The sequence below is a fragment of the Conger conger genome, chromosome 7, assembly GCF_963514075.1.
Source record: "Conger conger chromosome 7, fConCon1.1, whole genome shotgun sequence".
Taxonomy (NCBI): domain Eukaryota; kingdom Metazoa; phylum Chordata; class Actinopteri; order Anguilliformes; family Congridae; genus Conger; species Conger conger.
The window spans coordinates 18,894,670-18,966,758 of record NC_083766.1 but is presented as its reverse complement, the minus strand read 5'-3'; the positions used below and the strand labels follow the sequence as shown (position 1 = coordinate 18,966,758).

At 42.7% G+C, this 72,089-nt stretch overlaps 1 protein-coding gene across 5 annotated transcripts; it reads left to right on the top strand.

Moving 5' to 3' along the window:
• Positions 1-11,838: 11,838 nt before the first annotated feature.
• LOC133132657 (phospholipid-transporting ATPase 11C-like) lies at positions 11,839-63,054 on the top strand. 5 transcript variants are annotated; one of them, XM_061248264.1, is made up of 31 exons: positions 11,839-12,326; positions 28,717-28,836; positions 33,182-33,271; positions 36,107-36,187; positions 36,861-36,971; positions 40,080-40,208; positions 40,699-40,787; positions 41,731-41,781; positions 42,039-42,103; positions 42,209-42,290; positions 42,819-42,969; positions 43,666-43,863; positions 47,037-47,237; positions 48,100-48,293; positions 48,456-48,527; positions 48,654-48,727; positions 48,820-48,923; positions 50,953-51,134; positions 52,672-52,938; positions 53,380-53,545; positions 54,713-54,815; positions 55,258-55,403; positions 55,838-55,897; positions 57,488-57,615; positions 57,724-57,859; positions 57,957-58,022; positions 58,188-58,291; positions 58,596-58,752; positions 59,871-59,961; positions 61,442-61,483; positions 62,080-63,054. In XM_061248264.1, the coding sequence occupies exons 1-29, from the start codon at positions 12,300-12,302 to the stop codon at positions 59,958-59,960; spliced, it is 3,444 nt and encodes a 1,147-aa protein (XP_061104248.1). In that variant the 5' UTR covers positions 11,839-12,299; the 3' UTR covers position 59,961; positions 61,442-61,483; positions 62,080-63,054. The 5 variants fall into 5 exon arrangements, 4 of the variants coding, with proteins under 4 accessions (XP_061104248.1, XP_061104250.1, XP_061104249.1 ...); XR_009709159.1 differs by lacking the exon at positions 59,871-59,961 and having other exon boundaries at positions 60,720-61,483; XM_061248266.1 differs by lacking the exon at positions 59,871-59,961.
• The last annotated feature ends 9,035 nt before the right edge of the window (positions 63,055-72,089 follow it).

The window sequence follows — 72,089 nt, the reverse complement described above, 5'->3', positions numbered from 1 at the left end:
CAGGGGAATAACGAGCCGGGAGCTGAATGCCCATGAATCGGTCAATCCAAGCAGAGCCGTAAAAACTCCCCACATCCCCACCTCTCCCCCGCCGGTCCCCGGGCCCCCTCCCCGAAGCCTCACTCCAGCCCATTAAAGCGGCACCATTATATAAAACCGCAGCCAACAAAAGCTGTCAATCTTTCAGGGCCGCTCTAAAGCTCGGACTCACACAGACTGGAGTGACAGAACCCCCCCCCCCCCACACACACACTCACACACACACACACAGCCACCCCGAAAACCCCCATCCCCCTAACCCCCAGCCCACACTCTTTCCCGACACACACACACACACACGCACTCTCTCACACACACACCCCCCTCTTGCCTCACTGCACAAAGCATCAATCTGTCTTTGGGCTCAGGGCCCTCGGCCCTTTGTCCCATCTGCAGGTGCCTATGAAAGCACCCACTGCCGACCCAGCCCCATGCACATGCCACGCCCAGCCCGCCGATAGGAACTGCTGACAAAGGGACAGTGTGGGAAGGGGGCGGCACGGGAGGGGGGTGTTGGAAGTTGGGGAATCGAGGGTGGGTGGGGGGGGAGGGGTATTAGCCTGGGACAGATGGCTGGGGAAGAGTTTCACAACTTCACCAGGACACCTCTGTGGGTAGTGTTGTGAGAGGAAGATTTGGGGGGGCAGGGGTATGCCGTTCCAGGAGGGGATGGGACCCTCCAAACTCAGGGGAAAGTTGGAAAAACACAGTTTCAGCAGGGATCTGAAGGGAACTGAGCATATGTAATCTGTGTATGAAAACAATATACAAAGTGACAATTCAAGATGTCCCTGCAGTCACTTACTTTCACTCCAGTGAGGGAATACAACTGTAATAATAAAAAAAATGTTTTTAGCATTTTTTCATACCAAGTTTACTTTTTCAAAACTCTTCACACAGTTAACACAACATCATTCTATGTGGACTAAACTGTTGATCATTTGTCATTGATTTAACAGAAAATTCATTCAATCACAACCGTCAATCTTTTAAAATAAAAAAATGAACTATTTTCTCACTCAAACACAACCACCAGCACCACTCTACATATCGACGGCACTTTTTGCATATGTTAACATACTTTTTTGAAAACTGTTAATCTAGTTTTCTACAAATTAAAAAAAATAATAAAAGAATTTGACAACTACAGAGACAATGCTACATTAGCAAATTTCCAAAATGTAAGTTTGACGACCTTCACTAGAATCCTGAGAAAACATCAAGTCGCAATGAAGCAGCTGTATACCATCTCCTTTGGGAGTTACCAATATGTCCAGGTAAGATGTCTATACATCTGACCTTATCATTGGAGAAAAATGCTACAGTGGATGTTCCTGACCAGAGGGGAGCCAACATAACAATGTGCACAGCAATATCCTTCAAATGCTGTTACACATACCAGTAATTGGCCCATACAATACGGAGAGCCTCATCTCATTTCTGGGTGACCTCTATGGAAGGCTTGTCCCAGGTCAGGAAATGAGGCAATATGTGCAAACATTTGTAATCAAATGGGACAATGTGGCATTTCACCAAGCCCATGCTCTCACAGAGAGGTCCAAGGATGATGTCACTGTCACATAAAGCCTGTCCAAGGATGATGTCACTTTTCTCCCACCTTACTCGCCATTCCTCAACCCCATAGAGGAATTATTTTCCTCATGGAGGCAGAAGGTATATGACCTCTGTTCACAAGATCAGATGTCCCTCCTGAATGCAATGAATGGTGCATGCCAGGACATGGTAAATGGTAGAGGTTTTTTCCAGGTGGATGGGATGCTCTTTGAATGTCTGATCCATCCCTAGCAATCTTCCACAGATATGGGGCGACATGGCTCAGGCAGTAAAAGCAGTCGTCTGGCAGTTGGAGGGTTGCCGGTTCGTTCCCCCGTCCGGGCGGTGTCAAAGTGTCCCTGAGCAATACACCTAACCCCCAAATGCTCCTGATGAGCTGGTCGGGGCCTTGCATGGCAGCCAATCGCCGTCGGTGTGTGAGTGTGTGTACGAATGGGTGAATGGAGAAGCATCAATTGTACAGCGCTTTGGATAAAGGCCCTATATAAATGCCTGCCATTTACAATTAAAGGTGAAATAGATGAGAACTTGTGGCCATATCCAGAGGACCCGGTTGACTAGCATTGATGTGCATATTTATCAATGTGTACATATTCTATACATATATACAGTATGTGTGTGTCTTTTCCTACTGTGATATTGGAATTGCTGTTTCATTTTGCGTTTCATTTAGTGTATTTTGTGTTTCCATTTTGTGTTGGCATTTTGGAAAAAACAATACTGGATGTCAAAAGGTACAGTAATGCAGTTTTTTGTCTACCTGGTCTACTTCATTTGCCCACATGTTCTCGTCAAAATCACTCTATGTTGAACGGCACCACAAATGTGTACTCCTCTCCCTCTCCCCCTCCATCGTCCTGCCATTTGTTTCAACTTTTGTATTTCTTCCCGGATCTTGAACAAAATCATTCAAAATTGAAATTCCCTCAACATCTGGCAGGTCTCCAACTGAATCCGGTGTGGTTGTTCTATTCAATAATCAATTCAAAATCAAAAGCACATTCTGCATCAACTTCAACCAACACGTTGTTTATATAACTGCTATGAAAACTTTCTTAAGGTTTTGAATGCATTCGATATAGCATTTGTGGCTTAGAAAATTGTTATTAACTTGAATTTGGTGGTTGAGATTCCATTAAAATGAATTCAATTTTAGCAAACTGTGTTTATTGAATGCATTTTTTGTCAAAACAATGAAAAACACATCGACTTGTTTGGTCCACATACTGTACAGTGCTGTTGTGCTAACTGTGAACAATTTTGAAAAAGTAAACTCGGTATCAAAAATGCTTGTTAGCAATTGTAAAAAAAACTGTAATTCCTTTAAAATATAATTAACTATATTGCATACAAAGTACCATTCTTATTTTGTATTGGAATCTTGGGTTTATGTAAAAAAAAAAAAAAGATGTGTCTTGTAATGCCACCCCTTGTTAGTGTTTTTGGTGATCTTGTTGGGCAATATGATCATATATATCTATTGCCTTGGTGAGGAAACCAAATCACACCTAAATTGATCAAATCACTATCTAGATTCATGATTTTGGTATTATAGTATTATAGGTATTATTATAGTGCAACAGGTGTCAGTAGACATCCTCTAACTGATTCTCAAAGTGTCCTGTGTCCAACGGGCAGAGGTGATTTGCTTTGATCATATCTCGAGGAAATGATAAAGCTTACAGCTCACAGCAGAGAAGAAAATGTGTGTACTTCTAACACCGAGAAACTCAAAACAAGCAACATGTGTGAAATAATGGCTGCATTGTCTGTTATTTTCTTATTTTTTAGGCATCAAAAGCCTGCAAAGCATTTATTCATACCATCATCTGTGTGAATGTGCCAAGTGTGAAATTCCCGGAATACAGGGGGCTGTGGAGTTTGTCTCCAGGGCAATTAGGCTGCTTTCACATGGGCACATAGCTGAAGCGCTCCAGAGCTCACTGCAGCTTCCCTATGCTTGGACACTGTCCATATTGTGGAGCACACAAGTTCTGAACGCTTCCAAAGGCACTACTGGGGAGGGCTGAAGAGCTTCTTCACATTTTGATGTTATGAAGTGACTAATGAGGAGTGTGTGTGTGTGTGTGTGTGTGTGTGTGTGTGTGTGTGTGTGTTTGTGAGTGTGTGTGTGAGTGTGTGCGTGTGAGAGTGTGTGTGTGTGTGTGTGTCCGTGTGTGTGTGTGTGTGTGTGTCCGTGTGTGTGTGTGTGTGTGATTGTATGTGTGTTCATTTTGTCAAATATTACATTATGTTTAAAGATCTGAAACCATTCAGAGTGACAAATACTGTATGCAATAATAGATGGAATTGGGAAGGTGGCACATACATTCATTGTGATATCATGGACCGTTCTAAGGGCTGACTAATCCTATAGCTTGATTAATCCTGCTCTGATTTTTCACTTTAGACCTCCGACACCTACAAATCATTTTATAGAACTGTAAGGTAGAGATGTCACTGTATACATTTTCTTACATTGCCTGTTTTTATGTTATGAATAAGGAATTATTTTATAATAAACAACTTTGGAGTTGTGTTAAGGTGAACACACTGATTGTGTGAATCTCTGAATCAACATTTTTATTAATTGACAGAGCGCTAAATATTGCAGGTTCAGCCATTTTCTTGTTAATGGGTATTATTGCTGAATATTTTATTTATATGTCTTTCTTACTTATAAGGCTTTGCTTTATTCCTAGCATTTTATGGTGACATCAGTATTCAATTAATCTCTCATTTGTATTTTGAAAATACTACTAGATAAATGAACATTTTGCACCATAAAACCGTGCCTAGCCACACCGCTATATAACTAGTGCGGCCACCTTTCAAACAGAACCTGCTAATTAACTACCCTGTCTATGCCCGGCCAATGCGTACATGTTTGCTTATCAGATAACGGGTTTCCTACTCTTGTGGATGACAATCGCATTGGGAGGAAAACACAGCTACAAATGAATCATCTGGCACCAGCCACAGAGTTCACAGGTTTAAAGGGATCTCTGAATGGATCAAAGCAACGGGGAGTATTCATGAGGTCAGCTCTATAGAGAGTGATGCTCAGGGACCTATGCTCTATACAGGGTCAGGGTAGCCCCTTTCTACCAATTTAGAATTACAGAATCCTGATAACGTATTCATATTCATTTTTAAAAGGGAATTAAAAACAACTTTCAGGCAGGCTGAAACATGTAAAGACTGTCTATATACATTGATATTGTTACTGGTTAGTTACTGGAAGTCCCGAAATAAATCGCAGTTAGGCAACGTTGTTATAAACAATTCCGTGAGAATATACTGAATGGAGATTTACGTTGATCGAGTTCTACCGTAATGGCGATTCTTATTTGAAACACAACATTCGATGTATTGTTCTACAGTAGCAATCATAATTTGATTATTACCGCCTGATTAAACGACATCTTAGACAAGGGCCTTGAAATTCTTGAGTCTACCTGAAAGAGAGCACTCCAAAAATCAAGAAGCAATAGGAAATCATAATTCTCTGTGCAACCTGTACCTAAAGTGCAGTAAGAAAATTGAAATACTCAGACTTTATATACCATTAATTTTGGAATAGAACACATTTCCAAAATCAAGTAATTCAAGAATAAATTATTTAGTTTGAGGGAACTTCAAACAGCCTAGATTGCTGATTGGTAATCATGGATTGGATGAAGATTTAATGTGAATTCGAAGCTGCCCATTGTCAGGATAATTGAAAAATCGAGGAGGAAGTAAGCAGGAAAATTATGAGGAAGTAAGCAGAGGGACCCATTTAAGGACCCTCTTTCAGCCCAATGCATACATTTCCCCTACGAAACATAGAGGCTTCAGAAAGTGGTTTCACTTTTTGCACACTTTGTGTTGCAGATTTCATTTCAAATTGATAAAATTGCCATTCATGCCCATCTACACTCAATAACAAATTATGACAAAGTGAAAACATATTTAGAATATTTTGCAAATGTATTAAATTAAAAACTGAAATCTCTCATTTAAATAAGTATTCAGACCCTTAATTCAGTAGTTTGTAGAAGCCCCTTTGGCAGCAATTATAGCTTTAAGTCTTCTTGGGCAAGCTTTGCATTTGGATTTTGACAGTTTATACCATTCTTCCTGGCAGATACTCTCAAATTGGATGGGAAGTGTCTGTGAACTGATCTCTCCACAGATGTTCTATGGGGTTTAAGTTAAGGGTTTTAGCTGGGCCACTCAAGGACAGTCAGAGACCTTCAGTCCTGAAGCCACTCCAGCGTTGTCTTGCTTCAGGTTTTTTGCTTCAGGTCATTGTGCTGAAAGGAGAAGTCGCCACAGTCTTGAGTCACATGCACTCTGTTTTCTTCAAGGACCTCTCTGTATTTATCTGCATTCATCTTTCCATCAATTCTGACAAGTCTCCCTGTCCCTGCTGCTAAGAAGCACCCCCATAGCACGATGCTGCCACCGCCATGCTTCCAAAGCTCTGTTAGAGTGAACTTTGGGTTCTTGGTCACCTCCCTGACCAAGGCCCTTCTTGCCCGGACGGCCAAACTGAATAACTACAACACAATCTGAATCTACAACACAATAATGTGTGCAAAAAGTGATAGGGTCTGAATACGTTCTAAAGCCACTATACATACATAGTGTGTAACAAAATTAATTAATGAACAACTACACTGGAAAACTGCACATCATGTACATTGCTATTCTATTTAACATAATACGACTACATGTTACTGTCAAATTCTGTTGTTACATATGAGGTAGTTATATTTATATGTCATATTTATGAATAGCATCTAGAAACTCTAAACATGATAGATTATATTAGAAATCTGCACACTTGAAAACACTCACTGTAAAAACAAATAAGATAGCATATTAGTTTATGTTTTTCCGATTTGTGAATGCTACATCAAATCTCATGACAGTGCTTGAGAAAATAAAACCCAGGTTTGATTTTTTTTGGAAGACAGTTCACCCTGTCAATATAATTCTTGATCAAAGTTAGAGAGTGTACGTTTAGCAAAGACTCGGAATGCCTCTGAAAACATAAATTGTAACATGAATTTTATTTCTTGTCCTCCCGCTGCCATCATGTGGCGGTAATGAGAATTGCAAATATCTGATTGTAACGTAGTTGATGAGTCGTTTCAAAATAATCTCACATTCAAATGCTTTATGGCGATTAGCAGTTTTCTCAATCGCTTTGGCCGAATTCCCGCAACATTTTTAATGTTCTATTAACCCATGTTTCAAAATTAAATTTAATGTAATTAAATCAAGTCAGTCAAAATGGTTAGACATTATGACAATGAACTCTGGAAGAGTGTTTGCTACAGTAACTTCAGTCTCTTTTTCTGCAGTACAATATTTCACATTGTAATATGTAAAAGACCACTTGTAAGAGACTGAACAATAATATTACTCATTGAGAATCCATTTTATTGGTGCAACGCAGCACACAGAAAACACAACAATGCATCACAGTTTATGTTTTCTTTATGAACTTCAAACATGCATTCACTGTTAAGTGAAAGAGCATGAATAATTGCACAGGTAAGCACCTGTTTCCTCTTCAGAATGTTTTTTATGCTTAATCATTTGCATGAATGTGTTTCACATTTGCAATTTGTAGAAAGCAATGATAAATGGTGTTCTGCTGTGAATGAGTGATGTTATGGTGTGGAGGTTTTCACATACTGGGTTTTAACATACACATTGCATTGCATTAATGGCATTTGGCAGACACAGAGCAACATATAGTTGATTAGACTAAGCAGGAGACAATCCTCCCCTGGAGCAATGCAGGGTTAAGGGCCTTGCTCAAGGGCCAAATGGCTGTGCAGATCTTATTGTGGCTACACCGGGGATCGAACCTCCGGCTTTGCAGGTCCCAGTCATTGTCATTCGACAATTGGGCCAAAGCGATTAAGAAAAACTGTAACATAATATTGTTACACCAGTCTTGCCCACTTTATAAAATGTGTAGAAATTAATTACATGTTGTTCCAAGCAGTCATCTCAGTGGAAAGGGTTTGCTTTCATTAATCCACAAGCACTAAGCACCTCTGATATTTACGAGGGAGTACTTCTTTGAATGTTTATATGTTAGAACACTTTTTCTCACCCACTAAGTAAAAATAAACTTTTCCCTTTTTCAGCCAAAGTGGTAAGACAGCTGTGGAATAACATATTGCTTCAAAGGTGCCACAACACTGTATAATTCAGGTGTGTCAGTTTTTGAATGATGTTAAACGATCGTTTTATTTTAACCTAAAAAATGAAGTTGACAAGTTGGCAAAGGAGATGTCATTGCAAATCCATTCTATATGTTATCCCAATGGAACATTGCAGAGATTTATCTATAACAACTTAGCAGACACCGTTATACAGAATGACTCTTGAAGAGTTTATTTTATTAGCATAAACTCCATTTATACTGCTGGATAATTACAGAATGTCATTACTTAGAATGTAATTCATGTAATTACAATGAAGTAGTTCAGGTTAAGATTTTTGGTCAAGGGTATTGAGGGAATTAAACCTGCAACTCCTCAATAACCAGCTAGTTTATAATTGATTATCCTACACAAAATCCATGTGAAAAAGACACTATGAATTCCAAACATAACACCTGTGTATGTTGACCCATAGGAAAAAATAACTTGTTTCATCGATAAACAGTGGCCTGTTCCAGAAAGCAGGATTACTGAATTATAAATCTACAACTGGACTGGCAAACCAACAACATCCCTGCTGAAAAAAACAGCTCAGGCAAGGTTTTGAAACTGGTAGGTGGTTGACCAGTTCAGACCAGCTCCACACTCAACATGGATTGATCAGCTCAAGCTATATTTTGAAACAGCAGTCATTTCAAGCTTGTCATAGCTAGATTTTACCGCAAGTTATGCCACCACTTTTTTGATAGTATCCTTTTGGCATTATGAGTACACTACAGATATCTCCTGGAACTATGACAGAGATTTTTAAAAAAGCCTAAATGGACCTGGGGTACATACTGTACAAAGGTAAACCTGTAAAAAAGCCATTGCTAAATTTATGCTACAAGCAAAGGTACTGAACCACTGCATCTGCAGGACCAGCTCCAAACAGGCCTGGTAGAGAATTACTACTGCATGACCAATAGGGGGCAGCAAAGTATCAGATACCACAGCATTGTAGGCATAACCTTCAGACAGGGTTATGCTGTAGAAGTTATAGGTTATTTCTCTATTGGGAATAAAACCGATGGGAGTAAATAAATCCAGTCCTGGCATAATATTAAGGAGAAAATGGGAAAGTAATACAATGTTCACAAGTGATGCTGTGATTAAAATGCTGCTGGGGGCAATATTGGCTCAGGGGGAAAGAGCAGTCGTCTGGCAGTCAGAGGGTTGCCAGTTTAATCACACCCTGAGGGTCTCAAAGTAACCCTGAACAAGGCACCTAACCCCCCTGACGAGCTGGTCGGTGCCTTGCATGGCAATTGCTGTTGGTGTGTGAGTGCCTGTACAAATGGGTGAATGAGAAGCATCAATTGTACAGCACTTTCGGTAAAGGCGCTATATAAATGCAGACATTTACTATTTATATTATATGGTAAACTATCCAAGTATGGGAATTTTTATGGTCACATGGAATTGAAGAAAAGGGGTACAATGAACAAACATTGGGTTAAAAGCCTAAAACTGTTTTGAAGATTACTGTGAGTTAAAAGTAGAGCCACCAGTTTGTTTATGAGTTACAGTTTCCCAGTAACAATACTCACATGTAAAATTCAGTCCGATTATTCAGGACCATGGGCATGCAGCAGCATTTTGAATGTTGCTCCGGGGATATTTTGTTTGAAGCAGTGGGAATGAGCCACATTAAAAATACATACAATCTATCCTGCACAATTCATGTCCTGTACGCAGTTCAAATTAAAATTGTTCCTAATTTTAATATTTAATTTTTGTATTTAATTGTCAATTTTCAGCTTTTTGCACATTTGTGTGCAGTGTACCAGGTGGATACTGTTGCACTGATTCATTCAAACACATGCTTTTGTACTGTGTGCAATTGATGATGAAAGGAATTGACAGTGAAAGGAAATGTACTATTTCCTTTCATTATCTCAGCATTAAGCCACCAAATTGTGTGACGGGTGAATCAGGAAGGTGGACCCAAAGGCAGAAATTAGGAGGCAGGATTGGGGTCAGATACAAGAATTTAAAAAAATAAATTAAAAAAATTAAAAAAGAGGGCCCAACAGTACAAAACAATACAAGGAAACAAAAAGTGAAGAAAAGACACAGGGAGCAAACAAGGAACACTGGAGGGGACTTGAGAGGGGACAATTACTTGGAAGACAGGGAGCTGATGGTCTCATGGTGAACACAAAGACAAACAGGAGGAGTGGGGAACATATAGCCACAGAGACACACTTGCAGACAATCAGCTAAATTAACTAAACATGTGCAGACTAACGAGTATAATAATCTGTTAACAAAAAAACAATTACCTCTAGCCAGACAGCAAAAAGACGATGGTGAATGCATCCGCCCTCTGCCGGAAGGACCTGGGTGAGCCCTTACAAAGTTTCGCCTTTTAAATGTCACAATTAACCAGTCAATTGTACTCATTTGACTGTGATGTTTGATTGCCTACAGGGACCTCTGGTGGGTGACAGTTGAAATGCAAGTTTAAGTCCCTCTGGGGCATATGATGGAGACAAGCTGGTGGCCTCGATTATGACATAGCTGGGACTTCAGGCATAGTACAGGCTTGGTACAGGGGACATGGATGTGTCAGTATAGAGTAGGGCTGCCTTTGATTTTGGCACTCCTGATTCTACTAATGAGCAGCTTGAGGAGATCTCTAGCTGTTGAATGAGTTTTGTTAGGGTTGGAGTGAAAACCTACAGGGCAGTAGGTCTTCCTTAACAGGGTTCAGCAGCCATGGCATAGAGTAATCAGGAATGATAGAACCAATTCAAGAAGCTGGGGTGTCCAACAAAAGCCCAATGGCAGCTGCTAACTTTAAAAAGAAACTGCTAACTTTCACGTGTGAGATATGTCTTCCAAGATTAAATAGTTATGAATGATGACCCACAATTCCATCTTCATCATCATCATCATCATCATCATCACTGTAACGGAAACTTCAAAACACTACTAAGCACAAAACCTTGTCTGTCTGAGCACTGGCCTTCACTTAGTAAAATACACATTTTCTAACACTAGATGGCACTAAATGTCTTCATGAGTGCAACTGAGTTCAAAATAGCAAAAACAACTTACTATCCTGCTCGGGTGAAAGACATAGTCGGATGAATGAGAAGAATCAATCTATGAAAAAATAATATAGCTCATATTCATTTAGAACAAAAGTCCTTCTGGTAAATATTTATCTGATAGCCTGTTGTTTGGGGATCCATATCAGATTGTAGAAAATAGACTGTTCTTCTAATAAAAGATTGATTATTTTGTGAGCTCCTAACTAACGGCGATCTCTGAGAATATTAATAGTAGGCTAATCAATTCTGAAACAATATCGATCCATATTGCTTGTCACGCAACGCTAATATGTGCAGAGCAACAGTTATTTGAACAAACTCTATTCACCCGTGCTTTGTGCATAATGTGCAGTGTTAACCATAAAGAATACTATACACTATATTATATAACGACATCCATTTCGTATTAAGCATCACCGAATTGTATTTCAAAAATACATTTTAATTGTAACGCTTCTCAAATTGAGTTCGTCAGAAAAAACACAACTACACTTCCCATAACCCTTGAGTAGAGACCGCATCTTCAAGAGGTGGGGCTTGGGAAAGTGGAAGTACTTGTGCCGAGGGGGGGTGAGGGAACCGCATTGCACAGAGACGAGTTATATTTATTCGAATGTGTTCTGAAGACAGTATTAGAAAAAGGAAGAGGTGGAGTCAGTGTTCACCATGCCTGGAGAAATGGCAGTTAGCTATGTAGCCTATATAAAAACACATGATTTCAGCTCAGTCTGGGGGGGTTTGGGGAAAGTGTATTTTGTTCATCGTGTTTAATTTCAGTGAGGAATTTTGTGAAATGGGTCGTTGACCAAACGTAACGTATGTCTTCATGAGAGATCAGGCTCGCACTTCCTACTGCAAATAATCCCACCTACTCGCTTTCTTGATTGGGCGCCCGATAGAACCAATCACATCTAATGCTGCCCTCAGAACACATTCCAATAAATATGAGTCCTACGTGCAACGAGATTCAAGTAAAATATTTGACAGAACCTGAAGCGTGGAAGGGTGGCAATGGGAGAACGTAGAAGGCTTCAGATTCAAGTTTCTTTTTGTTTGCTTATCATGACTGTCATACATGTAATAGTGCTTTGCGGCTATACCCTTTGAACATATTAAACAGCAACAGGGCACAGCAGGATGGCACTTACTGCAGTTTCCGCGTGTATGGGGAAGCATAGCTAGCCTCTGTACTGTACACCGCAACGCGGAAAATATTAAGATGTTGGGAGACAGAATTCAAACGAGATGGAAACAATGTAGCACCGCTGCGGCATTTCCGATATTCGGATAAAATAAATAATACAAAGTACCTTCATGCACACATAAGAACAGCTCTCGACAGCAGAAATAGAGGGAACTGCAGTTAGATCGCGTCTTCATTGCTACCAAAGGCAGAAGAGGGACCGAAAACTGCAATATGTTCAGAAGGAGACTCAACCGTTTGGTATGTATTACGTTAGCTAAAGAAAACGACCGAGCTTGGGATCTTCGGGTGTGATCTGAAGATTTCGATATCTTATATTGGTGGTGTTTCTGACAGCTTGTCGATATCAATCAATTGTTGCATTGCTCTGATGAACCGAATGTTCGTGTATATAGGCTACTATCGCTACACACTATATGAGCCTATTTTCCAGTTGTCTACTGTTTATCCATCCTAATTAATGTAGTCAACTTTGGGTGTAGACACCCTATTTGATTAGAGAAATATAAAGTAGGCTATGTATCTTAACTGCGTCTAGTCGAACTAGAACACGTTGCAAATTTGAATCATGTAGGTTCATGTGTGGTTATCTCGTTGGCAATTATTGTCCTTTTTTTTTTTTAATTGCGCCGTTTGATGGATGCATGCCAATCATAAAGTAGCGTACATTCACTGCTCCGCAGATGTGCTGCTCTTCATGCTTGATGGTTGGCCCCAATCTAATAGGAACAGTGGGTTAGCCGATCTTGACATTTCACGTTTTACTTGACTTCATACTGAGCGAACCGCCCGGCGTCTCATTTGCTGCCTGCGTTGGGATGCTGTTTCGTTCTATCCCGCAGTATGGCACTTAATTTGTTCATACAGTCAGGCGCGTGCTATGCAGATTACCTCGGAGAGTAGGACGAAAAAACACTTCAAATGATTTACTATAAAATGTGTGATGGAGGAAATAATGCTCGAGAAGTTTGCAGCGATGTTAGGCGTTTAACTTACTCATATTGTGAATCTGTATCAAGTTTCTAATAGAAATTGTATTGGGTACAATCTCACTTGATAAAAATGCATATGACAAGAAAGCAAATTCACCGAACTTTGAAACAAGAAAAAACATATAAGCAAAACAATGGTCTGTGCACAGTGACTAAAATAATCTTTTCTGTGAAATCTATATTTCTGGTAGGTGTGTTGCGTTGTGTAGAATGCCCATTTAATTGCATGCTTAGAGGTGTTGCGTCATTCTTACTATGTTTATTACAGCTTGCATGTCTCCAAATTACTTCTAATTGATGGTCGCCTTCAAAGGGTGATATTTAGACTGGAGCCAATGTGGTGATCACAGACACAGCATCGACTTCCTTATTTTTCCTCTAGCTTTACCAGAAGCCCGATTGTAAAATAAAGGAAAACATTGAATGTCATAAATCACTGGGGACAGCGTAAAGCCTCACCCATCCTGACCAATATAGATAGGCTACTGACGATTCAAGGAAAGGGAAAGGCAATGCCGTAATTATACCGCATCGACTCTGCTCGCTGTCTTTAAAATAATACGATCAGCATCTTTCCAGACACCCAGAGCCTTATGATCCTATAAATGCTCACAAGTCATAAATAACAGGTTTGTGTGGCTGCAGTACTGTCATGGCTGCACAGTGTGTGGTTTATGTAAGGATGTGTGTCCACCTGTCTCCACCTTCCATCACTTCCTCCAGATGAAGCTGTAGGGGCCTGTGGAAGGGCCCCAGAGCCACATCCAGGCCCGTGTCAGTAAAAAGAGATGTTGTCTGTCAGGCTAGAGCCATCAAATGTGTTTTTGTCTTCCACCAATAGATTATTTATTTAAGATAATTAAACCGTTTATTGATCGATTGTTTTAATTTCTTAAATTTTTGGCTTTGTTCATTATTCATTTTGATTTCCTGGCCAAAATTGTGATGGTTGAGCTATACCTACAAGGTGTTAGTGTTTTATTTATTTGTTGTAAATGTAAATTAGATTCAGTGAAAAGACTCTGCTCTTGATAACACAGTGAATTGCTTTTTAATCCAAGTCATTTGTGTTTGTGTCCGAGTGTGCACGCATTTGTGTGTGTATGTATATATTTGCGTACGTGTGGGTGTGCTGGCATGATAATGTGTGCATGTGTCGCTCTGTGTTTGTCTGTCACTGTGTCTTTATTGCTTCATCACAAAACAACGGCAAATATACAGCTTTGAATACAACAACATTTGCAACCAGTAAAATTGAGAAAACCCCTACTTTAGCAAAAGTCCCTGTTCTACTTCTATGCAATTATTGTTCAGTGGACCAAACCTTCTTACTGCACCTAGTCTGTCCATTTAGCTATGCAGTCTTGGTTCTGTTGTAGCAGATTATTTATTCTCTGTAGTAGAGCCCTTAGGCAGAAGGCTATCCTCTATCTGCTCTCTACAGGTCTTTCATGCTGACCTATATCTAAGTTGACTCACAGACTTGCCCTAGCCTGTTGATTCAGATCTCCTGTTCGTTTTTAGTCACCTTTTGCTGTGACAAAGCTGCTACAAAGCTGGGCTTTGCTGGCAGGAGTGGTGTGTGATGTCTAGGCTGTAGGCTGCATGTAAAATAGACCTGGGGAATTCCCATGCATGGCAAAGTTGTTTCGCCATATCTTCCATTTTGCCTAGCATACATACAGTGGGTTCCAGAATTATTGACACCCCTGACTGCCAATGCACAAAAAAATACTTACAACAATAAACAATATAATTATTGAGATGAACTGAAAAATGGCAATAAGTGAAAAATACTGTACTTTCTAAATGTTTCAATGGAACCAACCAAAAGCAAATATTCATTTAATAAAAATAGATTTCACCAAAATCAAGGTTTCATAATTATTGGCACCTGTTGTTTACTACTTGGTGCATTAACCTCTAGCAAGGATAACAGTTTGGAATCTTTTCCTGTAGTGCTTGACAGGGTTAAGGAACACAGTTGGAGGGATTTTGGACCATTCCTCTGTGCAGATGCTTGCTAGATCCTTCACATTCTTGTGTTTGCACATATCAACTGCCCTCTTCAGTTCAGCCCACAGGGTTTCGATTTGAATGGGGTCTGGTGCCTGGGATGGCTATTGCAGAAAAATACATTTTGTTTTCACAGAACCATTTTAATGTGGATTTTCAGGTATGCTTTGGGAAGTTTTCTTGCTGGAATGTCCACCTACAGCCAAGCCTCAGCCTTGTGGTAGAGGCAACCAGATTGGTAAAATTGCCTGATACTTGGTGGAATCCATTGTACCACTGATTTTAAGCAGTGCACCTGGACTGGTTTTTTATTTAATGAATTTTGGTTGGTTCCAGTAAAACATTTATAAAGTCCAGTATTTTTCACATATTGGCTTTTTTGAGTTTATGTCAATAATGCTATTCAATTTAGGCAGTCCTCTGCTGTCTCCTAGTGTCTAAAATGTTCTTGTTTGAACAGGATATACTTTTCTCATTTAAAGACTTGATCGTTTATTTTCTGCTTGTCATTTCTGAAGTTAGCCAGGAACTTTTGCCAAGTTGAATGATTTTTGACCCGTCCTGTCCTGTCTTCTAAATCTGACTGGTCAAGTTGGAAATTGAGAACTTCTCTATGGAAGCAGTTCATTGCTTTATTGTTATTGCTTAGAAGAAGGGTTCACTTCTCCAACCTTCAGATTGATCTACCCTGCAGACAGCACCCTACTGTAAGTCAACCGGTCACCCTCCCTGTTGGTGCTGTGACCGGGGCAAATGCAGTTGCTCATGGCCTTGCTTTTGGCTGTACCAGCACCCATGACCTCTAACTCTTTCAGGGGCTTCTGACTGCAGCTGACCCGTCTGACACCATGTCTCCAAGCGGGCGAGTGTTCTCCCTCTGGGCTACAAGGAGGAGCCACTTTTAGATGGCAAATAAAGAGCTTCCTCATGACAGGCCCACCACACTGGTGGTTACCTGACTGGTGAGGCTTGTGTCTCCCTTCTGCAGCCCGCTCATCGCTCCACAGCCCCGATTGCTATTTGTTTTTCGCTGGAAAACAAGGCAGTGGTGGAAGAGCCCTAAGTGGAAAAATTCCTTGATGCTTAATAATAACTGCTTGCGGTTCTCGCCACCTGTTGTTATGCTAAGCTGTCGTGATGACAGTGGTGACAACTGAAGTTTGAGTGAATACCTGTGGGGGATAGTTGGGCCGGGGGGGGGGGGGGGGGGTTAAGAGTAGTTAAGAGTATAGCGACATGCCATGCCGGGTGCGAGACCTGCATCCGCACATTATTTATCTGACCGGTTCGGTCCGGATAGCCAGCTATCGATCGGAGCAGAGCTCCGCGTAGCTGCCGTTCATCTTGTCCATAAACCTGTGGGTGGACAGAAGTGCTAACACTGACTTCTCCCTGTGCCCCGCCCCCCCCCCCCCCCCGGCCCTCCACCACCTTGCCTCAACTCTGTAATGAAACCCTGGCTACCGGTGGCCCTCCTCAGCAGAGTGGTGAATAGATCACAGGGGAGTGTAAAAGAAGAACAGCGCAATGTGCTTTTGAGAACATCACCTCGCTGCCTGAGCATTGTCATGGTCCCTGACCCTCTGGAGACCCCGGTGCAGCTTCCAGCAGCCGGCCGTGGTTATTTTCCATCTCATCCCACGGCGTAGGGCTTCCCGGTTTGTACCCCTCAATTATTTAGCACCTTCGGTTCTTTTTACATTCTCCTCGCGATGCTTGCGCCGTCCTTCCGCATGTCCTGTTGCCGGGGCCACTCCATTAAAAATGCATCAGTCTCATCCATACATTCATGAAGCCCCCTTCCTGAGATTCCCTGCGTCGTGCTTACCGATTGACGCCAATCAAAAAAGACTCGCCGGGCGGTATGAGCTGAATGCGGAAAGGCACTCGCTCACGCCCGCGTGCATTCCACGTGTTTCCCGGCAGCTCTGAGAATGTCAGCCTTCTCAGCAGAACGGCTTTGGAGTTCCTGGCTCCTGCGTCACCCTTTCTTTCCACTGACGGCAGAGGAAGAACCCGCTGTCATTATGCCGGCTTCCCCTGAGACGTCTGCAGACACACACACTTAGTACAACCGGGTCTTGCGTGAGCTCCGAGCCCTGCAGAGCCAGTGGGATAATGAGACACTCTGGTCACGGACAACTGCAAGAGAACGTGCAGGCAGACTTCAACGATATATGCACTGAGAGGCAGGAATGAGATTGATTTGTGGTTCCCACCACTGGAATGTAGCTTTGGAGACTTGCGATTGAGCAACGTTGGCTTGGGGCATTAGGAAAGGTTTAACGACTGTTGAAGGCAGCAGGTTTAACGCTCATCAGCATTATTATGCTAATATCTCCTGCTATCTCTGGGAGCCTTCTCTTTGGCAGGGTGAGGCGAAGGAAGCCAGGCGGTTTAGTTTAGTCATCGACGCAAAGCTCACGATCCGGAGCACCTCATCTCCAGGGCCACCAGAGCTGCCTCTGTGACGCACTTTTTCTGTGGATTTGCCAAATAAGTGGTGACGCTCTTTTTAAACACTTGGTAATTGGACATTTTTCAAAGGAGCCATTTTATTTATCATGAGTGCATTGCAGAACCCACCCCCCACCCCCATACTCAAAAATACATTATTGGACAGATTTTTTTTTACATCGAAAAGGGGGAAAAAATATCCAATTATATATATTTGACATCAAGTTCCTTCTTCGGTTTTTCTGAGCGTGTTCATTTCCTCAGTCAGTTCCTCTAATGGAGTTCTTAATGGAAATGTACATGACAATGCGTTTTGTAAATTTCTTCCACCACTTCTGTATGTTAAAGCATTTACTGTGCTGCTAGCCTTTTTTTACATTTACTGCATGTTAAAAGGTCTCAGTAAAGCACACTTGCATTTACATAGTGCTCCCGCCACTGAAGGGGATAATGCAAATCTAGAACAAACTTGGGTTTTCTGCAGATGAAACTAACAGCTCCATTGAACAGCAGTGCTGAAGAGTGACTTTCTGCCGGTCCTTTTTATACACCTGCTTGAAAAACAAGAGAGTGAAAGTTAAAAAGAAAGAGGAAGCTCCATGGGCAGGGCAGTGGGGTAATAAAGGGTTGTCACCGCAGTGAGTTTTAGTGTTTTTACTCACACGTGAAATTAATAATTAACTGGCTCTAGATTGACTAGGGACAGGTATGTGTGTGACCCTGAGAGATAGGGAAGTGTTAATGGCCACATGCGACGCAGTGAACAGAGTAACAGTGGAAGTGGCGGTTGCTACAGTTGGGTCAGGGCAGTTCAAGGAGCAACTGATGGTGTGAAACTGAGAACCGCTACTGTTTCTGTTCACAAGCAGGACTGCGCTGGTACCTTAAGTGCAGTACAGTAACTGACCTCTTTTCAGTCTTTGACTGGCCTGAATTCAATCAACTTAACTTTCTACTTCTCTTTTCACTGAAGGTTCACTGTGGATGAACTTCAGGATGTGTGGTTGTCCTTCCCCTCCAGTGTTGGGTAAATGATATGAATGTGCCTAGGGTAAAGTTTGTTGTGTGAGGAGCTGACGTCAGGATCAGGCAACCCAAGTGTCTGCAGGCAGGCCCCGGGGCCACTCTGTTCCTGGGCCAAACAGGAAAAAAAGGTTGTTATTTTGGGAAAATTCTGGCATAAGTGATAATGGTTCAAAGAATGTTGGTGGTGGCAATATTCATTGAGCTTGTTATCTTTGTGGGGAGAATGTTCCCTTTTCGTAGACTTCCTTGTGATTATCCACCCTTACTGTACAATAGTATGACAGTATATCCCTAAATTAAACATTGGTGTGGTTAACAAGCATTACATTTACTCAAACAGGGTGTGTACACTCTGGTAGTGTAATAGTTCCTTTTTAGTACACGGGGCTGATTTAGTGATGACTTATGATGTAGTTGGTGTGTGTGTGTGCCCGCGCGTGTGTGCGTGCGTGTGTGTGCGTGTGTGTGCCTGAGTGTGCGTGTGTGTGTTTGTACTAGTGAAGCCATGAAGAAAAAAGTATCCTCTGCTCTCTGTTTATATTAGTCAGTGACATTATTGGCACATTTCTACAATGACAGATTATTGGGACTTAGTTATGTTAATGACACATCATAGAGAAATGTCTGAATTTATTATTGTAATAGGACGAACAAATTTCACTTGCTTTGATCATGTTGGTCACTTTTCTGCAGTTGCGTGTGGCATTTGCATCTGTTGGTTTAGCTTTTCTGTTTGTGGCATGGTGCAGGGTGATCGAAACCTTAAACCGAGACCTTTTCTTCTACTCTCTTTAACTTGTAGATTTGTAGTGAATTTGTTTTCTTATCTTGGTGTGTTACCAGGAAGGCATTTACAAGCTGCACATTTTCAAATGGAAAGACATTGCTATAGTTTGCATCTAAAATGTAAAACCTTCCATTCAATTTCCATATGTAAATTTATTTCGAAATTCAGCAATCTCTGAAAGCTCATGATTTGTTATGCAACCATTTCTTACTATACCTTTTAGTCTTAAAACGGCAAGCATGTTTTCCGAAATAAAGAGCATTTCACAGCACTTACCATGTTGTGGCATAATCCCCAAGCTTTAGATGGATAAACCGCCTTTTCTTTTTACATAACTTGGTGTTTTGTGTTTATTTGCTTACTCCGCTTTGCCTTGGCCGGTCTGTGGCCCAGGGCCCACATTCTCTGCATGTTTCCTGCCGTATCTCCTGAGTCGAGGCCAAACATGGCTGCACCTCTGCAGCCAAATAGGTCACGACTTCATGATTTCCATTGTAGCGGCCAGAGGCATTTGATCTTTTTGTTGCTCTCTGTAGTTGATCCTGGGTTTGAGTTGGCTTCACTGTTCTCTGCACTGTCCTGGTGGGATGTTGTGTGTCTCTCTCCCCTGTACCGAATGACTGAATGTAGGGTAGCCATTGGTGAGCCTGGACCCTGCCTGGCAGTGGTGGGTGAGCTCGGGTGTTGCCTTTGTAAACTGCTTGTAAACTGCTTTGTAAACTTCTTCCTTTTCTTTCTAAAACTATAGAACGAGCCGCTTCTACTCAACTTTCTTCTTTCTTTTCTAACAACAACCTGCTAGACCCCCATCAGTCTGGCTTCAGATCGGGCCACTCGACAGAGACTGCGCTCCTCTCCGTCAGTGAGTCACTCCATGCCGCACGAGCAGCCTCCCTCTCCTCTGTCCTCATTCTTCTAGATCTCTCTGCTGCCTTTGACACTGTGGATCACTCCATCCTCCTGTCTGCCCTGTCAGCAACGGGCATCTGTGGCACAGCCCTGGACTGGATTGAGTCCTACCTCTCTGGTCGCTCCTTCCACGTTGCCTGGGCTGGTTCGGTATCGACACCTCGGCCCCTCGCCACAGGAGTTCCCCAGGGCTCAGTCCGAGGCCCGCTTCTTTTTTCTCTTTACACTCGCTCCCTTGGCCCTGTGATCACTGCACATGGGCTATCCTACCACTGCTACGCGGACGATATCCAACTCTCGTTCCCGCCGTCTGATACGCAGGTTTCAGCCCGTATCTCTGCTTGCCTGAGGGACATCCAGAGCTGGATGGACAACCACCATCTAAAGCTCAACCCAGGCAAGACTGAAATGATACTCATCCCTGCTAATACCTCTCCTCATCTGGATCTCTCCATTTCCCTCGGGGATACCACACTCACGCCATCACCCAGTGCAAGAAACCTCGGCGTGGTGATGGACAGCAGACTGTCCCTTTCCGATAACATTGCGGCGGTGACCCGGTCTTGCAGGTTCTTCCTATACAACATACGGAGAATCCGCCCCTTTCTCACCCCCTACTCGACCCAGCTCCTGGTCCAAGCGATGGTTCTATCCCGCCTGGACTACTGCAATTCCCTCCTGGCTGGCCTCCCAGCGTCCGCCATTAGACCCCTCCAACTTATCCAGAATGCAGCAGCTCGTCTGGTCTTCAACCTTCCCAAATACTCACACGTCACCCCCCTGCTTACTTCCCTCCACTGGCTGCCTGTCATGGCTTGCATCAAATTCCAAACATTGGTGCTAGCCTTCCAAGCAGTCTTCCCCAGCTTATCTACAAACAATCATCAGACCCTGCACCCCTGCCAGACCTCCTCGTTCAGCCTCCACAGGCCGCTTGGCACCTCCCCCTCTCCGAACCTCCACCTCACGCTCACGACTACTGTCTATTTTGGCTCCACGGTGGTGGAACGAACTCCCCGTTGTGGTCAGAACTGAAGAATCTCTCCCCACCTTCAAGCGCAAGCTGAAGACACACCTCTTCAAGCAGCACCTCTCCCCATCCCTCCCTACCTCCCTGTGAACCTTAATTGTTGTCTCTGTGACTTGCTTTGTGTATCGGTATTTTTAGTTAGCTAGGTAAGTAGTGTTTGGATAGTGAACTTTGGTCACTTTTGCTCTGTTTGTTTCTTTGTTCAAAAAAACAAAAAACAGGTACAGGTACAGGTAGCAGTTGAAATTGTACTTCCCTCTAGGGTCTTTCAGCGAACTTATCCCTGGTTATGGGTATGCACTTTGTTGTACGTCGCTCTGGATAAGAGCGTCTGCCAAATGCCAATAATGTAATGTAATGTAATATAATGCTTGTCTTAAAGGTACAAGATTTTTGTGTTAAAACATTGTTACAAGTCCATTGTAAATCCCTTCCTATCATTGAAAAAGACTCACTGACATGATGACTCCCCCTATGCCTGTGTTTATAGTCCTTAAAATCGGGTTTCAAAATATGCAGTTGATGGGCCGGCAATCTGTACCTAAACATTGTACAGCTGTACAATAATTCAAGCTTACTGTTTGAAAATCGGTTCTAATTGCCACAACTAATGGCTTTTCAACATCAGCGTGTTCAAAGAGTTTGTTGTTGCAATTCCTCTCTTGACCGTTAGACGTCCAAAATTACCTATTGTACCTTTTAAACGGTGTGTGTTGTAGCATCAAAAACATAATCGGTGTAAAGTGCCAATGAAACAATACATATCTGTCCATCTTGGCAGTGTCATTGTGGTGTAAAAGCATTGTCACAACAATGGTCTGTATGGAGTGTGTTAATTGGCTGGAAGTTGTCCGGGCAGACACCCAAGATTTCTGGTGAATCAACAATGAAAATGTATGTCTTGTTGATAAGTAGAAATAATCATACAAACCTTTGAATCAAATATTCAAGTATTTCAACTCAAATGGAAACTTATGATACATTCAGTTCATAAAACAGGCCGATGCCTCAGGCAATAAAACAGATTTTAAAAGTCAACAGAGCCCAAAAATACAAAAAAGGATTTTGACAACAGTGTTGAAAATATTCAGGTAACCTACGTATTTGAGTTCACACTGCCTATTACAACGTTATTGGGTAATTAATGAGACTGATCTAAAAGAGGGAGTAAAACTTGGCACCATATTTCCCAAACAGTTACCTGTAAGGAAAAAAACCCCCTCCCCCTTCAGACGGTATACCAGCATGTAAAGCTGGATATGTGGAAAATATGTTTCTTATGCATTTATTTTTTTGATGATTTTTTAAAATGTTGCTACTTTTTATGTTTATGCAAATATGAATATGCACGCTTCATTTTGGTCAGAGTTTCATGCCATTGTGTTATAATACACACTCAGTGAGCGCTTATTTTTTTAGACTTATGTAGGATCCTCGCACGGGCCGCCAAATAACGTAGGGATTTTACTCTCTACGAAACCGGGGCGCCAATTAATGTTATGTAGCAGTATAACTGCAAAAAGTAATCAGTCTCATAAAATTACTGTTATCAGAAATATCTAACCACAAATTTAGTATTTTAATTAATAATTAAAATAACCAATATTAATGATTAAACATACCGATAACCTGAAGGTTGGAAGTTCTTCGAAAGACTGCTTTAACTCGGCTCTCATGTCTATGTGACGCCAAAACAGACACCGGGTTTAATAAAATATATTTATTAAACAAACGTACAAACACAGAACAGATAAACTAACGGGAAGTTAGTAGGGTAAGTTAGTAGGGTGTGTGTGTGCTTGCGCGCGTGTCCCTTGAACAAAGGAAAGTAAAAGTGGGTGTGTTAGTTATTGTTAGCTGTGAGAAGACTGCTTGTGTAGTTTACTCTATATATGCGCAAAAGACGGCGAATCAATTCACATACATATATATATATAGCTAACAAAATACATTCCAATGATAAGACGGCAAATATGGAATATACAGTTAATACTGAACTAAACACTGGCTAAGCCTGAATGTTTGTTGTCTTACTGAGTCGATACGCATTGGATCCAAAAGACGTTCTGTCCTTATAGGAGCCGCGATGGTGCTGTGAATGATGTCCTGGAGAGGTGCGCAAAGCTTAGCCGCGCGTTGTCGTCTGGTCCACTCAGTTGATGGAAGGATGTTCGCTGGTCCTTTTTCCGGGTGGAAAAGTTTGTTGCTGTTGTTCGTTGGTGAGCTTTGCAGGGGTAAACTGATGTAGCGTTCTGCGTACACCAGTTTCCACTCGCTATAGGCCACGAAGTTACCGCGAGGTAACTAGGTGTGTCCGTAGGCCTGGTAGTGCGCTGTGCAGCATTCAGCCTCTGTCCGAGTCTCGGAGCAGATGAGCTGAGGCAAATGGCCAAAAAGGGTTCATCAAAAATAAGTGGGAAGTAGAGAAGAAGACGAGAAGAAGAGGGGGATCCCGAGAACATGTCTTGCTCTTATACGGGAAAGTTTATTGCTTCCACCATTACGGGATTGGCTGAACCAAGCTAGACGTCATGCGGGGTAGACGTTGCGGAATTGTCCTGTGGGATTGTGGGAGTTGTGGATCCTACACTTATTAAGTCTTCTGCTGCTGTAGCCTATCCACTTAGTGATTTGACACATTGTGTGTTCAGAGATGCTGTTCTGCATACCACTTGTAATGTGTGTCAGCTTTGACCAGTTTGGCCCTTCTCCTCTGACCTCTTTCATTAACAATCCATTTCTACCTGCAGAACTGCTACTCACTGAATGTTTTTTCACACCATTCTGGATAAACTCTACAGACTGTTGTGCGTGAAAATCCCAGGAGATCAGCAGTATAGAAATATTCAAACCAGCCTGTATTGCACCAACAATAATGCAATGGTCAAAATTGCTGAGATCACATTTTTTCCCCATTCTGATGGTTGACGTGAACATGAACTGAAGCTCCTAAACTGTAACTACATGGTTTTATGTATTCCACTGCTGCCGCATGATTAGCTGATTAGATAATCGCATGAGTAAGTAGGTGTACAGTTGTTCATAAAATCAGTGTTCAGTGGATGGCTGCAAATACATCTTTTTTGGCATTTTCTTGACTCAGCAGGATCTACAATATACCGTACATCTATCAAAATCCCTGACGTCGGGTCAAGACATATGTCCAGATATTCACTCTTATAATAGAATGTCCCATAATTATTTCAGTTATTTGTAGTGGAACACTAGTCTCTGGGAAGGCCAACAATCTTGAGACATCAGGGGTTTCCAAAATAACCTGTGTCCATTCTGCTGTTCGTGAATATGGGTTGCTTTTACGGTCGGATGCCCTTTCACCCTGCTTGAGTTGCGTAACGTTGCATAAAGTACTCTAGGCAGGTGTCCGTTTGCCTTTGCTCACTCACTGTGTGTGAAAGAAGATCAAATGAGCTGACAGGAGAGGGTTTTGGAGACACTGCATTGCAGCTGGGATTACTGTTAATTGGACCAGCTACATGCTATGCATTTAGAAGTATGCAGTTATTCAACAGGCAAATAATTCAAGTGGGTTTGTTGACAATATAATCCAGTTAATCTGACATAGCCAATGGGATGTGTAATCACCTCTGTCAAGTCAGTAACTGGCATGCCTCAGTGTGTGCAGTGGGCTTTCGTGTGATATTTCTATTGGTTCATTCTCCCACATACAATGTAGGAGCCCAGAGGAGGAATTAAAATAAGACTACACAAGTGGTACTGCGCTTATTTGCAGTGCATCGTAAGGGTGGAAGAGTTATTTTGTGCTGTGCTGAGGTTGAGGTTTTACAATCTGCCTCATTCAGGAGCACAGTCCATTACAACCGGTCTGTCTTAGCACTCCTGTCTTGAAGAAATTGGCAGGAGAACTTGACATCAGAGCTAGTTCTCATATCGGACAGCTTTAAAGGGATATTTCGCTTATTGTGCACAATATAATATTCATGCGGGCACTTGTAATAAAATGACCAAACCACGTTCGCTGTATTTCAGAAAATAGTGTCTCTTTAGCTAACCTAAACCTGAAAACAACTTATCAGCTCAAAAAAAACCCCAGAACCTTTGTTGTTAGTACACCATCTACTATCCTCCTTGCATCGATCTACTAGTTAGAGTGTACTTCCGAGTATTTCCGAGGTTCCAAAGATGTATGGGTGTGAATTGGGAGCTGTAATGGCAATGCCATTAAGGGTTTGCCGGGATAGCTGACGTTAGTATTCACACCAAGCAAATACAATGTGCTATTTATTTACACAAAATTACTTGTTAGAGCAAAGTTAAATATCCCTTTGAGAACCCTGTGGCCACATGTCTGGGGACCTTTAGAAACTAAGAAACAAAAAATCAATCTCACTTAAAATGAGAGTACACACATTTGAGGTGCTGAAAAGAGATTTCTTTATTTTAGAGAATATTTTATTTAAAGTTTTAAAGCCTTGAGGCACACAGGCCTTGAGTAAAATCGTACCGCAACAGTCCTGCACACTGCCAATTTCCTGCCGCAAAACGCAGTGGTAACTGTGCTGTTACACGCCAATAATGCATGAAAACAAAAATGACCAGGCTTGCAAAAACAAAGTTGCTCTATAAGCAACTTTCCGTTTCATTTTGTTTACTCTCCCCATGCCGTTGTCGAGGGACAGGTTTTGAGCACTGCAGGTGTAGGCAGACCTGTGTATGCGGTGAAACCGAAAACACCTTCAGCATTAGGGAAACGTGTCTGAAAATACAATCATAAACCTTTTCTGTTCGACAAGTTTTGTTTGCTGCATTATGAGGCTAGTTGAAGCCGATATTATAGGGCCCTTAAAATCTGTCACAGATCAGAAAAATACATTTTAGTTCATATTTTGATTGAAGCTAGACTGAAACAGGCTGATGCAATCAGTAATATGCAAACTACAGTAGGCTAGATGTGGCTGGTATCGTCTAAAAGCATTAAACCTTAGCGCAGTGATGCATCCATAAGCAAACCCTGACCATGCTAGTTTGAAGGGCAACCCCACGAGGAGGCTCAATAGAGTAATATTTTGTATAAGGAAGTCCGTCACACTCCCACACAACAGCCAATTATGCACCACCCTGCAGAGATTCTGGTCACAGTGGACATTGGCACAGTCCGCATTTAATCCCAGATTCATTTGCTAGTACATTGCCCTAGCGGTATAAACTACTAGCAACCATTTAATAGATGATGTCATTTTTACTGCTCAACATGATCCTTGATTTCTGTTGTTGTGGTGTTTCAGTGTGATTAATTTTTTTTCCAGCGCCAAGTTTCTTGCTGAGGCTGTTTGTATTGTACAAACATAAACCTGCTAAAGCCTAATTTGTTATTGCAATCTTTCATGGACCTTCATTTTTTATGTGCTGATCACTTCCAAGCATTTGTCATCTCTGTTGTATTGAGTAGGCTTTGGTGACCTTATTGATCCCCCTCCATCCCCCCTTTCACTCTGTGTTGTGGTTTTAATCAAGGAGAATTCATAATTGAATGTTCTTGACTTGTGCTTAGTCAGTCCTGCATTTTGTCCGGATGTAATTGAAAAATATTGCATTGGAATTCTTCCGCGTCAGCTCTGCCTCGACTGGGCCTTGTGCGTGTGCCTTCGTTTTCAACGCAAGTACAGTGGCAGGGAACTGCAACCCGTGGCCTAACCCTCAATTTACCGAACTCAAAATTTTAGCTTTGGCCTTCTTCTCCTGTGCTGCCAGCGGTTTGTCCCCAGACATGGCATCCACTTTTAATCCAGTGCTCCTTTCTATGTGATTGAGTTTGCGTGTTAATCTCCATTCATCTTTGTAGTGTTTTCAGTTACGGCCTCGTCACAGCCTGCGAGTCCAGCCTGTGCTTACACTGTTAACTGTGATTTATACTTCAGCTTGTCTGTGTTTGTTAGAGGGGCTATAACCTTGAGGCAGTGTTGCTCCTATGCGTAATGAGTCCCATGGAGAGAGAGAGAGAGAGCTACACCGATTAAAAACCGGAAAGTTACAAGCTAGAGTAGCGATTAGTTCAGCGCACTCCTTATCCACAGCACTGCCAGAACTTAAATTTGTTTTCTTAAACAGAAAACGGAAATGTTAACAGGGGATTGTTTTTCAAAGCCTTAACATTGCCTTTGTTTGCTTTCAGACTTTGTTTGAAGTTCTGCTGCTTTTGTACTTCCTACAGGAGTGCAGTTCAGCAGGACAGGGGGCTGCTGCCCAGAACACTTGCGCTCTTTCATTTTAAACATTTATCTTCTTGTAACTTTTGGGGAACCCAGATTAGGACAGCCCCACATTACAGTTTCAGAGTTATATCAGCCATTAAGGATATGTGAGAAACTCCACCCTTGACAACCATGTTAAATACCGTTCAACTGTTGTACACTTCCTGTAGCATGTGGCTTCAACAGGCCAAAGTCCTCGGAGGATTGGCTGTTCCAAGCCGACTCATGCTCTATAGACCAGTCTTTCACTGAATGACTAACTTGAACAAATGCATTTTCTTCCAATAATTAGGAACATCCTGTTTTCCACAAACGTTTCTACTTTACTGCGAGAGTGCTTTCTGCGAAGCACAGATGATGTGCTTTTAGGGATGAGAAGTCACAGCTGTGCGCTGGCACAAAGCTCGGAGGTGACGTTTTCCCTGTAGAACACCCGAGAGTGGCGGACCCTGTTATCCCTGATGTCATGGCTGCGGGTGTGTGCTGTACAAAGCGGCACATTATGCAGAGAAGAACAATGTCCAGAACACAGGGTGTTTTGTATTTAGTGTTTTTTTCCCCACCAGCTTAAGCCTTCAAGACCCTTATTGTGCTTTAGCCTCTTTAGTTTATAAAGCTGCCAAAGTAATTTCACTCACTCTCATTGGACAGTGATGTACGATCAAGTGGAAAAGCTGCCCCGTGAAAGTGATGGAAATCTACTACATGATTATAAGAAAGGTTCCTGGGCTTGCCTGTGTTGCTATTCTACCTTGTCCTGTCCGAATGCTAGAGGATTAGCTTACAGAATGAAGGGATTTTACATCCCTGGTGATAAAGTGATTTTTTTATTTCCCAGTTTACTCCTGCACTGCACAACGTTCAGTGTGTCCTTTCATATGGCCCTGTCCAGCTTTGAAAGTATAAAGGTATAAACTCAGCATTTATCTGAGTGTGGACAGTGAGAGAAGTTGTGTGTGTACAATGACAGTGTGGACAATGAGTGGAGTTGTGTGTGTGTGTGTGTGTTAAGTGAGAGTGAGGACTGAGAGGAGTTGTGTGTGTACATTGACAGTGTGGAGAGTGAGAGTTGTGCGTGGAGGTTACCATTGCAGACTGGAGCTGTTTCTATTCTCTGCTGTACTGTGTGCCCTTAGATGGCTTCCATTGTAACTCTCCCTGGTTTGTCTGGTCCTCTCCGTAGTTTGGGGGAGATGAGAAGAGAGCGGACAGTAGGACCATCCACGTGGGTCACCAGCCCTGCCCAGCCACGGACGCCTTCATCCAACCTAAATTCTGTGACAATAGGATTGTTTCCTCCAAGGTAGGTGACCGTAGCTTCTCTCTGGTGAAGTCTCCAGTGCATCTACAATTTTAGTGGCCAGTTCTCAGACCATTTCAGTTGTCAGTCATTTGCTGTAAGTGGTTGTTTGGATAGGGAGTATTGGCTACTGCTGCCAATTGAGGGTTACCTAAAAGGCTTGCAGGAACCAGATTATTTCTGCCTGTACTCACCACTCGAGTGTGACACCGTCTCATGAAACAGACAGGCCTCTCAAATGAAAATATTTATCTTGCCCTCTGTTCCTTTCTTTCATCCCACTCCCCCTTCATTTTCTTTCATGTTTTATTTCCTCTCGTTTTCCATGTTGTTACCCTGGTGGAGAACAGTTTGGTGTCTCTGAAAGTGGGTGTGCCCTGCTAGTGAAACTTGCAGGTTGCTATTAATGTAGTCCTGTGGTGGTGATTAATCATGTTCCGCAGGGCCTTCTGAAACTTGTTTACGCCTGTAATGTGGGTGTGGGGGCAGTTTTGTTGAGGTAGGTTATAGTGTTGGCATGGTCCCACTGCTGATCAGTCAATCGATTATTTTCCGGAGTAACCGTGTAAACACACTTTAATTAACCTCGCCAGTCCCCTGGGTCTCTGCATCCTTACTGTCTCCACTCGAGTCCTCACCACAGTATTTACACTTCTCCCTATGTGCTGTCAATCATCCAACTGCTCCTCCCCCTCTATCCTACTCTCTGTGATGAGTGTTCTCTTGCTTGTACTTTATCTCTCTCTCTCATTTTCTTTCTCAGTTGTTCTCTTTCTCCTTGTCTGAGTGTCCTTGGCTAAAAGATTTGTTTGATTTAATGGCAGATATTTTTAGAAAATTCAGTGTGGTTTTTGATAAGTTTTATTTTTGGGTCCCAGTGTGTAAAGAGTTAAAAAAATAATACAATGTCAAGTGATACATTTTCTGCTGGGTGAGGCAAAGATTTATGAAGGCTGTAAAATGAAATGGCAAATAGTCTTAGAGGTGAACAGAACTTATGAAAGTATAGTTAAAAACCAGGATCATAAAATTGGCTGGATAAATGACGAAATAAGTTTGCTTACATTCAACTCAATCAAGCAATATTACAGTCATTCACAGCTACAGCTAATGTTGCTGACATTAAGATGACAATATGAGAACATTGAAAAATTGAGTAAAACAACTCAATTAAATTGGATAATTTAGGTAAGAAGAATGTATTTGGGACTGAATGTGTTGTGTGACATGTCAAATGCTTTTACATCACTTTCTGTTTCCCAGACAATAGCTGTAGCTATAGCCATAGCAATAGCAATGTTGCATAAGGGGCGGCCTGTATTGTGCTGGTTTGTCCCTGCCCAGGGAGGTTGTTTCCTGTAAGGCTGGGGATTGTTATTCATACGATATTATTTTTTCAGAAGTGAGTTGCTCTTATTTTCTCACTTTGTATGGTGTAGAATTCTATCTCTTTCCCTTGTTGGCAGCAGCACAGCCTGTCCTGTCTAGCGCATCACCACACTGTTCACTGAGCCTTTTCCTGGTCTTTAATGTTGCGCTTGGTTGCAATGTTTTTTTTTGTTCCTAATCGCACCCAGTTTTGCTCCATACTTGTGTCTGTGGCCCAAGTATGTGCTGTATTTTGCAACACGTGTTGAAATATTTCTGTCTGTAGGCTACTTACTGTAAGAGGTTCAGTGTGCTGGTACAGGGAGCTCTTTTCTGGCCTGTGGCCTTGAGTGTTCTTGCATAGACAGACATGTGTTCTTCCTTTTTCTGTGCATTTCAGGTGTATTTTGAGTCCAAGATATGTGTAAACTACGCTTCATTCTAAAATGTTACATGCCACTATGATGTTGCATTTGTCAATTAAGGGTCACCCAAAATAAGCCAACAAAGATTTGACTGTTGCCAATCCTAGTGTTAAGTATTTTCAATATATGTAATCTGATTACATAAGTATAGGGCTTATGCATATACACTCAGTGAGCACTTTATTAGGTATTTATTAGACTTATTTATTTTTTTACTTATGTCTTCTGCTTCTGTAGCCTATCCACTTTTGGTTTGACGCTTTGCATACCACTGTTGTAATGTGTGGTGTTTTGTGTTACCATCACCTTCCTGTCAGCTTCAACCAGTCTGGCCCTTCTCCTCTGATCTCTCTCATTAACAAGGCGATTTTGCCCGCAGAATTGATACTCAAACCACCCTGTCTGGCAACTACAATCATTCCATGGTCTGAGGTGTCCGCCGTATCACTCAGGCTAGCTCAGTTAGGTTACATGATATTTGTACACTAACGTTATCGTATTTTCTTGGGAGTGTAATGTGGTGTCCGCCCATAAACCAGTCTCTGGGTCCAAGGGTGGAGTTTGAGCGCCCGCTACTTGCTGGATGTGTTTGCCCTTAGAAGTGTTTTGCCCCTTATTTAGGAAACGGCTACACTGACGTTGATTTTAAAAAGGCTTACACACAGAATTGAAGCATTTAATCCTAATAATCTCAACTGAAACAAGCGTGACAGTGCTCCATTAACAAGCTGGTTTATAGATCTACTTCATAAAATTGTCACTGAGTGTATACAGTACACACACGCAAGACAGCAGCTTGGCTAGTGTAAAAATACTGGCACAGTGGTCGTTTGCAACAATCAACCAGGCCTGAGTCAAATATGTATTTTTAATATGTTGTATATTTAGATATTTGTACATTTTGAAAATAGCTTCAGCCTGTAATGCATCAATAGTTAGGTTTCCATCTAAATGTTTTGCAACTGTTAAATAGAATTTCCGTCTTCTTATCTCAATCCCATCTTCTTATCTGATTTTATCCACCAGTAAGGAAGCACATCAACTGTACTTTGATCTGTGACAATGAAAAGTATATAATAGTAGATAATAACAAGTAGGTAATGGCAAGCAAACTGACCATGTTAACAATGTCATTTTGTTGGCTATTCCACACCTGACTTTTAAAATCTGTTTCACATAAAGTAAGCCACATTTTTGAAAATTGCAATGCTTTTAAAGTGACTATCCTTAATTTTTCAGCTTTGGTGGATTTAGTGACCTGAAGTTCATTTTCACACTCAAAATATCACAGTTCCATTTGAAACAAAGCTATTTCATAGGAACACATCAAGTTCTTTGAAGATAATCCAGTGGCAGTGTATTCAGAGAACAAAGGCTGTCTGTGACAACCAGCATTGTCGTCTTGACGCGGTAATATTGAGCAACAAACCGACCTGACACTTTTTGGATTGTGGAGGCCTGATCTTCCTCATTCTTCATACCATGTTCAGTGCATGTGTCAGACCTTGGACAAATCTCTACCTCTCTTCCTCATTATCGGTCATCAAATATCTGGCTGGAATGTTGCATCCGACTCCACTAGTTTACGAGCGCAAACACATTCAGTCGATGTTGCTACAATAATGGCATTGCGAGAAGGTATCAAATATTTGCTTGCTTTTTTAAATATGCATAGATTATGTATTGACAATTTAATATATTCTTAGATTTCTAATTTAAGGACCTATCTGACTGCTTCACTGATTTCCTATGGAAAATTTGTCCCCCCGGGGATTAAGCCTGGAGTGTATGTAGGCATGGCCTCTCTTGCTGACTATATCTATAGTCTTGCGGATTCCTGAAATGCTTTGAAATGTATTTTCAACGCTTTAAAAACATTCAATATTCAATTATTTTGCCCTCTCTCCTTCTGTTGGGACTCAGTTATGAAGAAGTGTCATGTAATCAGTGCATATCCAAAGAGATTATGGTCATAAACTTGATGTGTGAGTGTAAAAATAAAAAATGAGTGTATCTTCATCTTTGCAATGCAATATTCTTCATATTCTTGTCATTGTCACCTGGTGTCAGTCACTAGCGCTGCATTGTTTAGTCCTCCTCAAAAGTGAGATAAACGTCAATTTAATGACCAGAGTATCAGCAGTCCTGCCCTCTTAAAGGATCTGCTTACAACTTGATAAGGTAATCGGCTCCCTTTTCACGGCAGGAGGAATTAAGGAGATAAGTCCCAAATCCAAGTCCATTAAATACCTGCAGGCCCAACCTGGTGCCATCCCAGGGCACGGGGGGAGATAAGGGAGACGGAGCGCTACTGAAGTCAAAACACATCAATATTTGAGCGGAATACTCCATCCGCTGACTGGCTTTTTTCAGTTTGTCTTATTAAATTCACTTGGCTGTATTCAACAGTGGCAGCTCAGTTAGGTTTGGGGAAAATATAACCACTGCATTATGCATTGTACTTTGATATGGTTTGTAAATAATTTCTATGGAAATATTGGCAAGTGAACTGAGACGGTATATTTATTTTTTATCCACTTCTTTTTGCTTTGCAGTATACAGTTTGGAACTTTTTGCCCAAGAACCTGTTTGAGCAGTTCAGAAGAATTGCCAATTTCTACTTCCTGATTATATTCCTCGTGCAGGTGAGTGTGTGTGTGTGTTTATGTGTGTGTACATGTGCCTGTGTGGGCTGCATGTCGGTGGTCTGCGGTCACTTCGGAGTGAATTTGTGGAAGTTGTTTTCTGTTTTGAGTATTCTCTTAAGTTCTTAATGTTTCTTTCTCCTTTGTCTTTTTTAAAGATAATAAATAGCCAAAAAATACTCTTTCACAAGGCGCTGACCAAGGACTGTTCAAAATGTATTTGTTGGCTGTTTTACTGATCATGGTTATCAGCCTCGGGAGTTTAAACTGTGACGGAGGATGTGGCGGAGAGGAGATTTGAACATGAAGATTCACACTCATTCACTGCAGAATCATGTTCAGGGCTGAGGCAGACAGCTCTACAGGGAGAATTCCTTTGTGAATTAGTGGTTATGTTGGCTATGTGGGAGTTCCATGAGCGTGCTGGTGTGTTACCCTGCCTGGTATTCGACTGGCGACTCTGCTAATCTGGGAACTCTCTGGAGAGGCTCTTTATACAAACTGCTCAGCATTCCTTGTGTGGCATGCCATTATATCCATGGCAAACACACACACACACACGCACACGGATGTTCCCACACACAGACGCACACTACCCATAATTTCAGGCCCCATCGTCACAGATGGGGACCGAAATAGATCCATTTGATTTTCTTCTTGGGTGATGCAAGTCCCAAATCTCCAGCGTTCACCCGCCCTCGTGCCCAGAAGAGGCGGCTCTGACGTCAGTCGCCAGGGTGTCCTCTGTACTTCTATTTTGAGAAAGCAGGCTGAGGCCTTTGGCTCCTGCAGCAGGCTTCTGAGGAAACCCCGTGATCAGAGACGAGGGGCACTCGGGAGGACCTGGGACGGCCTGGACCTGCGCACGGCTCCCGAGCGCTCCTTCCCTCCGCCGTGTGAGCACTGTGACTAATGCGCCGGTCTGAGCTCACGACCCCGCCGTGCTGAATGCCGGTGAGGGGAGCCTCTGCTTGAGGAGCGAATTTGAGAGAATCTCTGTGTGGAGTCATCGGGGAGCTTCCCGAACACTCTCTTCCCAGAAGCTGTTTGCCACTGCTCTCTTAACCGGCCTGTGGCCTGCTCCCTAAACCTGGTTTAAATCACTGCGTTTAATCAATAAAGAATGTCCAACGCCTCCATTTTCCGGACTCAAGTTACCGCAGTTACACATGAAGAGGGATGAGAAGCACACTCGTCCATCGACAGGCTTTCACATTACTCTGTAGAAGCAAGGTAGTGTGGCACGGGTATATTATCAGACCGAATACGACTCCTGTTCTTAAGTCTTAAGTTCTTAAGTGGATGAGGCCTGCCTTTTCCTGTAAGCCTTTTGTCTTAAGCGCACAGAACTGTGGTTTCAAAACTGAAATTTTCTGTTTAGCACAAATTCCCATCCTCAATTTTGTCCGTTCCACCCACCAAGCTAACTAGATCAATTAAAAGGGGCCATATGTTCTGAATACTGCAAAGAGGCACATCTGTTCTCTAAGTACTTAGTGTGTTCATTAGTGTTTCTGCCAGCCACAAATAAAACGGCCAGCAGACACTTCTCCTTGGATTACTGTCTCAAGGTTTTTAACCTGTCAATGCACTTTGACCCCATGGGCGTTAGCTAACCAATATATGTATTCACTCAGTCATTTTTGGTTAGTTGGTCAAGTTTTGCCTGTACGTTTTGTTGGTTTGTTTTTTTAAAGCTCTGGGTTTGAGTGTAACACATAGCCCACTGTTTTTAATCAAATCCAGCTTGTGCCGTGTGGTCACCACAGACGGCAGTGCTGCAGAGTAAGTGTAGCCTGTGGCTGATCATGTCTGCGATCTGCCTGTGTGAAGTGTACCCCCCTCCCTGTGGGAGCGGGGCCTCTGATCCTCTCTGAGAAGCTAAGCGCTCTGTGCAGAACACCTGGAGGCAGAGGGGCCCTGTTCGTGCATAGCCTCGCTGGTATCCAGGACACCATTACCAAGACCGGATCTCACTTCTAACTGAATTTTTGAGAGCAGAGAGCTAATCTCACTTTTGACTGGATTATCGAGACCAAATCTTACATATGACATAATTATTGAGACCAGATAACAAATCTCACTTATAGCTGGAGTATTGAGACCAAATCTTTATTATGACTTAATTATCGACACCAGACAACTAATCTCGTTTATTATTTCTTATCTGAATTATTGGGACCAAATCTTGCCCCTGGCTGAATTATTGAGACCAAATCTTGCGTATGACTTCATTATCGAGAACAGAGAGCTAATCTTGCTTATGACTGAATCCTCTGAAAATGTTATTGTCTCTTGTGACTGTCCCACCATGGGGCAACTTGATGGCCATTTAAAATGTTGACAGCTGACCTTCACTGGAGGGTAACATGGCATTTAACGGCACCATCTGCCCCTGTAAATGTTGAACAGTAATTTAGTCTTGGCGCCTCACTTCCCTACGTCTCCAGTTGAACCTGTTTAGACTTTTTGCTGCCAGTCTGTTTAAGCTTGATGTTTATGAGGGCAGAGTAAATGCTAGAGGACTTTCTGTATCTTCCAAAAGCTGTTGCTGGAAATCGATTGTAGGACTCAATTAACTCCTTTTTGCATATTTAATATGTTTATGATTATGCAAACATTTCATCATTCATGAGCCCAGGAGCCCCGATATACTGTGTAGGAAATGCTTTATTCTGGATAATGTTGCAAATAAAGCAATTCTTAATGACATATTCATGTTACTATTTGTGTTTGTGGAGAAAGTGATGCTTTATTATGTTTGTTCCAATGCTACTGTGTTTCATTGGTTTATCAAAGTAATGATAATTTTCCGTTCTGTGTTTGTATGCGTAGGTGATTGTGGACACCCCCACCAGCCCGGTCACCAGTGGCTTGCCCTTGTTTTTTGTAATCACTGTGACGGCTATCAAACAGGTGAGAGCGTCTGTCTGTCTGTACGCTCTCCCTCTGTCTCCCCTTCCCCCTCTCAATACTTCTCTCCCCCTCTGTCACATTCTTTGCCTGCGTGTGAAATTCTCTTTCTCTGAAATTGTTTTCTGACGTGATCACACGATTTAGACTCAGGAAGCATTTGTAAGTGATAGGGAAGTCTTTCACAAAGGAAGACATTCTACAGAGAGTCTCTTTCTGAGGTAGGCCTCTCTTTTGGGAGCCGGGCCTGCCTGGCCTGGCACCGGATCTTTCGAAAAGCACAATGGAGCGGCCTTCCCTCTGGATGTGCTGCTGTGTACAGGGAAGTGCCTTGCTCCTACATCAGAGCCAACCTGCCTTTAGCTAGGCTTTCAACTCAGTCACCAGGGAGGCCTCTATACTGTAGATCTTGGAGCCACGTCTTGTGTGAGGCCAACAGCACCTCAACTGCTCTCTCTGTCTGCTCTCGCTCTCTCTTCTTGTTTTTTTGCTCTTTCTCAATTTAAATGTCACTTTTGGTTTAGTGGTGTGGGAAATATACACTCAGATTGCATAGCTCAATGCAATGTCAGATAATAGAAGATAATTCTTGTTTACTCCACCTTATTTTTCTTTCCTGTTTTTCTGTCTTTTTTAGTCCTCTCCTCCCTCTCACTCTTCCTCCCTCTGTCTTTAGGGTTATGAGGACTGGTTGCGGCACAAGGCTGATAATGAGGTGAACAAGTACCCAGTGACTGTTCTGGAAGGCGGAAAGAGTCAGTGCAAGAAAGACAGCGAGAAGATCAAGGTATCTTGCATCCGTTCTTAGCTCCTGCTGGTGTAACTTGATAATACACAGTGGTGGTACATGGAGTACATTACTGACCTTACATTACCATTATTTTATCTGAAGAGACTTACAGCTGATGAGACTAAGAAGGGGACAATCCCCCCTGGAGCAATGTGGGGTTAATGGCCTTGCTCAAGGATCCAACAGCTGCACTTATCTTGTTGTGGCTTGTTGTTATGGGTCCTGGTCATGCACTTTAGCCACAAGACTACATGCTGCCCTTTGAATGTAATACAAAATGAGGGTGGATGTTCTGTCTTACAATTTCCACTGGAGCCTCCTCGGTTGATACTTCTTGTTTGTTGAGGTTTGTTGCAGGGTTATTTAAGCTGCCAGACGTTATGACAAGAATATTCGATGGTGGGCAGGTGCAGTACAGTCTTATGTGAAATCGCTCATATGATGTGCAGCCTGTAATATTGACCTTGCATTAGGGTTCAGCAATATCGTTTTTTTTTATTTTTTTTATCTAAATCTAAATACATTCATATTTTATGATGAACCACAGCATGTGATCGTATTATACATTCAATAAAACCCTATGTGGTTCGGTAGCAAATCATTTATTATTATTTTTACCATATGCTCCCCCTCCCACTACTTCAGTTACCAGAAGTAAAAAAAAAAACAGTACATTTGATCTTGACTTGGAGAATGACACACTTAAGTACATTTTTTGCACTTGATTCAGACTTGCACGCAACTTCAGTTGGATACACCCTCTAATATTGACTGAATATTGACTATTGATGGGACCAACATGATCTTGCTTCGATTTTTCATGCCCTGAAAATCACTTCACATATACCGAATCCTGGGTAAGCGCCTCCCCACAACGATATTCTGCAATTGCAAGGAGAAATAAAATCGATATAAAATAGATGTATTTACACATAATACTTGGGCAAATGGCAAAAATTGTAGCAACAGAGGTTATGGCTAGGGTTAGGGTTAAGATGTAACATTAACAATTAATTGAGCATAGAGAAACAAAAACGTTTGGAATGCGCGTATTCGAGTGCCTCAGTTTTGGTCAGGGAATTAGAACATACTGTTAACTTCAACCGCTAGGGGCGGATGTTCAGATTTTCGGAACACAGAGGCAAATTTCAGTGGTCAGAACATTCGGTCACCTGTCGTCAAATTAGTGTGAGACCAGGCAGATGGGACATTAGTACCTTCTGAATATCCTCAGACGTAAAACTCACCCTCCTGATGGCCGGTAAAATGCTTTGGCTCTGTCAATCATACACAATGGTTAAGCTGCACTTATCTTGTCATATATTGCTTTCAATGTGTTTTATTCTGACTTTAGGAATAGAAGAACAATAATGAGTACCTGCCAATCTAGTGTATTTGGGGTGAATGGCCCTAGTGTTTTTTTTTTGTATGTGTATTGTCGTAGTTACAAAATAAACCAGAGAAAAACATGCTATGTTTATATTAGGATGAGTCAGCTTGGATGCCATTTTTAAGGATTCAGATAAATTAGCTGCATGAGCCCTGAACAAACCTGAAGATGGATTGCTCTTATTGGCAATGGCCTTTGGATTACACTTTACTGATTTATTCCTGATTCTCTCAGAAGACAGCGATCGTACAGGCGTGGTATTTTAAGTAAATTCCAAACATTTTTGGTTGTTTGCTAACAAGAAAGTGCTAGTTAGTTAGGTAGATGACTGTGCAAAAAATGTTCCTGAAGTGAGTCAGCAAAACCTGGATTGTTTTATGTTATGTTTGGACTACTACTGTAGCGTTAACATTCAGCACAGTTTTTTACTTGCATTATTGTCCTGGAGCCATATTTATACTGTATTCAATATATTCAATATTTCAATAGTAGTTACATTTACATTTTACATTTTAGTCATTTGGCAGACGCTTTTAATCCAAAGCGACTTACAAGTGCATAGGTTCTACCAGAAGTCAAAGCATCACAACCAGAACTAGGAAAATACACCTGGACTGCTGTTCTAAACATATAGTCGTCATCATAAGTGCAATTTTTTTTTTTTTTTTTTTTTTTAAGGGGGGGGGGGGGGGGGTTAGACAGGGATAGGGGTATCAGAAGGGGGGGGCGGGGTAAGTCAGGAGGGAGGACTAAGGTAGAGTTTGAAGAGGTGTGTTTTGAGTCTGCGTCGAAATAGGGGGAGGGATTCTGCTGTCCTGACAGTGGTAGGCAAGTCATTCCACCACTGAGGAATCAGAACGGAAAACAGGCGTGAACGTGCAGCTCGCCCGCCAGGTGCCCGTAGAGAGGGAACCGTAAGGCGACCAGAGCTGGCAGACCGGAGTGGTCTAGCTGGGGAGTAGGGAGTGATCAGGGATTGTATGTAATGTGGGGCAGTCCCCTTAGCAGCCTGAAATGCCAACACTAGGGCCTTGAATCGGATGCGTGCGGCAATAGGAAGCCAGTGGAGGCCAATGAGAAGCGGGGTGACATGAGCCGACCTGGGCTGACTGGTGATCAAGCGGGCTGCAGCATTCTGGACCAGCTGGAGGGGCTTGATGGCGCACGCTGGGAGACCGGCTAGGAGGGAGTTGCAGTAATCCAGGCGGGAAATGACAATAATAGAGTTCAACCAATGGCAGTTATTCAGCATGAAATAACAAGCGTACCACAGCACTACGGGGAATGTAGGGCCTTTCCGTTAACAGTTTCCTGGTTTAAAGGTAAAATAGCTCATTTCTCATTGCAGCAAGAAACACCCTCAAACCACAGCACTGTTTATCCTTCCCCCTTCTCTGTGAACGTGCAGATGTTGACTTTGCTGTGGCTATTAGAACCAATTTTCTGAGCTTGAATATTGTACAGCTATACAATATTTTGGTAGAGTGTCGGTCCGTCAAATGTATATTTTGAAACCCGAATGTCAGGACTATAAACACAAGCAGAGGGTGAGTCAACATGTCAGTGAGCCTTTTTCAATGATAGGAAGGGATTTCCAATGGTCTTGTAACACAAAAAAATCTTACCTATTGTACCTTTAATGTATCTGCTTGTTTTGGAAAAGGTGTCTGTGTACCCGCGAAAGTTGTTGAGCAAAGGCCTCTGCACGCATACAGGTGGGTGACATCGTTGAGGTGGAAGAGGACGAGACATTCCCCTGTGACCTGATTCTGCTGAGGTCCAGCCGCGATGACGAGACCTGCTTCGTTACCACAGCCAGTCTGGACGGAGAGTCCAACCATAAGGTACTTTACTGCCTCGCCATGGGCAAAACCACGTATGCTCGCCAGACCTGGGTCAAATACGTCATTGCTTTGGATACAAATACTTTTCTGTGCTCAATTGATCCTGCCTGGTGCAATTAAGCCAACCAAGAGGACCAGCAGGTGGGATTTGCAGTTATTGAGTATATTTCATTGGTTCCAATACACCAGACAAGCTCAGTAAAGTGTGGAAAAGTATTTGTGAGGCGGTCCTAAAGGTTTGGCTTGCCCCACCGAAACTTTGACTCATCAGTGCTATATTCAGCTTTCGGTCAGTCGCTGTGGTGGAAGAGTCGGCTGTATTGTACCTTCTATGTAGGTTTAGATAGTGCTCAAGTTTGCTTAGCATGATCACATGCCTTTCAAAAATAGACGGTGGCGTACTTCTGTTGTTATAATTTGCTCTCATTTCTCTCTCTCCCTCTCTGCTCTTTCTCTCTATGCCATTGCCCCTCTGTCCCTCTCTCTGTAGACACACTACACAGTGCCTGATACGGAGAAGGATCTGGAATCACTTAATGCAACCATTGAGTGTGAACAACCACAGCCAGACCTTTACAAGTAGGTTATCAGTGTGTGCCTTCATGTTTCAGAGACAGTTATACACATTGCTGATAAGTGCTCAGTCCTTTTCTGGCCCTTTCTCGTGTGTTTGTCTGTTTGAGGTTTTTCCAGGACGAGCAGTTCATTTGCCATTTGCGTTTCCCTTGTGATCCTCTCAAAGGGTGGATACTGTGACTGTGTCTTGGTTAAGTGAAGGGCATCACATTATTTGATAGGGTGTGCCTGTTTATGTACATGTTTGCCTATGCCTTCATGTTGGCATATGTATGCGTTTCCTGCTGGCGTTTGTATGCTATCAGGCTTTCTTTGTCTTTCACCCTACCAGTTTTATGTGCCCCCGGAAAATAAGTGGTTTTATAGTCATAGACTCTCTCTTGACAAGGGAAATCATTACTTCATAGCACAGTAATCTTGGTATTTTAAATGAGTCATGTATATAACCACACATTACAACAGTGGTGTGCAGAAGAGCATCTCTGATGGTCCATTAAATAAACTCATTAATGAATCCCTTCATTTAAAACTGCCTTTGAAAATCAAGGGAGAATGACTAAGTTCAATAACAGAGTTCCCTTTAAAACATCTACCCGATCCTGTGTCAAATTGAACCACATTAACTGAATGACCTGCACTAAGACTAATGGTTATCAAATGGTAGGTACTTACTGACTGAGGTTCTGTTTACTGTCAGTATGTGCAGTCCACATATTTCATATTTGCAGCTTTTATAACACAGAAAGTTGCCATGGTAGAAGTTGATACTTTGGTGCCATCTACTGCTTAAATGTAAATTACATGAATGTTCCATCATTCAGGTGGTACCATTTATCTCATTATATGCAGGGTATTGGAGCTTTCTGGAACGTTCCTATTTTCCGTTTATCAAAACCTTATGGAATGTGAATGAGTAACAGTATTCTAACATCCCTTTCCTCCGCAGATTTGTGGGCCGTATGCACATCTACAGAGATGGCCAAGCCACCGCTGTGAGGTGGGTTTGGGTCAGACCGCTTCCTCAGTACCTCAATGTCCATTTGGTCTTCCCACAAGACTGCACAGGTCACTTAATCTACACAGCCTGTCCTTTCACATTAAGGCGGTTTAAAATAAGACCGCCTCGCTGCGGCCCGAGGGGCTATCACCGCTCCACTCTCCGGAACATTCACTTCCAGTGAAAATGAAACCAAGTGATGTGCGGTTTGGTGAGGTTTAACCGACCATCTTCACTATGTATGCTTTTCTTTTCAGGTCCTTAGGCCCAGAGAACTTACTGTTGAAAGGTGCTACATTGAAGAACACCAAAAAGATTCACGGTAACTTCTGGTGTGAAATCCCCAATGCAGTTTTCAGAATTGTCTTAGTCGCTGTTTTTCACATTTTTGTATTTTGGTGAATTTGAAGGAGCCTCTCTTCCTCAGGTGTGGCGGTTTACACGGGCATGGAGACCAAAATGGCGCTGAACTACCAGGGCAAGTCGCAGAAGCGCTCCGCAGTGGAGAAGTAAGGAGAGGGCCAGATTGCTTTCAGGGTATAAGGGGTAGGCAGGAAGAGAAGGAGCAAAAAGGAGGAACAGTGGTGTGGAAGTCTGAGGATCTTCTCAGTGATAATGTGTCTTCTCTTTTAAGCGGTTTACTTGCACACTAGTGACATACATTTTAAGTCAGTATTTGAGTGCGGGGATAAGTCTAAAGTGTCAGTGTTGGCAATGTATCACAAAGGCACACATACTGTGAACACATTACATTATGTCAGTGTTTGGTGGTATAATAGCTAAGGAAGGTGAGGAGAAGAGGAGGAATGAGTGTAATTAACAGATACAAGGAGAAGATGACAGGGAATTGAAGACACATGAGTAGGTGTAGGAAAATGAGGATGGATTGAATAGAAGTATGAATTCAATAGCTGAGACAGTGGGGTGGGGCATTTTTGTGATGTTCACATGTGTTTATGTGTGTGTATCTTTGTTTGTGTGTCCGTGTGTGTCTTTGCATTCCTGTCTGTGTGTGTATGTGCATACCCCTCTGTCAGGTCCATCAATGCCTTCCTCATGGTCTACCTGTGTCTCTTGGTGGGCAAGGCCCTGGTGTGCACCGCACTCAAGTACGTCTGGCAGAGCCAGCCAGGCCAGGATGAGCCATGGTACAATCTCAAGACTCAGAAAGAAAAGGCCACCAATCTAGTGAGTCACCCAACCCTTAACTGGTCCCTGACATTCACAGAGAAACCCCTGAGTGTCTGGCTATTTCAGCTCTCTGTGTATTATCCGGCACTATTAATCCAGCACATTTTAATGTCCGTCTCTAGTGGATTTCCTTCTGCGGTACTAGTATCCTTTTCAGCTCAATGTCATGCCTGTAAAAGTATATGCAAATTTGATGTGGATTTAGATGTGGAAATGTTTTGTAAAAATATGATTGGTCGATAGCTCAATGTATTTTTAATTTATCTCAGATGAGTAAAATGTGAAATGAGGCATGATTTGTAGCCACAGCGTTGGCATTTTAAGATGATTTAGTCAGGATGGCATAGTGTCCGTGTCCACAAATGAACAGCCCATATTGTTGTAACGCTAATTACATACCACTAACCATAAAACCACCTGCTAGCTGCCACATTTAATGATTTTATAAACCATGGTTTTAATGGAAGCTTTCATTAAGCTTAGTGTAATGCACATGTTTATGCACATGTTTCCGTTCCAGAATGGACCTGAATAGTAATTTATCCAAAGGTGATGTTGTGGGACAAGAAACATCAGTTGTGCCAGTTGTAATCATCTGTGACCAAAATAACCCAGGCTGGAAGCAGCCATGCCCTTTTCACCAGATTGAGCCTGACCCTTTCCATGAGAGTATTCTTCTGTCTGTGTCTGCAGTACCTGAAGATGTTTACGGACTTCCTATCCTTCATGGTACTCTTCAACTTCATCATCCCTGTCTCAATGTACGTTACCGTGGAGATGCAGAAGTTCCTGGGTTCTTTCTTCATCTCCTGGGACAAAGACTTCTTTGACCCTGAGATCCAGGAGGGGGCGCTGGTCAACACTTCTGACCTCAATGAGGAGTTGGGCCAGGTGAGGGAAGTCAGGCGAGCAAAAAAAGCAGCGCTTTGAAAATGACTGGATACCACTGATGATTCTGCACAATTATAACGACCAGGGCCATGGGTTTTTCTGAACCATGTTACAAGATAAATGGCCTATTCATTGTTCGGCAGCGTCAGCACCTCATGGATGATCAGATACTCATTAATTTCTCCACCATGTGATTGTTTTTGTTAATGAACTATTTCAGGGTAAAAGATTGAAATTTCACAGTAGGGCTGAACAATTAATCTATTTTACACAGAAATATTTTTGTGTCTGTTGGTCATAAGATGTCCTCCATTGCTGAGCTTACCTGTGGGGTGCCCCAAGGGTCTGTTCTTGGCCCTTTATTATCTTCTCCTTATATGCTTCCCCTGGGCAATACATTGTTTAAATTATTATATTATATATTTTTTATCTGTCTGTGAAGCGCAAGGACATCAGTAGATTGACAAATCTAACTGATTGTTGTGTAGCCATTAAAGTCTGGATATCTTATAATTGTCTGAAATTGAATGATGAAACAACTGAATACTTGTTATTGGAAAGTGCGACAAGGAAAGTGCAACAAGCTCTTCTAGCCCCATGTTTGACTTTTTTCCAAAACCTGCTGTAGGTGTTATTTTTGAATTTCGCCTAAATACTAAGAAGTGTGTTCAATCCTGTTTTTTTCAGTTAAGGAATATTGCTAAAATTAGAAACATTTTGTCTTTGCCGGCCACAGAAAAGATTATTAATGCTTTCGTATCATCGCAATTGGACTATTGTAATTCCCTGTTTACATGCCTCAGTCAAGGAGCTGTGGCTCATTTTCAGCAGGTTCAAAATGCAGCAGCTTGCCTTTTTACCTGGACTAAACACAGGGAACATATTACCCCTGTGCTTGCTTCCCTTCACTGACTTCCTATTAGGTACATAATTATTCTGGAAAATTCTCATATACATACAGGGCGTTACATGGAGAAGCTCCTGACTATATAGCCAAGCTACTGTCTTCTTACTAGGGATGTGTATCGTTAGGATATTATTGATACCGATACCAATACCGATACTCCTTATCGGTGCCGGTATTTATCGATACTCTTATCGATACCACGGTGTGTAATTTAGTGTATAAAATAAAGACGTTACAAGATGGTAAAAGATTCAATCGTTTTTTATTACCACAAGGGGGGTAACACCAGCAACACCATTAAACAATTTACAGCACCTGCCTTTTAAGCCCTTAGCAAGTCAACATGTACTGTGCGAGGTATGTCAAAAAAATGAGCAGGCAGCTCCATACAGCCTTAAAGGTAACTGTCAATGTGATAATGCTTCAACAGAACAGAAGCTTAACTTAAAATTACAAATGTTTCTCAGAATAGATTAAATTTAAAAAAAACCTATGGAGATGACCAAAGCCCTTGCCTACAACCCAACAGACACATACATGTAAACAGAACAGTAGTGTAGGGGAGGCGCTTCTGACACATTTAGCCCTAACAGTTTTTGTTAAGGAAAAGCAACATATTTACTTTCTCTGGCAGCAGCCAAGATCGCTCTGGACAGTGACGTCACGCTATACACTTGGATAAAATGGCGCTGCCTATGTTTTAAAAAAGGGTAATTTAATTACTTATTATTTTTAATCCAGCTTTACTGGCAGTCTTAAACCTTTAAGGATGTATATATTGGGAATCAATCTTGTAAATTATGCCAACTTATCCAGTATTTCACTTCCCCTTTAATGATTCATACACTCACTGTGACTTGATTAAGAAGCTGCCTGCACGGAGGAGGGCACGGTGTTGTTAGCGTCTGCCGGGTTGCTAACTTTAGATGCGTTGTTCAGGCAGTCAAACACACCGCACTCCTTCTGCTTTATGCTATGGGTAGACTGCAAGTGTTTCATGATGTTGCTGGTGTTACCCCCCTTTGACGCAACTACTTTCTTGCATATATTGCATTGCGCCGAGGATTCATTGAGTTTGATGAAGTGAGCCCATACCTTGGAGTGCTTAGCCCTTACGGCCGACATATTGACCACTAGAGAAAACAACGGGGCGCTGCGTCATAACCTGTCGACGGCAGCAGTGTCATAATTACGCGACGGTTAGGTAGACTCTTAAAAAATACCGAAAACAGTATCGTTTGTCCAGAATCTTTAGCGGTACTCTGGTACTGACCAATTAGGAACCGGTACCAAAACATACCGGCTCTCAGTACACATCCCTACTCCTTACACCAGTGTGAGGTCAATGAGGTCCTCCAACCAAGGTGCGACATGGCTCAAGCAGTAAGAGCAGTTGTCTGGCAGTCAGAGGGTTGCCGGTTCGATCCCCCGCCTGGGCTGTGTCGAAGTGTCCCTGAGCAAGACACCTAACCCCCAAACGCTCCTGACGAGCTGGTCGGTGCCTTGCATGGCAGCCAATCGCCGTTGGTGTGTCAGTGTGTGTATGAATGGATGAATGAGAAGCATCAATTGTACAGCGCTTTGGATAAAGGCGCTATATAAATGCCAACCATTTACCATTTACCAATGGTAAATGCTGGTCACCCTGAGGGCTAGACTTAAATTGAAAGGAGACTGTGTTTTCGTTGCTCTTTCCCCTAGACTGGAGTAGTCTCCCTCTTATCATGAAACTGTCTGACTCCATTGGCACTTTGAATAAACTTTTTCAAACGCATTTTTACTCCATTGCCTTCCCTCATTGTAGATGTGGTTGCCATCAGTATCTTTTTTATTTTATTTAAATTGTTATCTTTGTATTTTATGTGGTTTTTATTGTGTTTCTTTTTTCTGTTTCATCCCGTTGGTTGATGTTTGTGTTTTTTTATATTTTATTGTGACACACTGGTTTAACTGGTGTAACTAACTTACTTGGTATTACTTACTTACATTAGAAAAGCAAGCAGTCTAATAACTATCTAATTGAAAAATGGAGTGGAATGAATTGGAAAGATGTCTTGATCAGTATGCTGTGGGTGGGGGGTGCCTCCCTCACAGCTGGTTCGCCTAATGATTACTTCAACATTGAAAGCGATGCTTCATTAATTTAACTCAAGCAGAAAAAGTAATTGCATTGGGTATTAATTGTCTGTGCGTATAGTTCAGCTCTGTTAATTAGCAGGGGCCTTTATTGGCTCAGATGCTGATTCTGTGTTTTTTCCACTTTTAGGTAGAGTACGTGTTCACCGATAAGACAGGCACCTTGACCCAGAACAACATGGAGTTCAAAGAGTGCTGCATTGATGGTTTCCAGTACTTGGACTCCCCGGTGCCGATGGATCGGCTGTGTGTCACAGACGGGCTTTGTGTCACAGACGGGCTCTGCATCACGGACGGGCCAAACAGCAAGCCGCAGGAGAAGGCCTGCAAGGTGCGTGCTGGAAAAAGCACCATTTTGTCATGAAATACAAAATTCACTCCACGAAATTCAAGTGCACCACACTTTAGATTGGTCACATTATTATTGGTCATATTTTACCTGTGTGCATACCAGACCTGAGTCAAATACATAACTGTTTTTGATTAAAATTTCTCTGCTCGATTGATCTTTCCTTGTGCAATTGAGCCAACCTAGATGACCAGAAGGCAGGATTTGACATACCCCTCTGAGAGCATATCATACTTTCCAAGCCAAGCTCAGGAAAGCATAGGAAGTATTTGAACCTAAAACAATCAACGAGGTCTGTCACATACATGTGTGATTATTTCATATATACTCTCATCGAGCACTTTATTAGGTATTTATTAGACTTTTTTATTTTATTTTTACTTCTACTGCTGTAGCCTATCCAAAGATGCTCTTCTGCATACCACTGTTGTAATGTGTGCGTTACTGTCACCTTCCTGTCAGCTTTGACCAGTCTGGCACAATTTTTTACACTCTAGAGACTAGTGTGTGGGGAAAATCCCAGGAGATCAGCAGTTACTCAAACTACCCTGTCTGCCACCAACAATCATTCCACGGTCAAAGTCACTTAGCTAATATTTCTCCCCCATTCTGATGGTTGATGTGAACATTAACTGAAGCTCCTGACCCATATCTTCATGATTGTATGCATTGCACTGCTGCCACACAATTGGCTGATTAGATAATCTCATGAATAAGTAGGTGTAATAAAGTAAAAATGTTCCTAATAAAGTGATCGGCGAGTGTAGCTCCTGTGAGCTCCTACCGTTGATGCTGTCAGGTGAACACTGGAAGGTGCTCACTGCGTCCGTGCGCCTCCCTACAGGAGAAGGAGGAGCTGTTTCTGCGGGCTCTGTGCCTGTGCCACACGGTGCAGGTGAAGGAGTCGGGGCCGGGTGGGGTCGGAGGTTGGGTCAGAGGCCTGGACCAGGTGGACGGAGGAGACCTCGGACTGGAGGAGCAGTGTGGCTTCATCGCCTCCTCACCCGATGAGGTGGCGCTGGTCAAGGGGGCCATGAAGTAAGACTTTAGACATGTGGTCTAGAGAATCAAGGCAGCGCCATTTTAACTCTGCACATGCAATATTGCGAGTCAGTGCAACACTGTTTTAACTTAACTCTGCATATTCAATATTAAAAAACAATGGTGTGCCATAGTAACTCTTTTTTATCTGTTGTCCAGGTATGGCTTCCTGTTTCTGGGTTCTGATTGCAAAAACATGAAAATAATGAACAGGAATAAAGACATTGAGGAGTAGGTCATTATTTCTAAAACTGTAGTTTGTACTTTTGGTCTTTTTTTTTCTTTTCCATTTTCCAGTGTTTGTCAGTGCAGTCAATCACCATCATACTGACTTATATTTGAATCTCCTTGTTCAAGGTATGAGCTACTGCACGTGTTGAACTTTGACCCGGTGCGACGGCGAATGAGTGTGATCGTTAAGTCCAGATCAGGTGAGAGGGGGACTGTGGGCTTTGGAGTCTTTCAGGCCAGTGTAGTACACCCAGAGGACAAGCCTGATCTCTCCTCTCTGTTCTCTGAACAGGGGACATTCTCCTTTTCTGCAAAGGAGCAGACTCGTCCATTTTCCCCCGGGTCAAGCAGGAGGAGGTGGACAGAGTACGGAGGCATGTGGAGCGAAATGCTACGGTCAGTAGAAGAATATTTTGAGTTATGACCCCTTTCACTTTTGGGGATGTTGGTCATTTTTTAAATTTTATTAAATGTTTTCATTTTAATATTAAACATTTATGTATTTTATTTTAATGGAAAAATGTTCATAAAAAAGTGCTAATAAACTATAGGCTTAGTTAACTACATAAACAGTATATAACTTAGTTAACTACATTTCATTGTATGCCATTCGTATTACTCTTGTGCATATGTTGTGAAATCTGTTTTTAATTTCGTCTTGCGGCTTTCACAAAAGTTTATCAATTAGGAATTAGCTAGGTGATATATGGAAATTATAAGTAGACTAATAGTGCTACTGACACATTGGTCTTGCATAGAGATGTTAGACAAACATGTGTGAGTGTAAAGCAGGTGTTTTAAAAGTTAATTAAAATAATTCCTACATTAGTTCAACTTTCAAAGAAATGTATGGACAAGAATAATGTGAATAATACAAATCTTTTTTTTTTAATCATAAGTTGTTAACTTATGAACCTATGGTTTATTCACATTATTTTTAACAAGCATATGTGAAAATAAATAAATAGCCTACATTAATAACAGGAGCCTGTGCATGTTTTAATTGCACGTCCATGAATTCGTCATGAAAGCATAATTGATCAGATAGCCAAAGTCCGGCCTGAAAAGAACTTTATGCAGTGGAACGTCTGATCAGGAGATAAGGATAGGACAATTACCATTTCTCGTTTGCACACCTGTTTCCTGTAAAACAGGTCTGCTTATGGTGACTCGTGGGAACAAATGATCTGATGTTGTGTATCATAAAATGTATATCACAAACTCATTTGGTAGGGTGTATTAGGTCTAGTGAGCAGCAAGCTCTTTAGTTCTTAAATATTGCTGGTTTTGTTCTATCATACATTGTTCCCATAAGGCTTTTTAAAGGCCATTATACAAACGCTTACCAATGTAAACTTTGGTAAAACACAGGTTTTAAAACTTAAAATGATTTGTAGAATTAATCATAGGCCTGAAGAAATAAGAATCACATTAATGCCTTGGGACACATTCATTAGTTCTCTGGTGGCCTATAGGCTATTGTGGTTCTGTTCTATTGTTTATTTGAATTGTTTAAACTGTGTGTGTTTAAATAATATATGATAGGCCTATATTTAATAGTAGTTAGATAAAAGCTATTCGGGCTGAGCTGCACTTTCATTTGTCACACTGACGGCAGACAAAGCACACCCGAAGATTACGCTCACCGCAGCACTTCAAAATGCCTATTTTGAGAGAAAAACCTAAGTATGCTGGTTTTTGTATCTTAGTTTTAAAAGAAAACTCTTTCTACATAGCGTACTTGATAACTTGCACATTTCAAGCTTTACAATGTTAATATGTCACTAGATGTTTTAGCTATTTTAACGAGTTTTTACATTTTAACGCGCTTTCACTTTGCTTAAAATTGTTTTGGCAATACTAATGCAAAAAATGCATAATTTAATGTAACATAGCAGAAGGGACGTGAGGGAGCGGGTCATAATTTTGGCATGTACCGAATCTCTTATTCTTCTGTTAGTATTCCCTGGTTGAACAGATTCCATCTAATCAACCGACTTATACCACTTTTGCTGGCCAATATAATTTTTAAACCCAGTAAACCAGCTTAATTATACCCCTGAATGGTGTGTAAGGATAACATCCAGATTTAATATTAGATTAGTAGGTTTAGTGATAGCGCTATAGGCCTAGTGATAATCCACCTGTGCTTTTTATATGTGCTACAGACCAGCTATTTATTTTAATTTTTTTCCACCATTCTCTGCTGTAGAGACTGTGTGTGTGAAAATGTGGAGATCAGTAGTTTCTGAGATGCTCAAACCACCCTTTGTGGCACCCTTTGTGGAGACAATCCTCCCCTGGAGCAATGATGTTTTTCGTTCAATGAATCCACCCTTATCTGAGTTAGCCTTACGCACAATGCAGGTTTTTAGAGCTATAAGGCTAAATAAACCATGTAAAAACATGTTTTGTTGTGGTGCAGGATGGGTACAGGACGCTCTGCGTGGCGTACAAGCAGCTGCCCGTGGAGGAGTACGAGAAGGCCGACACCTGGCTGCGCGACGCTCGGCTGGTCCTGCAGGACCGGGAGGAGAAACTGACAGCTGTGTACAACCAGATCGAGACTGGGATGAGTCTGATTGGGGCCACCGCGGTGGAGGACAGGTGCTTCCTCGCGCTTCGTTTTTGGCCCTTACGCTTCACCAAGCTCCTTGTTTATGGTATTCTCTCACATGCGCTCGTGTAGAGCTGAGGGTAGACTTGGTGAATAAATGCCCTACAGGGCCTGTTTGTGTTTTATGGAGGGTGGGAGATATGGTTGGTATTTGATGGTGTTTTATGCATTAGGCGATATCATCATGTCATTCAATATCATTATTGACACATTTCATACAATTATTTAATACACATAAATTATTGCAGGCACCTGCATAAATTAAGGTATGGCTGAGATGAACAGTTTTTAATTTAATATTTTTAATTTAGCATTACATAACAGAGTACAGTACCTTCTCTTCTGAAAATTTAATTAAAAATAACCGAATGATCTGATCGGTTGACTTATAAACTTGCTTCACCCTCCTGGTGTGAAATTAGTGGATTACTTCAACCAGCAGAGCTCTGTACAGTTTTGCCCAGATTGAAGCTCTCTATCAGTGAGCTCATATTTTGGTGAGGGAAATAGAAAATACAAAATCATCATTTGCCTATGGCTATAAGCATAGTACCTGTGTGATTATTCATAACACACCTGTTAGTTATGGATAAGATATTGAAATAGTTTATTTTTTATTTTTATGATGTGCATGTCAGTGTGCATCCAAACAAATTGATGTATGATGCTGCAGCAGTGGGATGGCCCTCCAATTACAACATCTCCAAACTGCAGGGAATAATCCCAAACCAGACGCTCAGCTCCCGTGTTCCTTCAGTCCTTTCTAATTTGGTTACAACAGTTTCTGATGCTTTTCACAGTTTATGAATATTCATTATAATGAAACATTTTCACAGTGCTGCCCTTTGTCACAACCCTTCATGAATATTCATAAGATGCATCAGCCTGGGAGGGCTTGGTTTCGATGGTAACTTGCAGCAGTGTTAATCTGGAGTGTGTAGACACTATGGTTTTTGAGTGTATAGACGCTCTATGGTGGTTGAGTGTGTAGATGCTCTATGGTGGTTGAATGTGTAGACACTATAGTGGTTGAGTGTGTAGACGCTCTATGGTGGTTGAGTGTGTAGACGCTCTGTGGTGGTTGAGTGTGCAGACGCTCTATGGTGGTTGAGTGTGCAGATGCTCTATGGTGGTTGAGTGTGCAGACGCTCTATGGTGGTTGAGTATGTAGACGCTCTATGGTGGTTGAGTGTGCAGACGCTCAATGGTGGTTGAGTGTGCAGACGCTGTATGGTGGTTGAGTGTGCAGACACTCTATGGTGGTTGAGTATGTAGACGCTCTATGGTGGTTGAGTGTGTAGACGCTCTATGGTGGTTGAGTGTGTAGACGCTCTATGGTGGTTGAGTGTGCAGACGCTCTATGGTGGTTGAGTGTTCAGACGCTCTATGGTGGTTGAGTATGTAGACGCTCTATGGTGGTTGAGTATGTAGACGCTCTATGGTGGTTGAGTGTGTAGACGCTCGATGGTGGTTGAGTGTGTAGACACTCTATGGTGGTTGAGCAGCTGGGGTCCTTCCTTTCACCAGGCTGCAGGAGCAGGCAGCTGAGACCATGGAGGCACTGCAGGGTGCTGGGATGAAGGTGTGGGTGCTGACCGGGGACAAGATGGAGACGGCAAAGTCCACCTGCTATGCCTGCCGGCTTTTCCAGAGGACCACGGAGCTTCTGGAGCTGACGGTGCGCACCCTGGAGGGCAGGGGCCCGCGGCGTGAGGAGAGGCTCCTGGACCTCTTGCAGGAGTACCACAGGAAGGCTGTGCACGACGCCGCACCCACCAAGGCCACAGCCAAACGGTCAGTGTGTAAGGACATAGCCCTTTGAAGAGCAGTAAGTCTGTACCTTGGTGAATCATGGTCCTTGTAGTTTTTAACCTGGCGTGTCGGTAACCTGGGCAACAACTTTTTTTGGCTCTATAAACTCTATAATGTTGAGCCTTTCATACAAAATGTCTGTTATATAAAACAAACCAGAATAATGAAATACGTGTCAGTCACTTATTGTAAATACTTATTTTTCCATTTTTAAGTGCTTTATGAGGATCCTTACCATTATATATTAGCTTAATCTGTTTGCTTGTTGAGTGGGCCTTTAAGGAGAGATCTATGACAAAATTCTTAGTGGTTTAAAATTCTTTGAACAACACTGCTTTCCCTGTATATGAATTCAGACGTGTTGCCAGCTTTCACAGCAACCGACTCTAAAACCGCAAATCCTCCTCCGCGCACCTTTCGCAGGAACAGGAGCTGGTCCTCCTCGAGCCAGGAGTTTGGCTTCATCGTGGACGGAGCCACACTGTCCTTCATCCTGAACAACAGCCGCTACAGGAGCCTGTTCCTGCAGATCTGCCAGAACTGCACGGCAGTGCTGTGCTGCCGGATGGCTCCCCTGCAGAAGGCGCAGGTCAGCGCAGTCCCCCCGCGAACACAGCCCAGCGCAGGGTTATCTCCGCTGCCTTCCAGCTCACATCCCCGCCCATTGGTCATAGTGCAGGGCAGGGCTCTGTTTCATTGCCAAACGCACCTTATGATTTGAGTCCTTGAATATTTTGGTCAGATATTCCCGGGTATGTTTGCACTGGTCAGCTCTTGATACCTGCGTTAAAAACCAATCTCAATGCCATTTCACCGGTGGACTACAATCGACATGGGCTCGCCTAATACTGACGACGTTATGCCATTATTATGTTGTGGACACCCCATAAAAATTACCATAAAAAGTTCTGTTGGTCATTTTAAAACATACTTATACTTGACTGTATCCTTCTTGACTGTAGATCTCAATAAATTGCATTCAACCTCACAATGAATTGTGCATAGACTTAACATGGAAGAGACAAAATGATCACTTATAAGGCATAGGCTTTCATCTTGGAGCTTGAATGAATCCATCATTCTCAATGAGCATGAGAACAATGTGAGACCGAAAGCGTGAAGATGTGTCATTTGAAATAGGTCACATTGGCATATTGGCGGCTTGCTTTATAAATGTGCAAAATCGAAATATTGCTTCCATATTTTATCATTTTATATCAGAAATTGCCTATGTATAGCATAGTGTACTACTCTTAAGAGTCTGAACATAGTCCAGCATGTTTTCTGCTTATTCAAAGTCCAGGACCTAATTTGGATGTGCTTTTAAGAAGACTAGTCTACTGCTGTACTGTTGATACATGTCAGATTTGTATTTTGTAAAATTTCTTTCTTCATCTAATTTATTGAAGACTATTTTGGCTGGAAATACAGACAAAGGTCAAAAGTCAAAGATTAAAAATAATCACATCATTTCTGAGTGTTCTTCCTAAATTGTATATTTCTAATCTAAATGTACAGACTCTCATGAAAGCTTGATTAGTTCTGAAATTGCCCTTGCTCAGACAATCAGAGATTAAAGACCTTTGAGTCAAAGTAGTGTAAATTCCCTAAAATCACTTTGTGATGAGTTTGCTCATTTGTTTAGACAACATTCAGAAACATACCTTTTGCATGCATTAAGTAGTTTAAAAAAATTAAAAATTTGCATGTGTGTGCGCGAGCAAATGAACAAATTCTGCTAATATTATTCTTGTAGATTGTGAAGATGGTGAAGAGTTCAAAGGGCAGTCCTATTACATTGTCCATTGGTGATGGGGCCAATGATGTCAGCATGATCCTGGAGGCACATGTGGGCATTGGTAAGTCGCTCTGGATAAAAGCATCTGCTAAGAGACTGCAATGTAATGTAAGCACTTACAGCAGAGTAATATCACCCTTTCAGTCTTATCATCAGGAGAAGTTTTAAACAAGGGTTTCAGTATTTTGTGCCAACTTCATTTCTTTTTTATTTAATTGGCCCAGTCATTTATTTGATCTGACTTCTTTTAATTAGATCGAGTAAGCAGAAATCAGCAGGCCTGTCAGCCCCAGAGCTGTTCAGCTCTGTCCTAAACTAACTGAATTCCTGCTCAGGGTTGCTCAAGCATTTCAGGAGCCTTATATCTGTATTAGTGTGATAAACATTTGCATGTAGTTGCACATAAACTGTGATGTTTCACATTGGTGATGTAGAGTCATTAAATGCCCCACTGTGAATGCTGGTGTCGAACGTTGCTGTTGGTCTGTCCCTTCGTCCCCCAGGTTTGAAGGGGAAAGAGGGCCGGCAGGCGGTGAGGAACAGTGACTATGCCATTCCTAAACTCAAACACCTGAAGAAGTTGCTGCTGGCTCACGGGCACTTGTACTATGTCCGCATCGCTCACCTGGTGCAGTACTTCTTCTACAAGGTGTGGCCCTGTGGACCTTCTCTTCTGTTGTTTAGTTTGAACCGAAGGACTAGTTTAGTGCTTGATACTCTCCAGGCCTGCTGCGTGCTCTGTTGTAGTGCTCTTTAATGTGCAGACCAGGCCAGTTTCTGTTTTTGGTATTACAGTTATGTATTGCATTTTGACCTTTTCTATGAACTTGTGCACCATGGATCCTGCTGTAAGATGTGTTATTGTTATTGTAAGTTACCACAGATAGGACCCCCTAGCAAATCATGAAGTTAGAATAATGATATCCCTGGATAACTGCTCCAAACAATTTCACCTGGTTAATATTTTCTGACCCTAATTCATCCAAACATCCAAAACACAGAATATTGTGTGGTACATATTATATCCTCACAGTACTCACAGAGTACTCACAGAATTAATATAACTCTATCGTTTTCCCCCAGAACCTTTGCTTCATCTTACCTCAGTTCCTGTATCAGTTTTTCTGTGGATACTCACAACAGGTAAGTGTAGCGATTTTCCAGTGCTGACACTGCGCTCTTAATCCGGTTTTAAACATGCTGAAGCAGCTCTGCCTTCGTTCACTAAAGACTATCGGTCGGTGTTATGAAAGGAGAAGGTGGTTTTTAGGGGATGGTGAATAGACATGTGTGTTCCTCCCCTGTGACTTACCCTACCTTGCTTTCATAAATGCTGTAGATGCAAATCTCTTTCACCGAAGCTGTATTGTCTATGCTCAAATGTATATACATACACTGGTTAACTTCCATCTCCTTCCATCCACTTTGTAGATATATCTTCATTAGAATGACTGATATACACTCAGTGTTTACTTTATTCGGTAGACCTATGCACTAGCTTGTTAATGCAAATCAGCATGTCAGCAACTAAATTTATATGTGGTCAAGAGGTTCAGCTGTTTTTCGTATCAAATGTCAGAATGGGGAAGAAAAAGTGACTTTGATCATGGAATGACTGTTGGTGTGGCCAAGGGTGGTTTGAGTATCTCGGAAACTGTTTCACGCACAACAGTCTCTAGAGTTTGCAGAGAATGGTGCAAAAAACATTCCTTGTAGGAGTTGAGAGTACATCGGCTGGCCATTACAAACCTGCGATAAGCTTTGTCGTTTGTTTGTCGCTAGAATTGACATGGAAGGGAAGGTAGGGAGGTTTTCATAGGGAGATATATGATAAATAGAAGGAGGAATTTGGGAATTAGGGTGGAGAAGGGGAGGAGAGATAGCTCTTCAGGTTATGCCAGAAGGGTGGGACTATGCTGCTTTGACTGAGGTGGGCATGTCCTTCCACCATTGGAGAGCCAGTAGGGAGAAGAGTTGAGCCTGAGATGAGTCGTCACAGGGAGGAGAGTGCTAGGTGCCTGGTGAATTTGGGGTTGTTGGAAACCAGGCCTGCTGTGGTGTTCTGGATAAGCTGAAGGGCCTGGAGAGAGGGCTATGGAAGCCCAGCCAGGATGGAGTTGCTGGCGAATTAATGGGAATTGATGGAGTCTCAATAGAGTGGGCAGGCTTGAAGCCAGACTCAATACGGTCCAGCAAAGTCTTCTGAGAGAGAAATTTGGAAAGTTGTGTAGAAATAGCACATTCAATTACTGTAGAAAGAAAGGGAAGGGGTGATACTGGTCTTGTTGTTCTTTTACATTACTCAGGTCAAGGGAAGGTTTCTTGAAATGGAGAGTGTAACTAGCTGATTTGAAGGCAGATGGAACGCTGCCAGATGTCATGGTAGTACGGTAGGAGCAGGTTACAAGTGATAGTCTGTAGGGAGGAGGGGATTGGGTCGAGAGGGCAGGTGATATTAAAGCCCTTTATTACCAGCCACAGGGTTTTATGTTTGGGGGGGTCTCACAACAGCATTTTGGAAGCTGTTCATCACATCAGAGCAGACACTTTTCTGCAACTTAAGACAAAAGGTGCATTTTGTGTGTCTTGGTTCTTGAATGGTTCTTTCCTGCATGGTCATGTTAAGGTCTTTGTAAATGAACCCCAGAACTATATTAGTGTGTCCATGTGGCCCTGGTGTGTGTGTTGTGTTGTCGTTTAACCTGTGGGTGCCACCCGTCCCTGCCCCCCCAGCCCCTGTACGACGCAGCCTATCTGACGATGTACAACATCTGCTTCACCTCTATGCCCATCCTGGCCTACAGCCTCCTGGAGCAGCATATCTGCATGGAGATCCTCATGGACAATGCCACTTTATACAGGTAGGGGGAGCCTCTCCGCAGTGCCACAGCCACAGCCACAGTATTATATGCTCACAGCACAGACATTTTGGCATAAGAGGAAATGTGATAAGAAACAACCTCCCGCAGGGCCATGGCCAAGAATGCCTTGCTGCGCTGGGGCCCCTTCCTGTACTGGACGGCTCTGGGGGTCTTCCATGGCCTACTCTTCTTCTTTGGGGCGCACTTTCTTTTCGGCAACTCAGCCTTGCAGGACACTGGCCAGGTGAGCCTTGAGCACCACGCCTCCAGTAAACATTGTTCAGTTCTGTTGCTGACCTTCTAATTCTAATTCTACACCTGCATGTTTTTTCTCTCTCGAGGTGTTTGGAAACTGGACCTTTGGAACGATAGTTTTTACTGTCCTTGTCTTCACTGTCACCCTGAAGGTAAAATACACTTTTATAGTATGTGTATAAGTGCGCTCTTGCTTGAATCCCTTCTGGTTGACCTCCAGTCCAGACCATTTCATGCGATGCAATCTGGATAATTAGACACAAAGACCTCCCACTGCCTGATTGTATGTCTGTCTAACAGTCTGTTTGTCCCTATAGTTGGCTATGGATACACGTCATTGGACCTGGATCAACCACTTTGTCATCTGGGGCTCACTTGTCTTCTATGTCTTCTTCAGCTTCTTCTGGGGTGGAATCATATGGTGAGGACGGGTTTAGAGGTTGGAGGGATGGGTTAGTAGTGGTGGTAAACAGTGTTGAGCATACAGCCTCGGTCTCTGGCCTTTTAGTCCCATAAGGCCTCACGATTAGTTCAACTTGTGGTGTCATCAAAATCTACTGTAAATTCACACGGTTCACCGTTTTTGTGTTGAGGTAAATCTTGGTGCAGCTCTTTTTTCAGACAGTCAGTGGGTGTCGGGCAGTCTCTATCACTGTGACGTGTGATGTTGTCTCTCCTTCTTCGTCACTGCTTTGTGTGAGACTGTGTTTCTCTTTCCTGTCCAGGCCCTTTCTCCAACAGCAGAGGATGTACTTTGTCTTCTCCAGCATGCTTAGCTCTTTGTCCGCCTGGCTGGTCATCATCCTCCTCACCGTGCTCAGCCTGCTGCCTGACATCCTGCTTGTCATCCTCCGGCCGCCCCAGAACCCCCACCGTCGCCAGGTACTCCGCCCTCATCTCCTCCACCCTCCCCTGTCTCTATCTATTCTGTTCACTCCTTCCTTTCATCACATGCTGTCCTGTTACACTGGGGGTTTATCCATCCTTTTAACATTCTACACAATCTCCCAGGTTCCTCACTTCCTCACCTGTCTACTTTTTCTTTCTTCCCTTCTTCTCCTTCATAGCTTTCCTTCCTTTGTTGGAGCCTGCCTCAGCCCTCTCCCCATGGGTCCTTTTTTGCTGTTTCTCTGTTTCGGTCTTCCACCTTGACAAATCTAATACTGAAACCTCAGAAGGTGTATTTTTGCTTGTGGGATAAATTGAGGACTGCCAAACTATAGCTCTCTTCTTGCCAATTTCAGCGGTTCTGTCCAAGCAGGCCTGTCAATGACAGACTGTTTTGCTTAGAGCTCGAGCTCCCCTCTTCTCTCAGCATCTCAATCACCACTGTCCCATCTGTAATGTAACCATCCACTCTGTTATCTTCCACAGAATAACGTCCCTGCATTTTCTTCCTCATAATTCTTTTTTATTATTATTATTTGTTCATTTCTTTTATATCATTGTCAAAACTTTATTTAATGATGTAAACTTTGCCATCATGCTTCAGTGAAAACAAAATCAAGACTCCCAACAGATGCTAACCTTGCTGTGATTGCACAGATCTTGGGTAGACTGAATACTTGAATTAAAGTACACTATACTGTAACTGTAAACTCAGCTAGATGTTTTCAAACATCAGGGTTCACTGGGGGTTCACAAAGGCATTGCAGTATTCTTCTCCTGGTCTGTGGGTGTTTTCCATTCTGGAGTCACAGTACATCCCAGGCTCTACAACAGGATGGTTTGCCTCCGGATTCCAGCACTGTAAAGGGGACATTAATCCCTCTTTGCTAGGGAAAGCGCTGATAGTTGTCAATCATGGACTTGACCTAACATAGTGGGATGGCTTTCATCAGACCCCAGGGGCACCAGCCTTTCTTCCCGCTGATGTAACCTTTTCCCTTGTGTAAAACCTGAGCTGTTTAACTGTCTTCTGTGTCCTCCTCTTTTAAATATCTATTTTTCTCTCTTATTCCCTCCTTGTGTTTTCCTCCCTTTCTCCTACGGTGCTGTAGACGGGGCCTCGCCTTCCTCCCTCTGGGATGTCCACTGTGTTCATGCTGTCTCAGACCCCCAGCACTCACAGTTTCTCTTGGAGTGCCTGAGGTTTTCCTGCTTCATTTGCACTTACCCCCCCCCCCCCACCTGCTCTTGTCTTGTCCACTTCACAATGCTGCCTCCCCCACACCCTACACCGGGGGTGTCACTCTAGTCCTGGAAGGCTGCTGGGTCTGCATGTTTTCGTAGTTTATTTTCAATCAGCAGCCAATTGTAGTAGGGTCTTGAGAACCAGGTGTGTACACTTTAGCAAATGAAAGGCATAAATTCCTCACTCGTACTGAAACACAGCAAAAACCGGCAACACACACGCCCTCCAGCTCTGGAGTTTGACACCCCTGCCTTACACCATGACCCTGAGGTGACGTTCTATCTAAACTCGGGACACTGCCTTTGAAGTCACTCGGTGGTCCCCTGCTCTAATCGATCTACTGATCAGTTTACCTCAAACGGGAGTGATGTCTGAGTCTTCTGGTAAAGATCTATCTGAATTTGAGCAGCTGGATAGAACTGTGCTCCAGCAGTGCATCTTGGCATGTGTGTGCCTGTCAGAGCTCAGGGTTGTGCCCTGTGCCTGTCTCAGTGCCTGTGTGGGAGAATGCTGCATGCAACATCAACAATGTCACGTGAAGGCAAAGCTTACCTGCACGAGTCCACTTGATAGTCTCACACCAACTGTGATAGGATGTCTGGTATGTTCCAGTGCCATCCATCTGGTGTGTATGTCTGTGTGCATGTGTGTGTGTGTGTGTGTGTGTGTGTGTGTACGCGTGTGTCTGTGCCTGTCTCTTGCCTCACCCTTTTAGAAGAAGGTTGATCAGTTGACCAGTCTGGGCTCCATGTCACTTGGGCCTTCAGCCAGACCTCTTCTCACCACGGCCTTTTCACACGAGTCCAATTCCATCTATTAAAAACTGCCCCCACCCTATCCCCTGTAACTTCCACTAATCAGAATCTACCCTCCTATTGTTGTGCATGGTGCAACCCCCCCCCCCCCTCTGGTTATCAGAAACAACAGCACCTCTAACTCCATGTATGATGATGATAATGGTTAAGAGTACAGATTACTGGATTCACACCTCATGTTATTTCCTCACAGCCAATAAGTAAGTGTTGGTGTGAGATATTCTGACTGTGTGTGTGTGTGTGTGTGTGTGTGTGTGTGTGTGTGTGCCTTTTCAAATCATTTAGAGTGGAATACTTCTTTTCATTCCTCCCCATCATGGTGTTTGATTCTGCCCGTAGTTAAAGATAGTCTTAGATGGCTGCAACTCATGCCACCTGTACGTTCCACCTGCAATTGGCACAAGGCTGTACTCACTGCTTGACCTGTCGCGCGTCTCTGCTGTCCCCGTTTTATGTGCACTGCTGTTGTCTGCTGGAACCTAGCTTAGGTGTTGTTCAGTGTCTGGTTGTGAGCTGCGATTATAAATGAGTCACAGCCTCCTTCTTAAAGAAGAGACTGAAGAATATGCCTCAGCTAACCTGTCGTGTAGATTGATTAAACATCCGTCTCTGTTCTCTCCAGCCTTCAGAAGACCCTCTCCTACATGTAGAAACGTAAAACAAGGTAACCATGAGCCTCATCTCTGAGCTATCATATCAAGAGAGGCCTGTTCTGTCTAGGGGCTACAAAGGTGATTGTGAAATGTCAAAAACGGAAATAAAATCTGTTCAAAAATCTGTTTTTGGGGTTTAAATGGAAGCTCTTGCATGCTTCTTGTCTCTGTCTGTTTCTAAGATCATTGTTAAATTGTTTTTATTTTTTGTTTGGTTAATCATTTGTGTGATTTGGGGTGATTTAACTTTAAATGTTTGTTTAACTCATTTGATTTTGGATCATTTTATTCATATCAATCACTTGGTGTGGTGTTTTTGTGTGGAGGTCTGTCTTTTGTTTGATTTGTCTTTTTTTGTGGAAAATCTGTCCGCCTTTCTGGGAATGTGTTGATTTGTTTATTTTCGGGGAGTCACGTTTGTCGGGGGAAAACGTGTCCAGTCGCGTGATTTGATTTTTGTGATGGTGTTTTTGGTGGCATGTACCCTTTCACCTCATTCTATTTTGGGGTGATTGGGGATTGTGGGGCTGCTTTTTTTTAGCAGTCTTTCTGGGGTTGGTGTAGGACGCGTCATTCATGCTATTGTCCATCTGTCCATCCTGCCCAGATTGCTGCTGTCACGGTGCTGTCGTACAAGTACCTGAAGGAGCAGGACTGAAGAACTGGGGAAATGACGGGGTGGGAACGGGCAGCTCCGTGCCCCAACAGGACCCCGCCTTCTGAATGCTAGCTGTCTGCATCATTGCCTGTTTTGTTTTGTCTTTTGAAACCACAGTTTGGTCTGCTAGCTTTGCCTCGTCACCGTCCACACGCTGGAGCATGCTGCTGGCTGCGTCTCCACCACACTCACGCGTTTGACACGCCTTTATAACTTTATTTTCGAGGATGCGCTCGATGACTTTGTGGGTTTTTAAGTTATTCTCTCTTTCGATGAAGATGAAACCTAATTCAGTCTGATGAAGCTGCACCGCCAGTTAAGCTGCTGTAGTTCACTCTCACTCTCCCAGAATGCTTTACTGTCATGGAGGGAAACCAAAAAGATGCCCCGCATTGTTGCTGCGGGCGAAGAATAATTGACGTCTGACTTTTTTCCATTTTCTTTTTGCCAAATGATCTTATACGGGACGTTTTCTTTAAATTGTGGTTCTTCTCTGAGGAGAAACTGTGGACCAAGGGCAGCTGCAATAACAAGAATGATCGATCCCAGGATCCTAGATCTCACTCCATTCATTTTTCATTCTATTTCCAAAAGCCATTGGAAGGAAAAAAATACTTTGCATTGTATGGCCACACTGCATGGCAAGTGAGAAACATGACATATCTTGCTCAGCGAGACCTTACCGTGCTGGCAGTGAAGCAGCATGGAATTCTGGGATGGAGGGTAGTAGGTACAGTACGTCGGGCAGATACGTGGTTCTCACATGATTGTGCACTAATATTGATAGCGTGACTATGCATGCAGTGAATCTACCAGCCTTTTAAGAAGAACAGAGATTATGACTGTATGAACTGATCAATTTATTTATGTATGTGCTTTGGATGCCAAAAATTTGCCAGTGAGAGATCTGAGCCCTGCCTCTAAAATGCTGAATTTCTCACAGAGGCTGTGTGTGAACGTGTACTGTGTGACAGCTGGTTTAACACATTGATATTACATTGAGTGTTAATATCAAGTCTGTTTGGTCATGTGGCTTAGCCATCATCCATGTGTCTATATGTTTTGCACAGTTCAGAGTGCTGCCTGTTGCTGGTTGCGCCTTATGAGTCTACAGGAAACGTGGGCCAACTTTAAATGTTTCACTCACACACGGTCACACTCATCCATACTGTGAGTGAGAAGAGCTCAGAGCCAGTGTGTCTAGGCAGACTGCTGCCTCCAGCAGAGTCTGTCTAGATACTGGTCTTCATGCCATGGTGAAGCGTGGCATTGTGGGCCGTCTGGTCCTCCTACCCTTTAATTGCATTGTCTCTCACAGCATCAGTTCCTCTTGAGGAACACCTTTTGAGCAGGGTTGGGTCGTTTGTTATTAAGGGGCAGGTGGACGTTTTAAGTCCAGCTGTAATGTTTGTGTGTAATGCTTCAAACATTCCATTTGTACATACCATGGGTCAAATCACGTTTTAGAAAATATGGAATGCCTTTTTTTTTTCTTTTCTCAAACACATAATTATATCGGACCTGTTTGTGGTAATGTGTGATTTTACCTGCAAATGCTATATTTTTATTACCAGATTTTTATTAATGTGGAGAATGATTTCTCAGTGTGTGCTGATTGAAATGACCTGGTTCTAATAAACTGCTTTATTTCACCCTTTGATTACTGCCCCTCCCCCCCTGCTCAGTCCTTGTAGAGGTGTATGAACGGGACTTCTCATTGGCTGTGCCATGGTGCTGAGCATCTCTACCTGAATTCCTCAGGGCTCATTCCAATCGCTTATTTTTCACCGCTCCCCCCCCCCCCCCCCCCGCCCCTTGTTCCTGACCCATAAATCATTCACCCACCTTTAAGGACATTCCAACCTGTTAAATGTTCCTTCGAGGAGCTAGGAGTAGAACTTAGGAACTCCGAGACTTTCCTTTGAGCAAGGAATCATGAGCGCATCCTTTGCAGAAGTATTATTTTGGAAGCATGATGTATGAATGTATAAATGATCAACCTGCGGCTCCATGCCACACGTCTGCCACGTCTGTAACTAACGTGGCTTCAACCTGATGTTTGAAGGAGCAAGGTCATTCCTTTCGCCTAATTTATGTTTCTCAATTTCCCTGTCTTCAATTCTTTTTCTTGCTTCTTTTTCTAGCCTCTATCTAGGAACATGAAATGGAGCAAGGAAAAGAAAAGGTGAAAAATAAGCAATTGGAATGAGCCTTAATTGTCCTGCAGTTACCTTACTGTCTCTATGCTAATGATGTCATTTACCAACCTTCTAATACGCAACATTTGTAATTCAAAGGACAAAATATTTTAATGTTTTGATTATAATTGGTTTGTTTTGTATGCACAGCCTTTTCTGATTGTAGATTTGAATGCGATTTAGCAAAGTTCTGAACTTGATCAACCTGAAGTTATCACTGTAATATTGACAGTTATGAAGTGGGCAAAGCAAAGTGACGTTCTGGATCTCACTTGCCCTCAGAGGCTAAGTTTGGCCCCCCGGGGCCACCACAGCTAAGGGGTCTGGACGTGGAGGGGTAGGGGGCAGAGGGGCTTCCTGTGCAATGAAAGGACCATCCTTTGCATTTCCAACTGATGCAAGTCCTTAATCCTCATGTTTGCCTGACTAAAATTATGATGCTGTGTTGTATGTTTACAGCAACATTTTCCCAGCAACTTTTTGTAAAAAATAAATAAATAAAAAAAGGCAAAAAAGGAAGATTTGCTCTGAATATTTAGAGACCGCTGCTGTTCAGACTCCCAGAGGAGGAGCAGAGGTTGTATGCTTCAACTGAAGACATCCTCAAACCAGCACCCATGCCCCTTATATGGGACACTACACCAAGACCTTCTGAACCTACAAGCATCTGAATGTATCTCCAAGACCAGTCAACACAAAGTCATTCTGTAATAAAAAGATATGATTAAAGAGCACTGCCTGCCTGTGTTTGTCTTTCTCTGCTCCGGTGAAGAGTTTTTCTGTGTGTGTTCCTCTGTGGGAGTGGGGGATGGGGCTGCCACCAAGGCTGCACTGTGGGGGGTTAATGAGCGGTGTGGTAGAGCCGTGCTGGCTGTGAGGCCTAGCTGCACACTGTGGCCTCCCCCCGACACACACACACACACACCCGCCACCACAGAGGTGGGAGGGGTGAGTATACTTGTATGTGTGCCATTGTGTATGTAACTGCATTTATTTAGTGTCTCTGAGGTCATCTGTGTATGCGTGTTGAGATGCATGTCTGCAGCTGGGGGGAAAAGAGTGAGCAAGACACTAGCTGTGTTTTATACAGTATGTGTGTGTGCGTATGCGTGTTTGCGTGTGTGTGAGAGTGCCTTTGTGTGGGATATTGAGGCACCAGCTGTGGTAGAGTAAAACACAAAGCTTCCTCACAATGGCATCTGTGAGATATGTCCATGACTCCCATGTTATTGTGTGTGTGTGCGTGTGTGTGCGTTTGCTTGCTTAGGGGGTGGACTAATCAGTGCTGGATTCACAGAGACACACCTGTGTGTTCAAACACTGTGGAGAAGAGTGCCCGATCAGGTCCCAGTGAGGAGGACTGGGATTGAGTTCAGACTCAGGGAGTTCGGACCGTAACTGCAACAGCTGCCTCCAGGTTGAGCAAAGTGCTCAAATAAAAGTAGGCGGGGCCTATGAAGCAAGGGACTTGGACTGGAGAGGGATCAGTGGGAGGGGCCGGCAGTGTTTCTCGGGAGTGCGGCGTTGAGCGGCACTAAGCTAACGCACCGGACCGCACTGAGAGGGCTTATCGTCCGCTTCCTCTGGAGAGAAGCTGTTACTCTGCAGATAGGTGCTCCTTCTCTTCTGAAAACACTGCTGGACTTATCTTGAGGTTGACTTCCCCCATCCAGCCATGGGAAAGAGCTGCGTTGTGTGTCTGTGAGTGTGTGTGTGTTAGCTCTAATGCTGGGAGGCGTAGCGCTGTTCACACTCTGGACCAGAGGTACTGCGTCCATGCGCTTTCCCCAGGTCAGCGTAACTCCGGGTCAGCTAAGCTAGCACATGAGCATCTCCACTAAGGCCGGTAAAGAAGCAAAGCTGAGAGCCCTCTTGCTTCTCCAGTCTCTATGCTGGGGGTACGCCGGAGGGAACCTAAGGATGTGAGGCCCATGGAGGAGCTGAGGTTTCTCAGAGAGAGGTCAGGGGAAGGAGGCCAGACATCCAGGAGAGAGATGGAGAGCTACTACAATTTTCTGCAGGCTGTGTCTCAGGTGGAGAACACGCTAGAACGTGAGTACACTTTTTCTCTCTCTCTGGTGTGCACCGTGGAGTCATGCCTGCCAGGAGTACCCGGCCCTGTTTGTTTCCTACGACCTGGCTCCCGTCTTAACAGGCACAGTGCTCCCCTCTCCCCGGTACTCTCCATTGTGTTTCGGCTGCTTAACGCTGCCTCGGGAAGTGGATTGTGGTGCTAGCAATGCTGGGGATTAGGAGAGCTATTTTTAAGCGATGGAGGGTAATACTTTTATCCATAATGCCACTTTAACCCTTCATGTGATTGCAGCTGTCATAGCTTTGTAACATTGCAGTGGTGAAATGAATAAATTTTTAAAAATTTCTTCCATCCTGGTTTTTTTGTTTTGTGGTGTCTAGTTCTGCTCATAAGCAGGTCTCATCGCTGCAGCCTCTTGTGTAGACCGCATGGGCTTTCTTACACAGTGCTCAAAGGTCCACCTTTTCGCCCTAGCGTCCATTAGCTGTTTCATTTACAGCCAACGAAGGCAGATGGTGTGTCACTGGTGGGCAATGAAGCATAAGCATCCCGCCTCACAGTTGCCTGACTTGGTCTGGATTCAAAACCAGATTGTGGCTGCACCCAGATGCTGGATGAGCCAGCAGCAGCACTTTATGGTGAAGCTGTAAAGGATATATATCCTGTACTGATGTGTGGATGTTCAACATGGCAATGCTTTTGAAGCATTATTTCAGCATAGCAGCAAGTATCTACAGTTCTAACTCCATGGTTTTCCTGCCTGTTTGCTCCAGGTGAAAGTAAGGGAATTGGACCAATATTACATGACATGCTGGAAATCTCCGCACTGTAGCTCTTACTGGTTTGTTAGCAGACATACGACTTGTGAATGGGATTTTTAGGTAAATAATATTAATGTAATGTAGCTTACTGCACGACCCATGGTTGTGCCAGTCTGTTGATAGAGGAGGCTCCAAAATGATATTTCACACATAACTGCAGTAATATGGCCCTAGTATAGTTGCTTTATGGTTAGATAGCTAAGTCCTTGTTGGACTGAGCTATTTAAAGAATGTGGTGCTGCCAAGGCTCCTGACTATTCTCTCCACTTTATTCCAACGTGGGACTTCTATGTGCTCATTCCCCGGTTCCACACTGAGAACCGTAACCCGCAGTGCATGCTGGAGCAGGAGGCTACCGACACACCTCCGCACGTGAGTTACAAACAGAAAATAATCCAGAGTGCTCATGGTCCATAAACAGCAAATGCAGACAGAGCCAGGCCCACAGATTCACAAACCCGGCCTGATTCGGACGCCCAGATAGATCCTCGGGTTCGAACGGAGGGCGCTGTGGAGATTAAACTGGCCACGACATGTCTGTTCCATTTCCGCGATTTTCTGAAGGAGGCACTTGGACTCTGGTCGCTTTCTGGTGGTTTCTCGCAGGGTCACCATGGAAGCAGGCTTACCGTGTAAATACACTTTCGGAGAATGATGATTACCGATCACAATTTCCTACCTTCTATGCCCGTGAACAAGCTAGAAGTAAGATGTACATCAGAGGATAAATGTACACACTGTCAGTTCAACACCACGGTAACTTCAATAGAAAACAGCAATGTGTAGCCGACGATATCTGTTAGATGTATTTTAGTGGCTTTGGTCACATCTGTGTTAAACCTGCTTTGTTGTCACAATTCCCATTCTGCCTTGTGGGAGCATTTGGAGTGGTCTCCAGGACCCAACCTCCATGTTATAATTTTGCAACAAACAAATATCTTATTACAAAATATAACATAATTCTGTTTTGAAGCCACATGCCCAGGTAGGCCCCATATTAATCTGATATCGAATCACTTCCATATCTGGAAGGATGGCTTGCAAGGACACTGCCAAAAGCAGGTATGCTCTCATTGCAGTCATGCATTGTTCACTTATCCATTATTAAGTTTTCTTTTCAACAGTGAACATTTTGCTTTGAAAACACTTGATTTTGTTTTATTTAAGTAATATTGCAGGTGGACCTCACAGAAATAGAGTTCACATTGCCAATGCAGCATCCCTTTTCCTGCTTCTGCAAACCCCTTTTTGTTGAGTTTTATAACCAGAAACCATCTGGAATAGACTCTCACTGATTATGTTTACACAGAGAAGCAATGTTCCCTTATAAAATTGCTGAAACTCTCTGTTGTTTAATGTATATTCCTGAAGAAGTCCAGAAGGTTTGGATGAGGGGTTGTAAATCATCTCTATTAGCTGTAGTCTAATAATAGTCAAGTTGTAGCCTTTGGTCAATATGTACCCAGGAGCACTTTCCTTGATGTTTCAACTGTAGCCTGTTAGCAGACAAAGCAAGAGGGGAGGAGACTACAAAAACTGGCTCCTATCCTGTTTCCACCCATGTTTCTACCATGGATGACAGAGCCTATTGTGATACAGTGTGAGTCTCACTGTGTGGCAACCACAGTTACAGCTGGTCTCCAACACCAGCTTTAACTGGTGTCCCTTGGGATTTTCTCATCCTCTTTTAAGTGTTTTTATGAATTAAATTCACATTTCATTTGTACAGCGTTTTTTACAATACAAGATTGTCACAAAGCAGCTTTACAAAGAGCCCAGGCCTGACAGCCCCTCAGAGCAAGTCTAGGGTGACAGTGGCAAGGATAAACTCCCTGACTAACAGGAAGAAACCTTGAGCAGAACCGAGGTCAGAGGGGGAGTCCATCTGCTTCTGGCCGGCACTGGGCAGAGATTTAAACAGACATTCCACGCTCATATTTTACCAGTATTCCAAGCACATCCAAGAAAAAGAATACAGAGAATGAGGTACCTGTACTATGTGTTTCCACAAGCGCTGAAAAGGCCAAGCAGGGTCCTTTGATGGAAAAGTGACAATCTGTTCAATGAAGCGGAGCAGACTGTGGGTCATGTTTGTTGATGCTGAGCAAATAGTGCAATGCTGTTGCAGTTAGCTGGTGTGAGGGGACAACTGGTTGATGTGTTCCTCTCTTTACATTTTCTCAGGCTCTACGTCACAGTATAGAAACCGACTACTTTTCCTGAATATGAATAAGACATCAATTTTCATTGCTGGTATGAAGGGTTTCAGCAAGTTGCCATTGATGACAGGGGTGGGTCATGGGAGGCGTCATGGTTTTGATGTGTTTTTCACAGCCGACAATGTTGGCTCCATATCCATTCCTAAATGCTTTTCTGTACATTCTCTGGAGCTGAGTAAGTCTAAGGTGCTGATATAGTCTCAGCTCCTCAATTATCTGAAGCAACAGAGCAGTGATTGGCTCACTGATGTAAAGTAGCAGCCAAAAATGCACTGTACTGTAACCCCTTGCATCCTGTCAATCCAACAGACATCCAGGGCCTCTCTGTGCCTGACCCTACAGAAATAGCCTCCTCAACAATACTAATTAACGCTTCATTATTCATTCATTATTCACTGCTGCGTAAAGCCCAAAACACTCTCCTCATCACACAACAACAGGTGGCTGTCAGCTGACCAGCCCAGCGCTGCTAAAGGCTAAGCTCATAAAATATTCACCGCTGATGGGCAGAGTCGTTAACTCTGCGATGCCGGGATGACAGATGCCGTTTCGCCTGCCAGTGAGGATCGATTAAACCATAGTCATACATGGGACATAATTATCATCTGTTTGTGCTTGTATCATTTTCAAAACCCTGTTTGTATTATTCATAAGACAAGAGTATTCACTGGTGCCCTTGTGAATGTTTCTGAGCAATTGAGTTGTTTTGTATTCTGCTCAGCGTGTGGCAGCAAATTGTCTGTGCGTGTGGGTCACAAGCCAAATTCTCAACCTATTTTTCCACTAGTTTTTGTTAGTGTCACAGAAGCTGTTGTAACAAAAGGGTAAAAAAATGACCCGCCTTCACTAAACCTATCTATCAGTTTATTTTGCATGAAGAAACAACCTGTCACTCATCACAAACTTTGTCATCAAATTTCAAGTAAATAAAAAAAATCTCTCTGCTGTTAAACATAGCGTTGGGTCATTTTCGACCCTTAAGGCAACACAAGGGTTAACCATCAACCAATTCTGTGAGGGTGAATTGAGTTAGTCATGGCCCTTTTTCTGTCAGCAACAGAGGTTTAAGCTCCTAACACCACATTCTGCCATGTGATAAGGTATGTGAATATAGCTTAAGAGGTCGTGCTGGCAGTGCAAAGCGGAGATGTGGCTGTTCTGATCCATACAAGCTGTGAATTCAGAGGTCATTGTGAGAAATGTAACCTTACATATGGGTTCAGGATTCTGTGCAGAGTAATGGCATGTCTACTGGTGAACTGACCTCACTGGTGACCAAAGTGTTGCAGGTTAATTCCTTTGGTGGGACTCCATTGGTATGTCCTTCTGCGAGGCACATACCCTGAAAAAGTATATTGGTTTTAAATACTATGTCTCAAGTATTGGTGTGTATTATATAGAGGAAGGTATGTATCACCACAGGATAGTAAGCAAATGCAATAATTCAATATAGAATTCGGTTATTCAATATGGGTCTGCACAATACCTGCTGTCCTTCAAATTCTAGCCTCATCTGTACCCCTTTTAATGGATATGAGCAAGTATGTTGTAAAAAAAACAAAAAGACCTTGTGCAGTCAAAAATGTCCATGGTAAGAGTAAAAGTGTTATATTGTACAGAATGGACCAAAGAAGACAAATATTGCATAGTTTTTATCCTAAAAGCAAGTATACTGTTATACTGCCCACTAGTGGAGGATACCATTTTGGATACCATATTGCTTGCATATGCAACATGGTTATTTACATTTTAACCAAAAAGTTGTGCAGCTGTTTAGAGGGATGCTAGTGATAAATTAACTTAGATTAAATATCCTCTACAATATGGATCTGTTATATAAGTATATATATTTATTTTGCAGCTTTAAAAAAAGTAATTGCATTGGGTGTTTTCTAAACCTCTCATTTTCAATATGTGTTTGTAATTTTAGAATATTACCACTGGGTGGCAGCTTGGTTGTACTTGTTTGACTATGAATAATTTTTGTTAGTAAGTATTTGCGGGAGTGTATTTGATGGAACTTCAGGTTCAGGATGTTTTTGATGAGAAATTACTCCCTTGTGAATGAAACTGCTGAGAGTCTTGTGTTAATGCGTTAATTGAAACACCCTGATGTGATATTATTTCCTGTTCTCTAATATGGATAAGAATTTATGAAACAAATGGTGCTCCTGATTGGTGTCCGAAAGTGTGAGTTTATTCTTGCATTCACCTTACTTACAGTTGTGTTCAAATAAATGGCAGTGCGTTAAAAAAGTGAATAAAGTGCAAATATTTTTTAATAGCTTTCAGTTCAATATTTCAAATGTAGTGTAACACATTCAATTCCAAATCAAAGCATTAGCTAATTTTATCAAGTCTGTGTTATTCTTTTACAGAAAGCAAAGAAAAGGAATATTAATCTGTTCAAAAAAATGTCGACATTTTCTCTTCAAACTCTCTTCAAACTGTATAAACTGAAGACATTTTTTAACTTCACTTTAAATTACTAAACTAATATTTAGTTGCATAACCATTGTTTTTGATAACTGCTGCGCATTTGCGTTGCATCGAGTCAGCCAACTTCTGGCACCTAGAAACAGTTATTTCAGCCCAGGAAGAACAAACTACATTCCTCAGTTCCTGTGAATTTTTGGGTTTTGCTTCAGAAACTGCATTTCTAATGTCACTCCACAAGTGTTCACAA

Coding starts and splice junctions, on each gene's coding strand:
- LOC133132657 (XM_061248263.1), top strand. CDS start 12,300: ATGTTCAGAAGGAGACTCAACCGTTTG. Junction 42,970..43,665: donor AAGAAAAGGCCACCAATCTA/GTGAGTCACCCA, acceptor CTGTGTCTGCAG/TACCTGAAGATGTTTACGGA. Junction 47,238..48,099: donor CGCAGGAGAAGGCCTGCAAG/GTGCGTGCTGGA, acceptor GCCTCCCTACAG/GAGAAGGAGGAGCTGTTTCT.